This window comes from Erinaceus europaeus, chromosome 13 (assembly GCF_950295315.1).
Source record: "Erinaceus europaeus chromosome 13, mEriEur2.1, whole genome shotgun sequence".
Lineage (NCBI taxonomy): Eukaryota > Metazoa > Chordata > Mammalia > Eulipotyphla > Erinaceidae > Erinaceus > Erinaceus europaeus.
The window spans coordinates 10,046,246-10,118,334 of record NC_080174.1 but is presented as its reverse complement, the minus strand read 5'-3'; the positions used below and the strand labels follow the sequence as shown (position 1 = coordinate 10,118,334).

The window sequence follows — 72,089 nt, the reverse complement described above, 5'->3', positions numbered from 1 at the left end:
CTGAGTTTCAAGCCCCTGGTGCCCACCTGCAAGGGGAAAGCTTCACAAATCATTAAGCAGGTCTGTAAGCATCTCTCTCTCTCTCTCTCTCTCTCTCTCTCTCCCTTCCCCTTTCTCTAAACTGCTGGCTGTCTCTATCCAATAAATAAATAACAATAATAATTTTTTTTTAAAAAAGGAAAAGAGAGACAGAAACAGAGAGAAAAAGTGAAAGAGGGAAAGATGCCACATTGCCGAAGCTTCCTTTCATTGGTGGGCACCTGGATCAAACCTGTGTCGTAGGTATGACAAAGCATGCACACTATTCACGTGCCTTCGAGAATTGATTTTCAAATATTAAATAATACACCTTGAGATACAAACAGAAGATGTTTTTCTACTGATAAAAAGTAATTTGTGTGAAATTTGTGAGATTAAAGACTAAATCATTATAAAATACAAGTAAAGTAGACCAATAATTTATTAACTTATCAAAACTGGCAAATTTTCTCGATATTTAAAGAAAACAACACAGCTAATTCAAACTACTGAATTTGAACTGATCTGGTTTTGAGAGGGTTTCAGCAGAGAAAACTTAACTGATCTCATGAAGAATTTCTACCAATATAGAGAGTTTTTGTACAGATCTTGATTGTTTTATTCTTTTCTATTGACTCTGGTTGAGTTAGAAAATGGATCTCTGTACCCCAGTTCACAAATATTTTCCCATTTCTTTATGTCTTCCAGATAATGCAATAGAACAGTTAATTATAACAGATAAATGCAGCTAAAAACTAAAAGTAGCTAATTAGAAGTGTTGACATATTACCCCCCAATTTTGTCACAACTGAATTATTATAAAAAGACTTTTAAATTGCAAGAGTACAAATTTTAAGACTGCAAAAGAACTGTGAAATGAAGTGTGAATTTTGAAATAAAATCAGTTTCAGAGAAAATCTATGTGCATTATTTTAGTAAATTATCCTGTTCTTGAGAAAGAATTTTCATATGGCTTATTAAGCAGCTGACTCAGGAAAAAGTGATTAGTAAACTGCAATTAACAGTAGTAGGTTATCGAACATGGCCTTAAGCCAATGTTTGATGGAGTGAACAGGCAATCTGAAGAATACTCAGAAGCTGACCCTATCTCAAGAGAAATGCATAACAATTATGTTATCTCTAGCCCAGAAGATCTTACTTAGATTGAAATCTTATTAGCATCTCTGAGTAATACAGCATTTACCAAAATTAGACATATATCTTAAGAAATAGGGCCATACTGGGAGTATGGATCGACCTGTCAGCACCAATGTTCAGTGGAAAAGCAATTACAGAAGCCAGACCTTCCACCTTCTGCATCCCACAATGACCTTGGGTCCATACTCCCAGAGGGTTAAAGAATAGGAAAACTATCAAGGGAGGGAATGGGATACGGAGTTCTGGTGGTGGGAATTTTGTGGAGTTGTCAGTGTTTCCTTTTTATAAATAAAATAAAATAGAAAAAAATAGGGTCTTTCATCAAATTTAGCATTTATTGGATAAAATGTATTTAATGATGTAGCCAGGTTTTAAAATGCTGTACAACCTATAGACTCTACCATATTAACTCTTTCATATAAAAATGGAAAAAAAATTAAGGTATTTTAATGCGAATACAGCTATTGCCTCCTATTCCTACTGACTCTTAAAATCTCATCTGCTGATTTTAAACGATATATGCATGAATTCTCATCCTGTTAAATAGATCTTCAGATTTTGTAACTCTGGGTATAGATATTTTTATGTATTTATTGTATATTGTTGAAGGTCTAGAGATTTTTTTACAGCTTTTGTGACTCAATTTAAAATGTTGAGGGGCTAGGTCATAGCAAACCCATTTTAGCATACATATCATCATGTCAAAAGACCCAGGCTCAAGTCCCCAACACCCACCTGCAGGGGGAAAGCTTCATAAGTGGTAAAGCAAATCTACAGGTGTCTTTCTCCCTCTCTCTCCCCTTCCCCTTTCAATTTCTCTCTGTCCTATCAAATGTAAAAAAATATACAAATAAAAAATGAAGTAACAAATATTTTTTAAAAGTTGAACCAAATACTAATGAAAGAGAATGCTAATTTTATCCCAATTAAATAAGGTACTTTTTTTCTAACTTATTACGTTAACTATGTCACTATTTCCATGATATTTTGACATTTTACCTGCCATTATCAGTGCTCTTAAAAAATGAGCAAAAGCATCTTATGGCAATTAATAATGGTTTACATTTTATTATATCTATTGAGGTAAGACATGAAAGTCAAGCAGAAGGTTCACATAACCACTATGAGGAAAAAAAGAAGGGTATTTACGTAATTACTATACAAACTCCTATATGGGATGCTTAAAAGTAGTATTTAAACTTGAATTAATCTAAATAATATTTCATAAATGTCATCTTCTGTGAGGAAAGGTCCACTGTCTGGGAAATCCAGGCCATTATCTCCATGAGAGTCTGAGAGGGTCGACCCCAAGGCCCCTCCTCACAGGAGGGGCAGCAGACAGGTCCCCGCTCGACCCCATGACCTTAAGATGGATGGAGTTTTCCAGAGCGGGGACCTTCTTGCACATACTTCCTTTTTGGCCATACATTACCATATATGGCCAATTGAAACCCACTGCAAATATCCTGGTCTTGCTTAACTGCCCCCTTTCCCCCTGCCCTGAAGTTCTTGTAATTCACCTTTAGAGAGAAGCCTGCCTATGCGTGGTGAGCTCATGACCAGACCTTGTATGGTAACTTCCCAGTAATGAACAAACACCTGATAGATCAAGACTTAACCCTGTGTTGTGTGTGTGTGGCTTAATGATACCTTAACCTTTTCCTAACCCTTGAGTATATCTACTTGCTTGTACCCCCAAATAAATGAGGTGTCTCTCCGAAGCTTCTCCCAGAGTGGTGGTTTACTCCACGTGCTAGCCCTCGTCAGCAGTGTCCCTAGAACCCCTGGGGTGGCCCGTCTCCCCACTCCTCCATGGTTGCCAGCCAATGTGCAGAGAAGAAACTCCCCCCACAATCTTTTATGTATATATAGAAACTATGCTTCTATATGCTAAATGGACTAAACTCATTAATGGACTTCAGAATCGGTGAAGCAGATCTGCAGGTGTCTATCTTTCTATCTCTCCCACTGGCCCTGGCATCCATTTTTTTTTTCCATTTCATTGGATAGGACAGAAAGATATTGAGAGAGGAGAGGGAGATACAGAAAGAGACACACCTACAGCCCTGCTTCACCACTCATGAAGTGTATCCCCTGCAGGTGGGAAGCCAGAGCCAGAACCCAGATCCTTGTATATAGTTCCTCGTGCTTAGTACCATGTATGCTTAATTGGGTGTGTCACCCTCCACAGACAGACACACACGCACACACACACACACACACACACAAACACACACATTTTTTTCTAAATGATTATTTGTGAGTTTCATGGAATGTGATGGTTTAGAAAATAGTCTGAAATAAATGAACAGTTTCTGAATAATAGAAGAGTAAAAATACCTAGAAACCTAAGATGCTGGCCAGGCAGTCACACACATGGTTAAACGCACAAACTACAGTGCACAAGGACCCAGGTTCACGCCCCTACTTCCCACCTGAGAGGGAAAGATTCATGAGTGGTGAAGCAGGGCTGCAGGTGTCTCTCTGTCTCTTTCCCTCTCTCTATCTCCTCCTCCCTTCTCAATTTATCTCTGTCTCTATCCAATAATAAAAAAAATATGTTTAAAATAAAAAACAAGATGCTGTTCAAACTAGGTGGAAATTGGAGAAACAAATTAGAGACTTCCATGATTTCTCATACAGTGACTTGAGCGTACAGTAAAATACCTGACACTGAATAGTAGTGGTAATGAATGCTTTCCAAAGAAAGTGTAAAATAATGCAAAGTCCCAAATGTGCCTTGAAGGAGCACCATGGCACTGAGGAAGGTTCTGGTGATGTGCTGTACATCCCTTTTGGTTTCTTTCTGTCTATATGAATAGAAATGCTAGTCGCATCTTACCAAGGAGTGGTGCCATCATACATGTGGGAAGATTCTGCTTTCACAACAAAAATCTACAGTTGATCCCTTCTTAGATACATACACACACACACACACACACACACACACACACACACACACACACACACACACACACACACACTTCCACTTCAATACCCAAAAGGGAAAAGATTTTTTATTGACTGTTCAAAAAAAAGTCTAGAAAAATTTGTATTTGTATGTTTTTCAATAAAATGTGGTTGCCATAGTGATAGAAACAAGCAAGGAAGGTCTTTGCCTGTCAGAAAAAAAATCATTGCTGGTAATTCAGGTATATGGACAATTCATATTGTATGTGAGCTTTTTATTCTCTGTTATTTTGTGGGTCACAAAATTCTACAGACAGTACAAATTCAAATACTTTTTAGACAAGAGTGGATTTTCTGTTCATTCTACCCAGCCTAATGGCTCCTGGAGGAGTTCAACTTCATAGAAAAGCAGAAGTTGGGGGCTGGGTGGTGGCGCAGTGGGTTGAGCGCATGTGGCGCAGAGCACAGGGACCGGCATGGGGATCCCGGTTCGAGCCCCAGATCCCCACCTGCAGGGGAGTCGCTTCACAGGTGGTGAAGCAGGTCTGCAGGTGCCTGTCTTTCTCTCCCCCTCTCTGTCTTCCCCTCCTCTCTCCATTTCTGTCTGTCCTAGCCAACAACAAACAGCATCAACAATGGTAATAATAATAACCACAACAAGGCTACAACTACAAGGGCAACAAAAGGAGGAAAAAGTGGCCTCCAGGAGCGGTGGATTCATGGTGCAGGCACCGAGCCCAGCAATAACCCTGGAGAAAAAAAAAAAAAAGAAAGAAAAGCAGAAGTTATCTGCTGAATTTTATCCTGTTGCTCAGAGAATTCATGAGCCTCATTGCAGCAGATTAAATGCTTCCTCAAAGGCATATCTTCTAGAGAATTTTGAACAGTACTTGAAAATGCCATCTAATTACTGACTGCAGCATACCCAAACCTTAGAATATTTTGTTAGCTGAACATGTAACTTGCATGTGTGTTTATAAGAATAAAAACATTTTCAAGTTCTATGACTAGGAATTAAAAAGAATGAAGAAACTACTGACTTCTAATTGCTTTTCTTTAGACACATAATATTTTTATGTTTGTACCAATATATAATATAGTTAAGTTCCTGTTGCTTTTTTATGTTAATGCTAAAGCTTATGTTAAGAATTGGCTTGATAGTGAAGGACTTCTGTTTTGTGCTTCTCATATTTCAATGTACTCCAGGTAGTGTGTGTACAAGAATAGTAAACATTGAAGCTATGATGCTTAGGGATAGACATATCTCATTTTTTTTTGACCAAACGCCAAATGTTTGTTGCTGGCCCTTAGAAAGCCAGTATTCCAGAGACAAGCAATTGTGAGACAATTTCAAGTACTAGCTATCTGGGAAGATGTCAGACTTGTTTTCAGTCTGCTTCTCAGACTGAAGTTTTAAATTTTTCTAAGAACAGAAAGGGAGGGAAATCCTGGAACAGAAAGAAGAGACTAGAGGGAAGCTTAGGAAAACAAGGAAAGTTTAATGTTGTAGTCAGTGGGTCAATCTGAGATTGCTAAAAATGAAACATTAATGTGTGAGACTTGTATTTATAGTTGTGTGCTGAATGTCACAGACTTAGTCCAAAGACACTTTGTCTTCTCTTTGTATCTTCTCCTCCTTCTCCACCTCCTCCTTCTTCTTTTTTCTCTCTCCCCTTTCTATCTCTCCCTGTATTTAACCTTCTTTTTTTTTATTGTTGTAGTTATTATTGTTGTCATTGTTGTTGGATAGGACAGAGAGAAATGGAGAGAGGAGGGGAAGACAGAGAGGGGGAGAGAAAGACAGACACCTGCAGACCTGCTTCACCGCCTGTGAAGCGACTCCCCTGCAGGTGGGGAGCCGGGGGCTCGAACCAGGATCCTCATGTGGGTCCTTGTGCTTAGCGCCACCTGCGCTTACCCGCTGCGCTACGGCCCCACTCCCTGTATTTAACCTTCTAAAAGTTTTTAAATTATAAATCATTTTATTTATTTTTAAAAGTTTAAAAATATCTTTAATTATTTATTGGATAGAGACAGCCAGAAATTGAGAGGGAAGGAGAGGATAGGGAGAGAGAGAGAGAGACAGAGGGACACCTGCAGCACCGCTTCACCACTTGCAAAGCTTTCTCCCTGCACATGGGGAATGGAGGTTCAAACCCAGATCCTTGCACATTATAATGGGGTTTCAACCAGGTGTGCCACCACCTGGCTCCTATATCACCTTTTATCAAAAATAAAGAAAAGATAAGGGGGACAACTTCTGGGAAGAGTGGGGCTGTGCAGACACTGAGCCCCTGTGATAACACTGAAAGAAAGGAAGGTGGGGGGGAAGGAAAGGGGGTGAGGGAAAGGAGGGGGAGAGAAAGGAGGCGAGGAGAGGGAACGGAGAAAGAAACAAAATAATGGATGGTTGAATGAACACATTAGAGTGCACAAGGATATGAGTTCAAACCCCAAGTCCTCACCTGTAGGAAGGGAATCTTTATGAATACTGAAGCAGTGCTGCAGGTATATCTCTTTATTTTCTTCCTATTCCTCCCTCCACTTTCAATTTATGTCTCCATCCAAAATAAATAAATATATAAAATATTGAAAAAAAGGGAGTCGGGCAGTGGTGCAATGGGTTAAGAGCATGTGGCACAAAGCACAGGGACCAGTGTGAGGATCCTGGTTCGAGCCCCCGGCTCCCCACCTGCAGGGGAGTCGCTTCACAGGCAGTGAAGCAGGTCTGCAGATGTCTGTCTTTCTCTCCCCCTCTCTGTCTTCCCCTCCTCTCTCCATTTCTCTCTGTCCTAGCCAACAACGAACAACATCAACAATGGCAATAATAATAACCACAACGAGGCTACAACAACAAGGGCAACAAAAAGGGGGAAAAATGGCCTCCAGGAGCGGTGGATTCATGGTGCAGGCACCGAGCCTAGCAAGTACCCTGGAGGGAAAAAAAAATTGAAAAAAAAAGATAAAGAAAGAATGAAACAGAGAAAGAGGAAGGAAGAAAAAAGAAAACTGAAATGGACTCTCCTACTTGGTTACATTCTCTCAAAGTTTTCAATATGAGCTTTACATAATTTGATTATGTAATTTGGGCATAATGTTTTTGTTGCAATTTCTTGTAGCCCACCACAAATCACACAGCCCCTCAGCAGTGAAATGAGGGAACACGGAAGCTGCACTGTGCTTTCCTGGAGGTCTGCACTAACATTTTTCTCTCAATTTTTTCCTGCTGTAGCTTCTTTCAGGAGCACCTACATCCCTTCCCTACCTGGAAATGTTTCTCCTTTTCCTTAGTTCCCTAATAGAGCAGTGCTGCATGTTACTCAGTTTAAGGACTAAGGTCCTTTCTTCTCCTGGAACCTGGACTAGATTGAGTCAGTGTGCATATAGGCTTCTGCACAACGTTTTTCCCTGCTCTCATTTCTGTCAGTTAAGATAGGAAGCGTGATCTTGAGTAAGAGTAGTGAGAAACTGCTCTGGAACTTTCCCTAGGAGAGCATGACCACTCTCCTCCTCCCTCCCCTCCTCCTCCTCCTCCTCCTCCTCCTTCTCTTCCTGCTCCTTCTCTTCCTTTTCCTTCCCTCCTCCTCTCACCCCCTCCTCTTTCACTGCTTCCTCATTCCTCTCCTCTTTTTTCTTCTCCTTTGCTATTGAAGAAGTTTTCTGATCCCAGACTTTCTGATACGTGTTACTGGAAAATCTAATGATTCTTACCTTTGCATTTATGCTTGCAAAATGTATTATTTGTCTACAGGATGTATTCCTTTGACTAATTTGCCATGTGACCTGTATTTCAGCCTCTGTCCTATTGTCACAAAATCCTACTCAAAGGCAAATTCTGGATTTTTCAGAGGTCTCCGCTCACAAGGAGTAGAGGGTTGAATTGCCACAGTAATCTGAATGTCCAGCTGCTACCATAAGGGTCTGGAGATTGTGCATGAGATAACTGAAATAAAGTCAATGTTTTATTGCATCAAAAGAATGTACATAACATTTGGATAATGACAGTTTAAGCACCCTCGCCCTGATATTTTCTCTCTTAGAAATGTATTCTAATCATTGTCTATATAATGTATCATCACATGTTGTTTTGTCTGAACAGAGTCATGTAATGAATAAGTTTTACAAATAAACACTCCTTGTAGCTTGGAATGAGGGGCACACACTTAACAGTGTCCTAGCTGTATGTGCATGTTCCCGTCTGACCTCTTCTGATCAGCTGCATGGCAACTGGCTATGGTTACTTTTTCTTCACCCAGGGACTTACCTAATCTCAGGGCTCTGGCAACTGACTAAGGTTCTCCCCCTCTGCATTTCTCAATACTAATTTCTTTTCCTTTCTTTTTCATTTTCTTTTCCTTTCATTTTTGTCATTGGGGTCTTACTAGTGTAGGCTTACTTTTTCAGATAGAAGGGGAGTGTCAGAGAGAGAGAAACAGGGAGAAAAAGGTGGGAATTAGGCTTGAACTTGCTTCACATGCATGGCAAAGCAGGCTCAGTATCCAGGTGAGTCTGTTTATAGGTCCTAATACCTCTTCAAGGTTCTGGACTCAAGCATGATTGCTTCTTCTCACCTCTCTACCAAACTAATGGCAAGCAGCTTGTGTTTCACTTCTACCCCAGACCCCCAGAAGTCTAGAAGAATGAATACCAGATGATCTCACTCGTAAATAGAAACTAAGAAGCAAGGACAGTAAGTGAAAGCAGAGGGTGAGACTTAGAACTAAGTATGGTATATTGCATCAAAGCAAAGGACTCTGAGGAAAGAGAGAAAAGGATTGGTGTCCAGGTGCATGATGGTAGAACATGACCTAGGCCACAGTAAAAAGGGAATTTTTAAAATTTTCCCATGATATATTGAATAGGTATTTATAAGATTCTAAGTTAATAGTTGTATAAAAGGTCTGTGTCCTAGTAAAAGTTTCTTGATCTGAAAATCTTTTTATTTCCCTTTGATTCTAATAGAGTACTTTTGTTGACTACAGAATTCAGTCTTTTCTTCTACAGTTTTATAAAAAATGTTACTCTGTTATATTCATTTTTCATAATTTCTGGTAAGACATTCATAATCAATTAAAAATATTCCCTTTTGTAAATTGATTCAACTCCTGTGGAAAGCAGTCTGGAGAACTCTCAGAAGGCTAGAAGTGGACCTAGCCTGTCCCCCTGCAATCCCTCTCCTGGGGCTATAACCTAAGGAATCAAACACTCCCATCCAAAAAGATCTATGTGCATAGCAGTGCAATTTGTAATATCCAAAACCTGGAAGCAACCCCAGGTGTTCAACAACAGAAGAGTGACTGAGAAAGTTGTGGTGTGTATACACAATGGAATATCACTCAACTATTAAAAATGGTGACTCCACCTTCTCCTCAGCTTGGATGGAGCTTGAAGGAATTATGTTAAGTGAGATCAACCAAAAGAGAAGAATGAATATGGGATGATCCCACTCATAAACAGAAGTTGAGAAATAAGAATAGAAAGGGAAACCACAAAGCAAAACTTGGGTTGTGTTTGGAGTACTGCACCAAAAGAAAGGACTGGGGGGGGAGGTTATCAGGTTTACCATAGAGGGTGGGGACAGGGACACGGACCTTTTATACAACTATTAACTTATAATCTTATAAATAACTATTCAATATATCATGGGAACAATTTAAAAATTCCCTTAATGTGATATATCACTTTGTGCATTTATTCACATTATTTTATCTATTTTTTATAAAAAAAATAGATGGTTATATTTGGCCATTAACTACTTAATACAATGGGGGAAATTACATCTAGAATTTATGACTTTTAACAAAATGAGGATAATTTTAGTATCTCTTGAGTGACTTTTTCTGCCCCATTCTCTCTGATCTCTCTCTTGCTCAGAGGCCTTATAATATTATTTTCAAACTTTAGTTTCACTGTGTTGCTTTTCTGTTAATTTTGAACCAATTTCCTCTGTCCTTTATTATTTCAGTTTTTACTTTCAAACAACACTTTTTTAATTCTGAAATTTCCATTTCATTCTTTTATGTATTCTGAATTTTGAAAAAGGTAAGAGACCATAAGTATTGAAAGCTGGGCAGTAGCGCAGCAGGTTAAGCGCACATGGCGCAAAGTGCAAGGGCTGGAGTAAGGATCCCGGTTCAAGCCCCCAGCTCCCCACTTACAGGGGGATCGCTTTGCAAGTGGTGAAGTTGGTCTGCAAGTGTCTATCTTTCTCTCCTCCTCTCTGTCTTCCCCTCCTCTCTTGATTTCTCTCTGTCCTACCCAACAGCAACAACAGCTACGACAATAATAACTACAACAAGCTCAACAACAAGGGCAAAAAAATGGGAAAAATGGCCTCTAGGAGCAGTGGATTCATAGTGCAGGCACAGAGCCCCAGCGATAACCCTGGAAGAAAAAAAAAGAGAGAAAGAAACCATAAGTATTAATGAAAATAATACGTTAAACAAAATCTTGTAATCTTATGGCAAGAGCCTAAATCCACACATTTTAGAGAGCTGTACAAAACTTGTTGGGGAATAGGTCAGGGAAGGTAACTCAAGAGCCAGGCTTGCATTTGCCTTAAGGCTGTGCAACCCATAGTAATTATTCTGCAAAATCAGAACAGATACGCAACCTCTCTTAGACAGGGAGAGGTATCAATGGAGCCAGAGCTCCAGGGCACAGCCATTTGACAGATGAAGTGAATAAGGAGGTACTTGACCTGTTGACATTGTAGCCATTAATCTGCTGAGCATCCCTTAGGCAAGTTAACTAAGAAAGAATTTAAAAGAACAGCTATTAGAAAAGATGGTATGTTGGTGGCTTGTGTAGAGTTCCATATCCTAACTTGTTCCCCTTAAAAAAAAAAAAAATATATATATATATGTATATCTATATATACATATATATATATATATTTTTTTTAAACAGCCCATTGTATTTCCTGCTAATTTAAACTGTTTTAGAGTTCCTTTATTGTACTTTGAAACTAGTAAAAGATAGTAGAACCTTATAGTGGCTAAAATATTTTCTATCTTCTGAAAGGTCACACTGCCAAAATTCCAGGCATGAGTCTCTGGATGATTATTTATTTGAATATGAATTCGATGTGGAGAATGAAGTAGCAGAATAAAACCCACAAGAACTTTCTCAGAAAACTAAAAATAGAATTGTTGAAGGATAGGAGGTACCTGGAGGGAAATGGGAGTGGTGGCAGGTGTGGTTTGGAAAGGTGGAGGTGGGCCTTGGGTGTTAAAAGGAGACCTGCAGACTGTCCAGGTCATCATCATGTGAGTATGAACTCTGCTCTTCTCTGTCTCTCTGTATCTCTGTCTCTTTCTCTCTCTCTGTCTCTCTCTCTCTCTTTCTCTCTCAATATCTCTTGGCATAAGGTGAATGTTTTCAACTTTCTCAAATAATGACTAAAATTCCTGAAAATTATACTCTCTCCTCAATTCCTTGTTGAGATAGTGCATGATGAATTTTTTTTAAATGTTGGGGAAACAGTGCCAGTCCCTCTTCCCTCCAATACAGAATGATCCCACTTCTGGATGTGTATACAAACCATGAAATTACTAACTCAAAGGATGATATACAACATTATGCTTATTGCACCATTGTTTGTGATATCCAAAATATGGGAATATCCCTAGTATACACTGATAAGTGATTGGTGAATGAAAATGTGGCATATAGAAGATGGAATTATAATTATAAAAAGAAAAGATGAAATTTTGTTACCTGCAGCATAATTAGACTTTGACAACAATAGAGTTTGATTGAGGGGAAGTGGGTGAGATGGAATGAGAGGGGGGATCCACTGAATTTTGTTGTCATAAGATGAAATCTCGACCCACTATGCATAGTAACACACACACACACACACACACACACACACACACACACACGCGCGCGCGCGCTGGACACTCATAGTTGAGGGCTCACCAAACCCACTCCAATTCTTTTATGGAAGACCATGCAGTGTAATTTTATATCTTATTTAAAAATTTAGGAGCCAGGTTCTGGTGCACCCAGTTGAGTGAACACAGTACCATGTGCAAGGACTACAGTTCAAACCACAGGTCCCGACAAGCAGAGGATATGCTTCTCTATCAGTAAAGTGGTGTTGTAGATGTCTTTTTCCCTCTTTGTCTCCTGACCCCTCTTAATTTCCTCTATGTCCTATCAGATGAGAGAGAGAGAGAGAGAGAGAGAGAGAGAGAGAGAGAGAGAGAGTGTGTGTGTGTGTGTGTGTGAGAGAGAGAGAGAGAAGTAAAGAAAGAGAAAGGGGTCACACGGTGGCACACTTTATTAAATGCACACAGTATGAAACTCAAGGACCCACACAAGGATCCAGTACTGGCCCCTGGCTCCCCACCTGAAGGGAAGACACTTCACAAGTGGTGAAGCTGGTCTTCAGGTGTCTACATCTTTCTCTCTCCTCTGTCTCTCTGTCCTCTTTCAATTTCTCTCTGCCCAATCCAATAAAATTCTTTTTTTTTTTTAAAGGCCACCAGGAGCAGTGGACTCATAGTGCAGGCTCTGAGCCCCAGTGAGACAGAGAGAGAGGGAGAGAGAGAGAGGGAGAGAGAGAGAGAGAGAGAGAGAGAGAGAAAGAGAGAGGGAAAGAGTGGCACTGGGAGAAGTGGTGGATTCATTCTGAGGGCATGAAGCTTCAGAGATAGTCTTGGTGACAATTAAAAGAAATAAAAGAAGAAGGAGGAGGAAGTGGAGAATCACAAATAAACCTACAGAATTTTCTCCTGTACTCAATGATTGCTAGAATTTAAATTTTATTCCTAAATTATTATTAAGATATTATATACTATTCCCATCACCAGAGTTCTGAATTCCCAGTCAATCCACTGTAAGCTGCACTGTAAGTTCTCCTAAGGTTGCAAATATAGGTTAACCATTATTTCTACAACTATCTGTCTATATTCATACACATATATATCTGCTCCCCCTTTTTAGGGTCCCAACTCCTTTTCCTTTCCAAGTCACATACACACCTATCATACATCCAGATGCCCCTCTCTTTTTCCTCCTCTCTCATGGCCCTGAAGCAGTTGGTAGTTCAGAACCATCTTCCTTCTACCATTTACCCTCCTCTGGGAGTAGGCATCAAAATTCTTTTTGGGGTGCAGAAAGTGGGGGTTCTGGCATCTTTAATTGATTCTCCACTGGACCTGGGCATTGGCAGGTCAATCCACACCCCTAGCCCAAACACCTATTTCTTAGCAAATATTATTTCACTATTAAGGAATTCTATTTCAAGTTCCAGCAGGGACCCATCTATCAAGTATTTAATATTTCAGTCATGAAGGAGGATAACTGATATAACAAATTTGTAATACAATGTGCCTTAAGATCTTTTTTTTCTACTTCCATTTCTTGTCTAAGAGTAGGCTCTTTAGTGTAACAAATGAAACACATGATAATATATGACTTTTCCTTTATATTTGTATTTTTTAAAATTTTACTTATAAAAGAGAAACACTGACAAAACCATAGGATAAGAGGGGTACAACTTCACACAATTCCCACCACCAGAAATCTGCATGCTATCCCCTCCCCTGATAGCTTTCCTATTCTTTAACCCTCTGGGTGTATGGACCCAGGGTCATTGTGGGGTGCAGAAGGTGGAAGGTCTGGCTTCTGCAGTTGCTTCCCTGTTGAACATGGACATTGACAGGTCTATCCATACTCCCAGCCTGCCTCTCTGTTTCCCTAATGGGGCAGGGTTCTGGGGAATTGGATCAGCAGGACACATTGGTGGGGCTGTCTGTCCAGGGAAGTCTGGTTGGCATCATGTTAGCATTTGGAGCCAAGTGGCTGAAAAGAGAGTTAACATATAAAAGCCAAACAAGTTGTTGACTAATCATGAACCTAAAGGCTGGAGTACTGCAGATGAAGAGTTGGGGGGGGTCCTCCATTTTGTAGATAGCTAGTAGAAATATTTTAGTATATTCCAAAGGGCCTGTGGCTATACTAGTTCCCTCCCACACACACCTGAAATCTGATATGCAGGTGGATCCAAGTTATTGTCTGGAGAGATGATGTCATGGCTGGAAAAAGGACCAGAAAGCTGGATCAGGGAAGAGAGTAGCTCCCTAATATGGGAAAGGTGTAAAGATATTGTTGACAGTAAACCCTAACAATTTGATGTGATCTGGGGCCCATATTCAGCCAGGAGCCTATGCGGCCTCTGCATCCCTGTAGATCTGAGCTCACATTCTGTGGTCATCAGTAGGAACATTCCAAGCTGCCCCAATATCAACCCATCTTCTTCAGGCGTAGCACACAGTGTGTTGTCCAGCCTCCCTTCGGAGGATGGAATATTTTCTACCATTGTTGATCCAAGTTGAGGGCAAGGTCCTATGTTGGGGGGCCCACAAAGGGGTCTATTTTGTTGTTCCTGATAGAGATGACTGGTAACTTTTCTGCATGCTTTTCTCAATTGCATCCACTGATCCCAATCTAATCAACGCAACGAGTAGCACCTCAGCGTGCTTCACTTCAGACTGTGTCCAGAGGCGTCAGGCATGGAATGTCACCCCTTCAGCCTCATTACTCGGGTGAAACCTTTCCTGTCATAGTATTCTCTAACTGTACTCCAGGCAGATCACTTCCTAACAAAGTCCCAAAACCTAGATATAGACCAGGTCCCATGAGATAGGGCATATGTTCACATATATCCAGAAATTAGGGCAAAGTATATACCTGAAAGCAAAAGTACACAATAGTCTACAGTGAATCAGTATCAAGTTCATAGTGAAATAGTGTCTGCTTAGACTTAGATACCCTCCTCACCTACTTCCTATTACACTTCCCTCATTCACTCCAAAGCTAATCTTATCAAAGCAAGGACTGCAAAAGCAGAATAGGGGCAAGAGACTGGCATGCTTTGAGGATGACTCTTTGGTAACTGTCAGGTCAACCCATTGGCTGGGGCCCTGTTCTGGGAGTCCTGAGATTCCCAGGCAGACACTAGGGGCCTAGACCTCCAGTGGATCCATCTCTCCGTTGTTACCGGTCATCTCTATTTGTATTTTTATTAGGCATATTTTAGTTTTTGTGTCCATAACTATTAGAAGTTATAGATTACATGAAGATGAATCAAAGACACAAATAACATGAAACTCAGGGCTGTTGTCATTTTCTGCCAACAAAAATATCAGACTCTAGATTTCCTGATTCTCTGTGTGGACATGATTTATGAAGCCATTCATAATGTTTTTTTTGACATCATGAATTCATTTTGCCTTTCATCATTTTTGCCACTCAGTGTGGCTCTGGAACCACTTAGCAATAAGTTGAGGTACCACTGTACTGCAGGAATTTGCAAACAGTCATTACAGTGTCTATTCAAAGCGCTTTTATTCATTCACTTAGCAAGTCTGTCAGAGACATTTATTTATAAACATTAACAAATCTCTCATTGTATGCTAGCACATACACTAGATATTTATTAAAGGGATTAAGACAGGTGAAACAGAACCTTAATCCCATCCCAAGAGAAGAGATTGACAAGCAACAGGTGATTAAAATAATGATTTCAGGAGTTGTTCATGGTGTCATGGGAACATATTTAGGCAAAACTAACCTTAGGGAAACTTTGGTAGCAATATTGGAAGTGAAGGATAATGCTTGAGCAATCTCGATAAACAAGTAAGACACTAGATTGGGAAAATCCACAGAGCTCTCTCCTGGGGAGAAAGCTTGTTTTATAAGACCATGGACTCATGAGATAATAAGGTGCACGTTGGGAATTCAATAACGCGTTTTTTCAGGGGGCAAGGTGAATGACATGACCCAGGGTCGTTTACGAACGTTGCACAAAGAATTCTGACTATATCTTAAGCAATAGATGGTAAAGTCATCTAGATTGCAGTTAGAAATCAAACACTGGTCAAAATTAAAGTAGAAAAAGAACACAAGTTTCTTCTCATGTGAGCAACTGGGATAATTTAGAAGGAAGGTTGTTGGAGTCGAGGTTGTTTATATTGAGGTGAAAAGCATCTTCTGCTTTTGCTGTGATCTGTTTTTTTCTTTTTCTTTTTAGTGAATATATGTGTCATGAAAGTTTAGTCCAGGCTTGATTTATAGAACCTCTGGATGGGAGTTCAATGCTGACGTAACAACAGTAACATTTAATAGTATCTTCAACAAAGGTACACATAAAGACAGGCTGGTCAGGGATCAGGTGATGGCAATAGTGCCACTAGAAGTACCCCTCCCAAGCTAATCTTGTACTTTATGAGGTGAGTAACCCATTAGCCTCTAATCCAACATTCACAACAGCATCATAGACCTCTACATCATAAGGTCAATTCCCCAGCTAGGGAGAATTAACTTTGCATATAAAATTACAGTTAAGCTGAGTGCTATAAAGGAGAGGTAGTTGGCAAAGCAGGTTGCAATAAGATTGAAAGAGAGTGGGCCTGTCATTTCAGACCCATGGAAGTGGTTTGGTGAGAGAGAATGCTGTGTTCTGGAAGCTGAAAGAAATCAGTGTGATTGGAATCTAGCATTGACTTCAATCATCAAGGAAGGTCTATTTTATATACATCCTTATTGATCCTAACTCTAGATTTTGGATGGCCTGAGGGATGGTGATAATGCCAGTTAGTTTGTACTAGTATTTTTAAAAAATTATGCTGTAAAGACTAGCTGGACAACTGACAGATTAAATATTGGTGGTAGTAGAACAGATGGAGAGAGGAAGAGAGATTAACCCTGCATTTAAGGTCAGCAAATGTAATTAATAATTAAAATCATTCCCTGAAATTATCTACAAAGATCTAGGTGGTACATTTTATTTGTCTGAACTTGGAAGGGTGAAGGATAAAAGAAAGTCAGTTGCTAATTGAACGGCTTGAGTAAATAGTGATAAAATGTCAGAGGTTTTCTAGCCACATGAGTGAAAAGGAGAAAATAAACAAAGCTAAATGATTTACCATTCTATTTTAATCCTATTGGATGAAAAATATGCTTTATATTTTAAAAGACACAGTCCATTTTTCTTTTTCCAAAAAGGAAATGAGGGATAATTCCCAAGAGGATAAGCATTCACAGTCTCATGGCATAAAAAAATTGCTTTCTTTTCACAAATAGACTATTATGAAATGTAAGCAGCTTTTTAATTTAAAAATTTATGAAACTTTCATTTTGTTTTGCAAACCTTTGGAGCTCGCAGAAACCGGTTGGTTAATTCTTCTGTTTGAGGATACTGAATCCATATATTGCTTGCCGTTTCATAGCTTTTTCTTTTATTATTATATCAAAAACAGATATCCAATGCTTTCTTTTTCTTTCTGAAAATTCTGGCTATGTGTTACGGCTTTTAAATAAATACCTGCATGACTCAGAATAGATGACTTTTGACTCAGAGATTAATCATCTGTGAATGGAAATTTTAAACCATGGGTTTCTAGTTAGACGTTTCTGCCCAAATCAACCTAGAGCAAATCTGCAATGTTGGAGAGGAGTGACAAGGTGAATCACTAAAAAGATGAGGTGTTTCTGAAGGCAGAAGTTGGTTGAACTCCTGGAAGCAGAATTGTCCTTTTTCAGTGATCTTCTTCATTTCTCTTTGATTAGGTGTGCAACTCCACCTCTCTTGAGGTTGGGTGCTGTCAACGCTACTCCCACCACCAAGGTGTCACACTCCTCACAGTTCACTGAACTCCGCATTCCTTGCCATCTGCTACCCACTCCCTCTGGCAGCTTCACTTCTGCATCTGAGTTTTGGAGCTTGGTTTGTTTGACTTTGTTCCTTCCCTTTGTTTCTTTAAATCCCACATAAGAATGAGATCATCTGCCTTTGGAACATTTCCTATTGGCTTCTTTCCCTTTGTATACCCTCACCCCAACCCCCCCACGGTCCAGCTACATCCATGTTGAAGCAAAAAGCAAGACCTCATCTAGCTAAAGAACGCAAGCACAGCATATATCTGAAAAGATATATGGGCACTTCTGTGCACCCTAGTATTATTTATACAAGTCAAGCTATGGAAACAGACCAGGTGCCTGAAGACTGATGCGCTATTAAATTGAAGTAAAGCAGAAAGACAGGACAAACAGCAGATGATCTCACACATGGATCTGAAGAAACAAGGGAAAATGCAGGGTGAAACAATAAACAGAGATCTACTTGAGCAGTTGTAAGAATTCAAAAGGGGGAGGAGGTGGGTACTAAGAAGGGATTGAGGGCCTAGTGCTCAAAGTGGAGAGAGATGAGACTTCGGTGGTAGATGAAGTAGGTTTTTACCTATTCTGGGGACGTGTGAAATTGTACTATTGTAGAACAACAGTCTTGTTAAACATTCCCTCAATTAAAAAATCAATTAATTAAAGTTATATGGCATCAGGCCATCAAAATAGCCCACTTGGATAGTGTATTGCTTTGCCAAGTGCATAACCTAGGTTCGAACCCTACCCCCATGACACTGAAGGAAGCTTTGGTTCTTTAGTTTCTTCCTTACCCCTCCCCTTCTCTGATCTCTCTGCCTTTCTACCTCCTTGTCTCTATCTTTAAAGCTTTTTTTTTTTTTTTTAATATTTGGCATCAATAGACTGTAGAATATTACTCAGCTGCAAAAAAAAAAGTCAGTGCTTTCTTTAGTATGTCCTCTGAGCTGTTACATAACATAACATAACATAACATAACATAACATAACATAACATAACATAACATAACATAACAGCCCTGACAGAATGCTCATTCCCTGCTTCTGGGACTAATGCTGGTCTATGGCTAACGGTCTGCAGGAGATACTTAATTGAGCTACAAAGCACACGCCTCAGTCACCCTCCTCATGTGAAGTCACTTCTTAGGCACAGGCATACTGATGCTGCTAGGTATATATCCACGAAAGCAGGACTCTCAGACAGCTATGCTATTTGACCCACAGAATGGACAAGCAGGGGTGGCCACTGGTCACCTAATGAACTTTGCAACTTGAAAGTGCATTTCTTTAAAAAAAATATATCATCTTTATTTATTTATTGGATAGAGACAGCCAGAAATTAAGAGAGTTGGGGGAGAGAAAGAGGGAGAGAGACAGAGAGACACTTGCAACACTGCTTCATCACTTGAAAAGCTTTCCTCTTGCAGGTGGGGAACAGGGGCTCGAACCCAGGTCCTTGCACATTATAACATGTACTGAACCGGTAGCGCAGCAGTTAAGTGCACGAGGCATGAAGCACAAGAACTGGCGTAAGGATCCGAGTTCGAACCCCTGACTCCCCAACTGCAGGGAGTTCGCTTCACAGGTGGTGAAGCAGGTCTGCAGGTGTCTATCTTTCTATCCCCCTCTCTGTCTTCCCCTGCTCTCTCCATTTCTCTCTGTCCTAACAATGGCGACATCAACAACAACAACAATAACTACAACAACTATAAGAAACAACAAGGGCAACAAAAGGGAAAATAAATAAATACACATTAAAAAAACAAAACAAAAAGAAATTTCTAAATTTTAAATTTCGTGCTCCAGTCATGCTGGTTATGAGAAATAAAAGAATAAGGCTATGTTATTTGTCATAGTATGATGGACAGAGATTTTCCAGAGTATAGAAATGGATATTTTTCAGAGGTGAGGTAATTATTTGCATAATGTTCTTTGCCCTCCTTTGAGATGAAGAGCATTTCAAATATTGTGCAATTAACTGTTATCAGCCCTTTGCATGACTCATTCCCTCTGAAAGTAGATAAAACAAGGACACTGGAAGAATGTGAGACAACTCCCGGGTTTGAAAATGCAATGGGGAATTCAAACATCAATCACAAAGTGGAAATTGGCATTTAGACCCTGTCAGATACAAAGCCAGTGATTCATAAGGGAAGATGTATTTTGGAATGAAAAGAAAGCAAGATAAAGGAGAGGAGAATATCAATTTTTTTTTTCTTGAAGTTAATAGAGGAAACGCTCAGATTTGACTTAGCAGCTCCAACTTCTCAAAACTTGAATATAGACCCTAAAAAAAAAAGTCTAAAATTTGGTGGTCAGGGGGTACTCTCAAAGGGAAAGTTATATTCAACCTGGGAATTTGGCCAAGTCTAAATATATAAAATTTTGTTGACTTTTTTTGACAGCTATATTTAGAGTCTAAAAGATGTCCCCGCTGATGGAGTGCACACTTCATTAGGCATGAATGTTCAGGTTTGAATTGCTGGCCACCATCTGGAAGCATCTGCATAAAATAAGTTTTACCAGCAACAGACCAGCGCTGTTATACCTCACCTTCTCTGTCTCTCAGTCTCTTTCTCCATCTCCGTCTTCGCATTGTACCGTAATAGTAGTAGAAGTACTAAGAGGAATAATAATAATAACATGAGGAGTAGAGAAACTGGGTACTTCTTGGGAACTCATTCTGTTGGCAAAGAGACAGGCAGACAGAGAAATTATCTAAATTATTCAGAACTGTACTCTCCACATAAACTACCTCTTTGCCTCTAATGTGTTGATTTTGATGATTGTAAGGATACTGTCTTTTCATCTCTGCTTCTCTTGGATTGTAACTGAATATCTTTTAAAATTACTGTATTATCATGCTTTTTATGAGGCTCGTGTTCTAGTGTAGCAAGTAAAAAACTGTAAGAAGTTTCCTTCACAGTTCTTTTTTTTTTTTCTCATCAAAAATAACAAATCTTCTCATTAAAAGAAAGGACAAGTAAGTGGACATAATTTTTCTCTAGATGCTAAAATTGAGCATGCCCTCCCACCAACCTTTTTATCTTATATAAATAATTCAAAATTCATGTAAAGAGTTTTATTTTTTTTTACATTGGATAGAGTCTCTCACATGAGAGAGAAATTATATATATATAAATTATATATATACATATACACACATATATATGTATATATATATATATATATATAGAGAGAGAGAGAGAGAGAGAGAATACCAGAGGACCACTCCATTACATGTAGTACCAAGAATTAAACTTAGAGCCTAAGTCAGGCTGTTTATCAGTTGTGTTGTTCTATCAGCTACCTATTTCCTGACTTCTCTCATTTTTGTTTTATGAATGCTTATTTTATGAGAAAGACAGGGAACATTTGGGACTGTGTGCTACAAGTCCTTCACTCTCCTTGCTGGACACCATTTCCAGCTCTTAGAATGACGAGTCACAATTTTTCTTGGCTCTGTATGCTTTTAAACTTCAACTTTAAACTGCAAAGTTCCCATAGTCAGAATACTCCAGAGTACTAAATGTTTCAGAAAGATTTTTTTTTTTTTGATTTTTCATGAATTGGAAACAGTCAAGCAGTTGCATCAAAAATTTTGAGGTATCACTGAATCCCAGATTTTCTTTCTGATGTTTCATGTTCATTGGGCTGAATTTTGATAAAAATTAATTTTGTCCATAAGTCAAACTCTAAGGAGATTTAGAGTCAGATGTTTCTCCCATGGATTATGCCTTATGAGATTAAAAAAGAAAGAAAGGAAGGAATAAAGAAAGGAAGGAAGGGAAAAAATAATCTCTTGATCTCACAAAGTCAAGGGAATAACACTGAAATACAAGAGGGGTTAGGGAAATGGAGGAAGCCTATTCCCTTTGCCTTCCTCCCTCAAATACTTCCTGAAGGTTAATCCTTGTCTCCCTTTGTAGGACAACATCCATACATTCTCTGTTTCATCAGGAAGTCTTACTGACTTTGTCTTATTCTCAATCAACAAGAATGATCCTTTTAAAACCTATTAGTACCCCTGAGGTATAGTAAGATGGATTTCCTTTATTTATTTTGCCACTTGGGTTATTGTTGAGGCTTGATGCTTGCACAAAGAATCCACTGGTTCTGGCAGCCATTTTGCCCCTTTCCTTTCCTTTCCTTTCCTTTCCTTTCCTTTCCTTTCCTTTCCTTTCCTTTCCTTTCCTTTCCTTTCCTTTCCTTTCCTTTCCTCTCCTCTCCTCTCCTCTCCTCTCCTCTCCTCTCCTCTCCTCTCCTCTCCTCTCCTCTCCTCTCCTCTCTTCTCCTCTTCTCTTCTCTTCTCTTCTCTTCTTTTATCTTCCTTTCTCTCTTTTTTCTATTTAGTTTGATAGGACAGAGAGAATTGAGAGGGGACAGGTAGAGAGGGGAAGAGAAAGACAGATACCTACAGACCTGCCTCATCGCTTATGAAACATTCCACCAGCAGGAAGGGAGCAGGGGTTCAAACCCTGGTCCTTGTGCACGGTGATACCTGTGCTTAAAAAGTGCCCCACTGTCTGGCCCTGAGGCATAGTAAGTTCTAGACTCCTGGCAATACTTTAGCTCATCCAGGTCAAGCCACATTTTATATCTGACCTCAAACCAAATTCTGTCTCTCTGATCCTCTAGTCTCCAGGAACCTTGCTCATTCCCTTAGCCTTGTAACATTTACTGCTACCTCAGGGTCTGGTACTTTTCTCTCTCGAGATAATTGCAAAAATGCCTTCTGTTTTTACCCTTAGGAATCACATAGCATTCTTTGCATTTAAAGCTTTTTGCAATCCAGAGCAAAAGCTAAATTGTCTGAAACGTATGAGTTGTGACATGTTAGTATGGCAGCACCATCACCACCAACGCCTCACTGAAGGAATTCCTAGGATTTGGAGATACTGAGCTTTGTTTCAGGTTCACACACAGAGTTCAAGGGCAGAAACTGAAATTTGTTGCCAAGAACAAAAAGTGTTCTGTACTATGTGTGAATCCCCTATTTCTTCTTTTCCAGATGGGGCTGCATATTAATGTTTTATATTTTTCACTCTGCACTTGAGTATTGTATGTGCTTAGGGACTGTTTAGATTTGTCTTTGAAAGCATACATATCCAAGCTTATCTGCTATGAGTTATAATACCAGGGACTGAATAATACTGGATAAGCAGAAAGATATTTCCTTCCCTAAAACCCCACCCACTTGTGACACTAATCACTCAAATGCAGCGTTGCTCTCAATGAAGGTTCCTTTAGTTGTTTGTGATGGGGCCAAGAGCAGACTTTAGTAGAAGACTTACATGTATTTTATGGTTTCTATAATAGTCTCATTTGGTTTGGTCCAATAGGCATGTATCTTGAGTTTTCACTAATAGCATTGACATCTATTTTTATGTCCATGCTTTAAATTAAAATTTTTTATATTTATTTATTTATTTTCCCTTTTGTTGCCCTTGTTTTTTTTTCATTATTGTTGTGGTTATTATTGTTGCTGTTATTGATGTTGTTCATTGTTAGGACAGAGAGAAATGGAGAGAGGAGGGGAAGACAGAGAGGGGGAGAGAAAGATAGACACCTGCAGACCTGCTTCACCGCCTGTGAAGCAACTCCCCTACAGGTAGGGAGCCTGAGGCTTGAACCGGGACCCTTACACCAGTTCTTGTGCTCTGGGCCACATGCGCTTAACCCGCTGCACTACCGCCCGACTCCCGCTTTAAATTAATTTAATTCATTTACTACTATTATACTTCTGGGAAACTCTTTTTCTACAAATTTTTAACTTGTTATTTGTTTTGGATAGAGACAGACAGAAATTGAAGATGAAGGGGAAGTATAGAAAGGGAGAGAGAGGGGGTTGGGTGGTGTTGTACCTGGTTAAGCACACATAGTACTAAGTACAAGGACCAGCAAAAGGATCCAGGTTCGAGCCCCCACTCTTCACCTGCAAGGAGAAGCTTCAGGAGCTTCAAAGCAGCTTTGTGGGTGTTTTCCTTTCTCTTAGCCTGTCTATCTCTCCTTTCTCTCTATCCACTAAAATAAACAAAATGGCTGCCAAGAACAATGAATTCATAATTCTGGTACCAAGCCCCAAGGATAACCCTAGAGGAGAGAGAGAGATAGAGAGAAAGAGACAGAGAGAGAGAGAGAGAGAAACCTGCAGCTCTGCTTCACTATTTGTGAAGCTTCTCCTTTGTACATGGGGACTGGGAGCTTGAACCCTAGTCCTTGGTAACATGTGGACTCAACCAGATATGCCACTGTTGTGGGGGAGTGAGAGGAAGTAGAGCAAAAGTCCCCCCTCCCCAAGCTCTGCTGCAAGGGTCCTTGCCTTGTCTCTCTACATGGAAGAAATGTAAGAGGGACACGCATGTTTCATATTTATAGAGAGAAAGTGGGGACAGAAAGAGAAGAGAGTATGAGAGAGAGAGAGAGACCTGAGTTTTCCTGGTCTTCCAGGTTTTATAGTCACTACTCACTTCTGAGGATGAGAGGGACCCTGAGGCTATGTTTTTGTCTTCCATCACTTACATCTACCTCCATCTGCATTTTATGGCCATTGCAATTGGAGGGAGTGCTGAGCAGGATGTAGACACTGGCTCTTCCGGCCTCTGCTTCCTTCTACTTGCAGGGTACAGAAGGAGGGGTTGCTTTCCCTAAGCAGAACTCTTAACATAACTGCTCAGTCCTTGGAGAACTGGGCTGTCGGTCTGAGCTCTCAGTCCATGGCCACAGCTGGGAATATTCTAGTCTGCACTCATTTCTGGACCATTCACCTCAAGGGGCAGAGTAGGGTGAGCCAGGGGCTGTCCCTACCATTGCTGTTCTGCAGTGAGGGAAAGGTCCTGGAGTGGTCCACAAAAGGGCTTAAGAAGACTTTCTTGTTACAAGTGACTAGTGACAACAGAGAGGAATCTATTAGAGGTCTAGACCCCATTATATGTATGTGGGATTTCAAGGACTTTCTGACTAGGGCCCCAGATCCAAATAGGTCATCATGGCCCAAGTCTTTCCCGTATTCAGCTTTTGTAGTCCTTTCTTTATCTGATTAGTTTAGAAAAAGAAGCTAATCTTATAAGCTACATACCATTCGCTTTCAACTGGGTGATGCACTTTAAGACAAAGTACTGTACTGTGGTGGTCCGGGAGGTGATGCAGTGGTAAAGCTTTGGACTCTCAGGCATTAGGTCCCGAGTTCGATCCCCTGGAGCTCATGTGCCAGAGTGATGTCTGGTTCTTTCTCTCTCCTCCTATCTTTCTCATAAATAAATAAAATCTTTAAAGAGAGAGAGAAACAGAAGAGAAGAGAAGAGAAGAGAAGAGAAGAGAAGAGAAGAGAAGAGAAGAGAAGAGAAAAGAGCTGTGGAGAAGCTTAGAATCCCAACAGCCACAGTCTCCAGATAGAGTGGGGGAAAAAAGAGAAGTAAATAGAACAGAGAATCTTCTGAGCAGTGAGATGATTTTATACAATAGTAATTATATCTGTGTCAAAACCTATGGAATGAATACACCTGAGAATGAATTAAAGTGAACTCTGGATCTGAGGTGACAATGACATGTCTGTGTATGTTTATGGATTGTAACCAATGTACCACTTGGTGTGTAATGTTAAGGATAGGAATACTATGCCTCGGTATTCAAAAGAATAGGACTTCTGGAGCAGTCTGCTTTCTACTCAAAATCACCATGGATTTGAAACTTCTCTAAAAATTAATTTAAAAAGTAGAATGAGGGAAAGCTATATCATTTGGTACAAAATAACAAAAAAACGTACGGCCTGAACTTGGACTGGAGTTGGTGTATTGCACCAAAGTAAAAGACTCTGGAAGGGGTGGGGGAGGGGTCAGGTCCTGGAACAGGATGGCACAGGAGGACCAAGTGGGGGTTGAATTGTTATATGGAAAACTGGGAAATGTTATGCATGTGCAAACTATTGTATTTTACTGTCAACTGTGAACCACAAATTCCCCAATAAAGAAATTTAAAAAAAAGAAAGAAAATGTACTGCCTGTGACAACTGAGTAAGCTAATCATTTTGTATTGACTTGCTAAAACTGGCATGCCAAAGTAAAAAGTAAAAAAGTGAAAGTTGTGGGAGTCAGGCGGTAGCACAGCAGGTTAAGCACACGTGGTGCAAAGCACAAGGACCGGCTTAAGGACCCCTGTTCAAGCCCCCGGCTCCCCACCTGCAAGGGAGTCGCTTCATAGGCGGTGAAGCAGGTCTGCAGGTATCTGTCTTTCTCTCCCCCTCTGTCTTCCCCTCCTCTCTCCATTTCTCTCTGTCCTATCCAACAATATCGACATCAGTAACAACAACAAAATAACTAAAACAACAATATAAAACAAGGGCAACAAAAGGGGACAAATAAATAAATAAATAAATAAATAAATAAATAAATAAAGTGAAAGTTGGAAGGTGAAGATGAACTCTGTAAGTGTCCACACCTGTGCAAAGAACTAACAGCAGGCTGGCAAGACAGCTTACCTGGGGAGATTGGTGCTTTGCTAGTCCTGCAACCTAGATTTGAGCTCAGTTTGCACCAAGCTAGGGAAAGACTCTCCTCTCCCTCTCCCTCTCCCTCTCCCTCTCCCTCTCCCTCTCCCTCTCCCTCTCCCTCTCCCTCTCCCTCTCCCTCTCCCTCTCCCTCTCCCTCTCTCTCCCTCACTCTCTCCCTTACACTCTCTCCTCTCTGTATCTCTCCTTCTGTGTCAGACAAAAATGTCAGCCCACAAGAATGAACCCTGGCTGTGAGAAACAATCACCACCAACAAAACCTTGATAGAACCTGCACTGAAATCCTTGGGGCAGCAGAACGCTGGAAGAAGAGAAGCATTTGGGATTTCCCAAACACAAACACAGACCAGTGTTTCCCAGATCCTATTTGAAAACAAATGAGTTGTCAGAACCACATCACTGTGGAAATAGTCCAGAAAAAACAAAAAAAAACCTCCAGAAATTCTAAAGACTCCTGCTTCTTCTCACATATTTAATGTATACACTGCCTATAGATGAACATGCCAGACCCCTTCTTTCTTTTTCCTTTTTTTTTCCATACAGAGTGAGAGAAAGAAGTAGGATAGAGACATCATAGCCCCTCTCCAGCATTCATAAAGCTTTCCTTTTTTGTTGTGCATGGTGTTATCATGTGGTACCAGGGGACCCACACTCAGATCCTCGGGCATGGTGAACTATGTGCTCTACGCAGTAAGCTATCTCCAGCCCTCCCCCACACGCCCATACGTGTCCTATTTCTTAGGACTCTCCGAAAGGGTAGAAGAAAAAGAACGAATTGTTTTGTCTGCCTAGCAGAAAATGCTAATTGCTTGCTTTTATAGATCTATAAACTTTGCCTACTCTAATTTTCCTGGGACCTGGTTGTCAATTCTTCTGTGTTGTAATAACACATTTTTTTTCTTTCTTCAGAGTCACTTTATCTGACCTTCTCTCTGCCTCAGTTCTCCAGAAGACTCCACTGGTGACAGCACCACAGATTATGTGGCTTGAGTAGCAGAACTTTAGATCTCATAATTCTGGAGGTTAGAAGTTGAAGCTTAAGAGGTTTTTGTTTTTTTTTTCCTCCACCCCAGAGTTATTGCTGGGACTTGGTGCAACACTATGAAGTCACTGCTCCCCCTGGAGGATTTTTTTCATTTTTTTTTTTTTAATTTGACAGGACAAAGAGAAATTGAGAGAGGAGGGCAAAATGGAGAGGGAGAGAAAAAGATAGACACTTAGAGACATGCTTCAGCATTTTGTGAAGCGACCCCCTGCAGGTGGGAAATTAGAGGCTCACACTGTGCAAGTCTTTGTGCTTCATACTGTGGGCTTCTGTGCCACCACCCGGCCCCCTTTAAGAGGTTTTTAAAAAAAATTTTTTTAAATATTTATTCATTTTCCCTTTTGTTGCCTTTGTTTTTTTATTGTTATTGTAGTTATTGTTGTTGTTACTGATGTCGTTGTTGTTGTACAAGACAGAGAGAAATGGAAAGAGGAGAGGAAGACAGAGAGGGGGAGAGAAAGATAGACACCTGTAGACCTGCTTCATCGATTGTGAAGTAACTCCCCTGCAGGTAGGGAGCCGGGGGCTCGAACTGGGATTCTTACACCGATCCTTGCACTTTGTGCCATGTGCCTTTAATCCGCTGCACTACCGCCCGACTTCCTGAAGAGGTATTTTTATGAAGACTGTGAGAAGGAATCTTTGCCAGATCTCTTCTCTCACTTCCTGTGGTTTGTTGGCAGTCTTTGGCATTTTGTGTCTTGTGGAAGCACCACCCAATGCCTACATTTCTTGGTCAGTGTTCTCCCTGTGTGAATGCTTTATGTCTAAATTTCCTTCCTACATAAGCAGTGATCGAACTGGAGTAGCCCATTCCAGCAAACTCTCCATTTAAGTAATTACATTTACATATTTCCAAATAAGAGCACATTATGAGGTGGTGGAAGTTAAACTTTCAGCAATGAATTTTCTCAGGACAAGATTCAATTCATGATACAAATTAAACCTAGAACTGTAAGCATACATACATGGGCTTAATTGACAACTGAATGGTATAGGGAGAAGAAAGGTGAATCCATACCAGAAATCCTACCTTTCCTTTAAAGAATTAAAAAGGTACAAAACACTAGGAACTACGACTGCAATCATTTTAAATAAGAAAGAGCCTTCCACATGTTTGACATTTTCATGATTGTGGTTATAAAGTTGGAGACAATGGAATAGTACAAAGTGGGAAAACTCATTTGTTCTTGATAATTATTTCTAGGAAAACCAAAACCACCTCTAAGTGTTCTTATTGGCAAATGAAATTGATTTAAATATACAAACAAGACACTTATTAAGAAATTGAAAAGACAAGCTTTATTTTATAAGGCTTTAATCATGCAAGTTCTGAGACAAACTTTAGGCTGTCAGCAGGAAGCAGTATGTGGGAACCATAAAATACAAGAAAGGCAAAATAGCCTAAGTTAAACTCCGGTGTGTCCATGGAAGAAAACAGTATGAATGAATTCACAGAAGGTGATCCTGATCAGAGAGCAATGGAAATGGGGTCACCTTCCTTTTGAATAACAACAATAGAAGTATTTAACAATCTCTATTTCAGTCAAGGTAGGGCAGATTCACAATACTCGCCAGAGCATTTCCAGTCACTATGTCCTGAGACTACTGTGATTTTGTTGCTTGCTTCTCTCTTTGATTGTGAGTTTGTGTTTTGTACTTGCTCTTATCACAAGTCAAACAATATGGGCCCCTGAGGTGGAAAGTAGCAAAGTCATCTTGGTTGATGTAACTTTTAACTCAGGCAAAAGACAATGTCCAGAATCTGACAAACAGAGACAATTCCTTCCAGGTACTGTTGAGGTCAGGAAGTGAATAGGAACAACCTGGGGAACACAAAGACAGCTGCATCAAGCCAGAACACTTATTCTCCAGACACACATGTTAACCATGCTATTGGGGGAACAAAATGTTGCACAAGGAAGTGGGAGTAGTAACAGGTGGGTGTGGCTTAGAGTGGAAGTAAGGCGGGGCTTAGAAGGTTATAAAAGTTGGTATTCTGAGTGCAGAAGGGCTCTCCCTAGAAGTATCAAAATAAGAGTAAATGGCTCACACTCCAACTGTCTCTCTCTCTCACTGGGTGTTCACGATTTTCCTGAATAGAACTTAAAATTCCTGAAAATCACTTTCTCTTCAACTTCTTTGTTGAGTTTATGTGTAACAAATCTTTTTTTTTTCTTTTTCTTTTTTTTATTGATACCAGGATTATCACTGGGGCTCAATGCCAACACTACAAGCACACTGATTCTGGTGGCCATATTTCCTTTTTAAAAAAATATTTATTTATTTATTCCCTTTGGTTGCCCTTGTTGTTTTATTGTTGTACTTATTATTGTTGCCGTCATTGTTGGATAGGACAGAGAGAAATGGAGGGAGGAGGGGAAGACAGAGGGGGAGAGAAAGATAAACATCAGCAGACCTGCTTCATTGCTCCGGAAGCGACTCCCCTGCAGATGGGAAGTCCCGGGCTCAAACCAAGATCCTTACGCCAGTCCTTCCACTTAACCTGCAGCGCTCCTACCAGATTCCCTATACACAGATCTTTTGGGATGGGTATGTTTGAGTCTTCAGAATATATATACTCAAGAAAGGAATGCCAAGTCGAGCGTAGGTCTTCCAGAGACTTCACGTGTGGAATGACAACCCTTCAGCTTCATTACTCGGGTGAGACCTTTCCTTTTATAGTACACTCTAATTTCATCTCAGGTGGTTCACTTTCTAACAAAGTCCCATAACCTAGATATACACCAGTTTCTGTGAGAGAGAGCTTATGTGCACACGTATCCATAAACTACTGAAAAATATATACCTAAAAGCAGAAGTACACTAGAGTTTGCAGTGAGTACCTCCCTAACACTTCCTCTTCACTATTCCAAGCTTTGGGTCCATGATTGCTCAACAAATTGTTTGGCTTCGTATGTTAACTCTCTTTTCAATCACCAGGTTCCAGATGCCACCAGGATGCTAGCCAGGCTTCCCTGGATTGAAGACCCCACCAATATGTCCTGGAGCTCAGCTTCCCCAGAGACACACCCTACTAGGGAAAGAGAGAGGCAGACTGGGAGTATGGACCGACCAGTCAATGCCCATGTTCAGCGGGGAAGCAATTACAGAAGCCAGACCTTCTACCTTCTGCAACCCTCAATGACCCTGGGTCCATGCTCCCAGAGGGCTAGAGAATGGGAAAGCTATCAGGGGAGGGGGTGGGTTATGGGGATTGGGTGGTGGGAATTGTGTGGAGTTGTACCCCTCCTACCTTATGGTTTTGTTAATTAACCCTTTCTTAAATAAAAAAAATGTTTTTAGGGGGGTTGGGGGGTAGCACAGTGGGTTAAGCGCACATGGTGCAAAGGACAAGGACTGGTGCAAGAATCTGGGTTCGAGCCCTGGACTCCCCACCTGCAGGGGAGTCACTTCACAGGCAGTGAAGCAGGTCTGCAGGTGTCTTTCTCTCCCCTTCTCTGTCTTCCCCTCCTCTCTCGATGTCTCTCTGTCCTATCCAACAAGTAATAATTCAAACCTTTTACCCCAACTGAAGAGAAAAGCTTCAGGAGTGTAGCATGCAGGTCTCCTTCTCCCTCTCCCTCTCCCTCTCCCTCTCCCTCTCCCTCTCCCTCTCCCTCTCCCTCTCCCTCTCCCCCTCTTCTCCCTCTCCTTCTCCCTCTCCCCCTCTTCTCCCTCTCCCTCTCCCCCCTCTTCTCCCTCTCCCTCTCCCTCTCCCTCTCCCTCTCCCTCTCCCCCTCTTCTCCCTCTCCCTTTCCCTCTCTCTCTCCTCCCCCGCCCCGTGTGTCTGTGTGTGTGTGTGTGTGTGTGTGTGTGTGTGTGTGTGTCTTTTGTTGCCACCAGGGTTATTGTTGGGGCTCATGTGCCATGGGGCTGGCACAACAGATACACATCTTTCAGTGACCAACTCCCCTCCCCCCTTTGATTTGATAAGATAGAGAGAAATTGAGTGGGGAGGGGTGGAAAAGTGAAAGAGAAGACACCTCAAGTACTTGCTTCCTCATGCAGGTAGGGAGGGAGTGGAGGATTGAACCTGGGACCTTAATCATCATGGTAATGCATGTGTTTAACCACATGCACCACTGCCTAGGCCCCCTATAGGTGTCTCATTTCATCTCCCAGTTTACCCCTCACTCTCATATATATTTATGTTTCTATCATAATGGAAATAAAACTTTAAAAATGAGAAAATTGGGGTCAAAGAGATAGCCATGCATGGGGCTTAGAGCTGATAGTTGATCCCTGACTTCAGGCGGGAGGTGTTATGTGATGGAACATGTGCCAGTGCTGTGGTGTCTGTCCCTCTCTCTGTTATCTTTGAATGAAAAAGTGGTGCCACAAGGTGAAATCACTCTTGCATGAAGCCCTGGTTAAACACACACACACACACACACACACACACACACACACACACACACACACACACACACACACACGCCAAAGCAATCGTGTTAGCGTTTTGTTGTTCCTGTCTCTTCTTGAGAGCTCTACACCTAGCAGCCTGGGTCTTTATTTGTGGCAACAAAATTACAGTTCCTGGGAAGCTGTGCCTTTGAGAATGAGCTCTTGTTCTTGCTGTAGCACACAACCCGTCTACAAGCTCACCATACAAAAGGCAGCATGAGTGATCTTTCTGGCCTTCCTTCCTTCCTTCTCTTTCTCCCTCTCCCTCCCTATCTCTGTCTCTCTCTGTCTCTCTCTCTCTCTCTTTCTTCCTTTCCTTTTTAAAAGTCTTTGCATTATAAATTATTCAGCTATTTCTTTTACATGGGAGAGAGATTGGGGTAGTGTTTGAGTATATATGGCATGCAAAGGATTGGACCAAAGGCCTCAGCTACACTAGCCCTGCATTCCATCAAACGAGTGACTTCTACAACTACACACTATGTTCTTTTTAGTTGTAGATATAAGCTATTGTTGTCTCAATCTATCATTTCAACTTTTTTCTTTTTTTCACTTTTATTTTTTCTTAGCTCACACTGAAAACAGAAGATTTGATTTATTTGTGCAGTTAGCTCTTTTCTGCTCATCAAACTAAATGGCTACTGATGTATTAACTTTAATTCCTACTCTTCAGATCATAGCTTGAGCAAATAGTCTGCTACTGCTAGTCAAAGGTGAGCTTTAATATGTATGATTAACCATGTTTCTATTTCTTCTGTTTCATTAGCCCCCTTTGTGTCTATAAATATAGAGCACACAGGGAAAAACCTACTATATGTACAGCAATTCATAATAATAGCCTACTGATAGAAAGTGTGTGTGTGTGTGTGTGTGTGTGTGTGTGTGTGTGTGTGTGTGTGTGTGTGTGAAAGAGAGGGAGAGGGAGAAAGAAAGAGAGAGAAAGAGAGAGAGAGAGAGAGACTCTTAGACACTTTTAAACTTACATAAAGAACCAATCAGAAAGGAGATGGGGAGACAGCACTACACTGGAACATCTCCCATGTGATATTTGGGTTCAAATCTAGGTCACATGCATGGAGAGGTACAAGGCTTAGCCAGTGAGTTTAGTGGTCTCTGTCTCAGCTAATGAAATATTTACCAAGATTTCCCTGAAATTTGTGCTTATAAGTTAATTACAGATACTCTTTCTGACAATGCACTTAAAATGAATTTTTAATTCAATTTTTTTGTGAGATAAAAGAAACCAGAGGAATACCTTGCTTATGCAGTGCCTGAAGCAAGAAATGTGCTCTACCCACTGCATTGTCTCCCAGAACCAGTCCCCACCCAATTAAATAAACACCATTAATTTTCAAAGCCATGCCATTAAAAAAAAAGTCAGTTTAATTCTTTGAGTTTCTCTAATTCTTTAGCTGTCCTTTGTTCTGGGAAAACTATGAATAGCACTTTTCTTCTACCTACTACTGCCAAGTTCTTTAGCAATAGACTATCAGCCACTGCTTATCTTACTTATTCTATTTATCTGTGGTCCCTGTCAGTTATACGTTGGAAAAAGTATGAGTCTAACAGAATGGAACAGATAATGCAAGGTAAGAGACTCATACTTTTTCCATCTCTGGTATCTCTCTCTTTTTCTCATTATAATAAATAAAAATATTTTTAAAAAGTGAAAGAATAGAAATAACTGAGCTCAAATCATTTCTTTTCTTGATTTTCTAGCAGTCATGTTAGAATGAAAGTGAGTATGCTATGTAAGCTGTCATTTTTAAAGAAAACAATGAATTCCACAAGTACTTATTGTGGGATCTCAAAAGACAAAATAATAATGTAATTATATATCTTGTGTCAAGAATGGTGTGCAGTTATCTTAATGTCCCTATTCAAAACTTACTGTTCTGAACACAGGAGCTTAACTGTTACTATGTTGTTTAGTTCACTAATACTAGAGTTTCATTTCTACTCCCCAGAGTGTTTAATGGTGGGGCATATTTAATCATCTCAAAGCAGTATCATGTAGTTTCCTGGACTGTGCATTACATGAATATGTATAAGATTTATAAATCACATTTCCTTCAAAACCCTCACATTAGCAGCTTAAAATTAAAAACAAGGAGAGAATAAAAAGTAATACATTAAAGAATTAAGTTCTAGGAGGTTTAGAAAGAATCATAGAAGTAACAGTAAAATAAAAAATAAAAATAACTAAACATATGTCCCTCAGAAGCCAGATGGAATGACAACATGGTGAAGGAATTTTTATCACTCTGTTTTCTGTGTGGGTGATTTTTATTCTTTTTTTTTTTTTCCCATTGGGAATATCATTTTTTTGTTTTCTCTCCTGTAGTACCTTATTCATGAAACACTGATTGTCTAAAAATTATCCACTTGGAACTATGCCTTCCTCTCCTCAGTGCATACTGAAAACTTTTAATATGAGGGCAGATGGTAGAACTCACGAAAGAAGTGGATCCTGACAACGAGAAGCCTTTTATCATGAGTGAAATCCAATGGCCCAAATCACTTGATGGAGATTGATATTACCTTAGTTTATCAGTCCCAGACACTGAGCATTCCACCAGGTGATTTGACTGGTTTTCATACCAGGGGATGCTCTTTTTTATTGCTTGTGTGTGTGTATCTGTGAGGGACAGAGACAGAGCAACCAGAATGTTACTTCACCATTTTACCTAGCATTGGGGTATGCACTCAACCTCACTTATGCAAAGCATGCTTCCCTTTAACAGAGACAGAGAGATACCTGCTTCAACTTCTTATGAAGCTTTTCCCCTGCAGCTAGGGCTGGGGACTTGAAGCTGGGTCCTAGTGCATGGTAATGTGTGGACTCTGTGGGGTGTGTTACACCCTCACCACTGCTCAGTATTTCTTAGCTTGCTTTTTAAATGATTTTTTAAAATTTATTGGGTAGAGACAGCCTGAAATAAAGAGGGAAAGGGGTGATAGAAAGGGAGAGAGACAGAGAGACACCTGCAATTTTGCTTCATGCAAAGCTTTCCCCCTGCAGGTGGGGTCCGGAGGCTTGAACCTGGGTCCTTGTGCATTATAACATGTGCACTCTACCAGGTGCACCACCACCCAGCCCCTATTTCTTACCTTTATGTCATACGCAGCTAAAATGAAATCAATGAGTTAAATATAAGGACCAAAATTATTGAAAGTATAAAATCCCGAAAGGATAAAAATATTTTTATTTTAAAATAAAACTTTTCTTTTTTGTTAGCAGATGGAAAGCATGCACACAAAACCGTACACTTGTACTCCATGGAATTTTCTCCTATTTCTCCATGATCTTATTTCGTTTCTCTCTCTCTCTCTCATTCTCTCTCTCTCTCTCTCTCGTCTCCTACACAAGTTCTTAACAAATTATGTCAGTCTGTATGCATCTCAATTTTCCATCTTGTTTTTTTCTGTGTAATCTATTTATTTGTACTTCTGGTTCTTTTATATATTTCTCCAAATATGATTCTGGGAATATTACATATAAATATCTATTTGCTTTAGTATTTTTAGGTAAGACAATCCACGTTAATTGCATTCTTTGGTCTTCTTTTCAATATCTGTTTTTCTACACTTATTCTTTTTTTTTTAACTTTTTTTTTTCCCTCCTCCAGGGTTATTGCTGGGCTCGGTGCCTGCACCATGAATCCACCGCTCCTGGAGGCCATTTTTCCCCCTTTTGTTGCCCTTGTTGTAGCTTCGTTGTGGCTATTATTATTGCCCTTGTTGACGCAATTAGTTGTTGGATAGGACAGAGAGAAACGGAGAGAGGAGGGGAAGACAGAGAAGAGGAGAGAAAGATAGACACCTGCAGACCTGCTTCACTGCCTGTGAAGCGACTCCCCTGCAGGTGGGGAGCCGGGGCTGGAACCGGGATCCTTACGCCGGTCCCTGCGCTTTGCGCCACATGCGCTTAACCCACTGCGCCACCGCCCAACCCCCCTTTTTTTTTAACTTTTTAAAAAAATTTATTTGTTTTGTTTTCGGGAGACATGCAGAGACACACACACACACACACACACAAAGAGAAAAACACTAGAACACTGCTCAGCTCTGGCTTATGGTGGTGCTCGGGATTGAACCTGAGACTTAGAAGCTTCAGTCATGAGAATCTGTTTGCATAGCCATTATGCTATCTCCCCTGCCCTCTTCACTTATTCTTATCTAATGCAGAATTTGCTCTCCAGTGATGTGTAGGACATTATGATAGCAAGTCCGATATAGCAACATCCCTATTGGTCTTCTGTGTTTTCCTTCTATGGGATAAGCAGACTCCTGAGTCAGCCTCAAATTACCATTTGTAAGGCTGAGAGAAAGAATTCAGCTGGGGGGCCAGGTGGTGACTCACTTGGTTGAGTGCACACATTACACTCTGGGGGAGCTGGGTTCGAGTCCCTGGTCCTCACCTGCAGGGGGAAAGCTTCACAAGTGGTGAAACAGATTTGCAGGTGTCTCTGTCTCTTTCCTTCTCTATCTCCCCCTCCCTTCTCAATATTTCTCTTTGTCTTTTTTCTTAAATTGTTATTTATTTATTACTGGATAGAGACAGAGAGAAATTGAGAGGGGAGGTGGAAATAAAGAGGGAGAGAGACAGAGAGACACCTGCAGCCCTGCTTCACCACTTGTGAAGCTTTCCCTCTGCAGATGGGGACCAGGGGCTTGAACCTGGGTCCTTGTGCACTGTAATGTGAGTACTTTACCAGGTGCGCCACTGCCTGCCCCCTCCCCAGTATTTCTCTGTCTCTATCTAATAATAAATAGACACAAAGAAATTTAAAAAGAGGGAAAAAAACTTCAGCTGGGAGATTTGGTAGTAACTGAAAAAAACCTACAAAGGGGAGTCGGGCTGTAGTGCAGCGGGTTAAGCGCAGGTGGCGCAAAGCACAAGGATGGGCATAAGGATCCCGGTTTGAACCCCGGCTCCCCACCTGCAGGGGAGTCGCTTCACAGGCGGTGAAGCAGGTCTGTAGGTGTCTGTCTTTCTCTCCTCCTCTCTGTCTTCCCCTCCTCTCTCCATTTCTCTCTGTCCTATCCAACAACGACGACAACAACAATAATAACTACAACAATAAGACAACAAGGGCAACAAAAGGGAATAAATAAATAAAATAAATATTTTTTAAAAAGCCTACAAAGAACTAAAACTGAAAGAGTTCAAGAACCAACATTGAAAGAGTTCTATTTCTAAGTGTGGTTTCCAAATCACCAGATCATCATCATAATCAATTATTTTAAGAGAGATACAGCACAGGATAAGTGTACCAGGAGGCCGCACCTGGGTACTGTGTCGCAAAACCACCCTCACAGGTGAGTCAACTCCTATTTTAAAAATTTTATTTATTTATTACTGGATAGGGACAGAGAGAAATTGAGAGGGGAGGTGGAAATGAAGAGGAAGAGAGACAGAGAGACACCTGCAGCCCTGCTTCACCACTTGTGAACCTTCCCCTTTGCCAACTCCTCCACGAAATTCTTTTGTTCATCAAGATTTTTTCAGTTTACTCATATTTTTTTTTTACTGGTGATGTGTTTATAAATTTATTTTAGAGACCTTATCATTTTCACCGATATCTTCAGATGAGTATGAATGCATATTTGACCAAGTATGGGGGCTGTTCAGCCTTTTCTTTCTTCTTTCCTCCCTCCTTCCCTTGGTTCCTTTCTTAATTTTTTAAGTTATCTTTATTTGTTTATTAGATAAAGACAGCCAGAAATGGAAAGGAAAGGGGGAGACTGAAAGAGTAAAAGACAGAAAGACACCTTGTAGCACTGTTTCACCACTTGCAAAGCTTTCCCCCTGCAGGTGGGGACTGGGGTCTGCAATCCACGTCTTTTCACTTAACCAGGTGTGTTACTACTTGGCCCCTCCTATTTAATTCTCACTATCGCTATTTATGCAAAATGGAAGGCATGAGGTGATGCCTCTCACTCTACAGTTCAGACACTTAAAATTATCTCTGTTTTTTAAATTTTGATACAGCGTATATTTAATTAAAAATAATAGAAAATATCTTGCAAGGTAAAGTGCTTTCAGAAGTTAAATAAGATTAAGTGCTGATTTATTTGCTTTCTACTTTTAATTTAACAAAGGAGGGTCGGTTACTTACAGTCCTGACTACAGTGTTATTGACTGGGTTTAGCTAAGTCAAAAGACAGTCACTTATTAAATGTTAACCAGTTAAGTTCAATTCATTAAATTGAACATTGATTGAAGCAATACACAATAAAATATTCCTAAACTACGTTCAAACCCCTGGCCCCCAGCGGTAGGGGGAAGCTTCAGCGCTGTAGGTGGTCTTCTATCTTTTTCTCTTTCTATCTCTCCTTCTCAATTTCTCTCTGTCTCCAACCAATGATAAATAAGTAAGTATATTAAAAGGGCTGAACAGCCCCTCATAGTTTATTGTACTCGTGACAACTGCCTTATAAAATATTATTTTCTCCAATGAAATTATTTGAGCAAAAAAGATCACTTTTATTTATAAATAAAAAATAAATTCACTCAGATACTTACCTCTTGTATGTAATTATCACTTATGAAGGAAAATAAATATTTAAATTGAATCAACTGAAGGCTGAGAATGTGTGTGCTTAATCAGGTGCACCACAGCCTGGCCCTATCAGAGCAACTTTTTCTCACAGGAAGGTTGGTGGATTTTATCATGCAGGTTACATGGTTAATGTTAATCAGAAATTCCAGATTTGGAATACCATTTTGAGTGGAGAAGCTGGGATTACAGTGAGGTTAGGTTGGGCTCCAATATGTCTAACTGTTTTGTACTTACCGCTTCTATCTCTCTCTTTCTCTCTCTTTTTCAAATAATGAAAACTATTCTTATCTTTCTTCTTTTTTTATTGCCACCAAGGTTATTGCTAGTGCTCAGTGTCACAGCTCCCTGCATCTATTCTCCCTCTTTTTTTTTTTTTTAAAAAAATTCTAATTGATAGGAAAGAGAAAAATTTATAGGGGGAGGGGCAGATAAAAGGGGCAGATAAAAGGGAGCTGTACTTCTTCACAGCTCATGAAGAGTCCCCCCTTGCAAGTAGGAACCAGGAGCTTGAACCCTAGGACAGTCTTACAGGTATCAAGTGGTATCTCATTATTTGCCTCTCTTTGATGATCAGTGATTTTGAGCACCTTCTTATGTATCTGTTGGCCCTCTGGATCTCTTCCTAGGTGAGATATCTGCCCATGTCCTCACAACATTTTCTAGTGGTGTTGCTTGTTTTTTTTTTATCTTATTTTATCTTATTTATCTATTTATTTATTGGTGTTAAGATTGCTGAGATCATTATGTATTTTGGTCATTAATCCTTTGTCTGAGGTGGTTTATGTAAATATCTCCTCCACTGTTTCCATGGTGATACCGTTTGCTATGCAGATGTTTTTTTATTTTGATGTAGTCCCCTTGGTTTATTTTTGCTTTTGTTTTCTTTGCTTTGGATGGGAATCCTTGAAGGCTTTTTTGAAACACATGTCCTGAAGGGACACACATCTTTTATGTGGAGAAACACAAAATTAATAGCATCATAGTCAAGTTCTGTGCTAATGTTTTATAAGGTTACTAGATACTCAAGGACTAAACAGTAGAAATCCACTATAGATTAGTAAATTGCTTGTGATTCTGTCAAAATAGATAAAATTCAGTAGAATAAAATGGAAGTGAGTGATTGGAAGAGACTTTAAGTAGAAGGACATATCATTGTTTTTCAGTAATGTGCATATGTAATATATTTTCATACCTTTCTTCTCCCTCCCTCAGAGCAGTTAGTGTCACCCATTATTAAATCATGTATCACACCAATTAGCAAAGTTACCACTAAAAAAAGAACCAACAAAAGACAAAACCAAGAAAAATGAGGATGGAATACAGTGTGGAGAAACTGGAATCCTCGAATAATGTTGGTTAGTAAGTAAGATGATATAGTCACCCTAGAAAATATAAGACGTATCATCAAAAAATTAAAAATAGCGGGCCAGGCTGTAAATGAAATCATTGTTATGTTCAAGGACCCGGGTTCAAGCCCCTGGTTCGCACTTGCAAGGGGGAAGGTTTAGGAATGGTGAAGCAGTGGTGTGTCTCTTCTTCTCTCCTTTCTCTCCTCCTTCCCTCTCAATTTATTTCTGTCCCTGTCCAACAAGTAACTATTAAAATAATTCTACAACTTAGACATTCTATTTCTGTTTACATAAACAGTGACTGAAAGTTGAATCTTTAGTGGGGTCTATATGTCCATCTATAAGTTTGTAGTATCATTATTCCTGAAAGGTTGAAGAAGAATGGCCAATGTCTATATAAGTGTTGGTATGCATGAGACCCCTTCTGTTTCATTTGGTTTAAATCCCCCCTGCTTAACACTATTCTATTTACATAACCACTTCATTCTATTTACATAACCACTGTTAACAAGTTCCACCCTCCCTCCAGGGCATTGGTGGTTCAGTGATAGGATTCTCGCCTAATCTGCCCCCTCTTTGTCACACTCTGATTTTCACCAGTCACTTTTCTCTCCACCCTCTCTATGTCACATCCTGTTTCCACCTTACTTGGCAAGTATATATAAAGACAGCATTGTGATTTTTACAGTACTTTACCTTTAGTTTAGCTCAGCTCGGCTTAGATTGTGCTGCATCCTGCATGAATAAAGAGATACTGCCTACAGCTCAACCATGAGTCCCTGGTCATCTGTTACCTGCCCGTGAAGCCAGCCCAGCGAAAACAACATAACCCATCGAAAACAACATATAAGGATGTTTAAACAAACAAAGTATAAAACAAACAAGGTATGACATAAGTCAATTACAAGAAGATAAGCACTATATGTTTCTATTTACTGAATTATCTAGAATAGTCATATTCAAAGAAATAGAAAGTAGAATGATGGCTCACCAGGACAAGGAGGAGAGGTGGAGAGTTATTAATGCATGCTGTTTTAGTTCTGCAAGATAAACAGAAAGATTTGATGATTGGTTGGACTGTAATGTGCCGATGACGATTTTTCATATATGTAATTCAAGAAAATTTAGGAGTAAATTCTACAACAGTCCTCAAAATATAGCTTTATTTCATTTGAAGAACAACTAAGTCAGAAGAATCTACTTTCTGTTCAGAGCCCTCCAGTGGTTTCCATCTCAGCATCTGAATATTTTTAAATGGTCCCAAAGAGCATAGCTGTCAGCGTTCTGACCTTACTTACACTGGGCTGCTCTTTCACAGATCATTCTGTCCCAATTATACTGACATCTGAACCGCTTCCTGACTATTTCAGACATGCTTGCGCTTTATTCTCCTCCATGGTCACACCAAAGACTCTTGGCTTTCTTTCTTTATGGACTGAAAAATCTAGGAGGAGAGAGTCAGCAACAATAATATTAAATTGGAGATCATCAATGACAAATTCCATCAGAAAGGAAATGCAATAATTTTCTGCAAAACAATATATAGATTCATCCTGGTTGGATGTTATCCGGGAAAATGAAGATCTATGATTTTCATTCCAGGAAACTCTGTAGAAAAAAAGTTGAAGGATAAAGGGACTATATTCTATTTTAACACTTTAAAATATAACCTTTCGCTCTTACTTCAAGGGACTGTAGTGCTGTAATAAATTAATTTATCAGTATTTTCTTCTATCAAACCAGAGTCCTCCTTTTCTATGGAGAATGACTTGACTGTTATAAATATGTGTGTATACATGTTTACAGCTGACTATAACCCTTTTGTCCACTCTCATAAAGAAAAACTGTTGTGTGATGGAAAATAGATGCTTCCAATCTCATGGAATAGCTGGGCTTATGGCTGGAAAGTCTACATACGTCTGAGATATCTTCAGGGAAAATTTGAGGAGTCATTGCCTTAGAGTTGAAATTTCTTGATCTCCTGTTGACTACAGTATTATAAGATCTGGATTAAACTATCATTTTCTCATCTAAATGGTATTATCACTAGATCCCTAGTTGCTATGCTCCCTGTAGAGCACTTCTGACTTCACGATGTTATTTGTTTTCAGAGAAACAATATTTTCACAGTTTAATATCATTTCTTAGCATGGAAGAACTTAATGCTTGCTCCATTAAACAGTAAGTGCATCTGGCTCAGAAAACTTAATTTCTCTTAAAAAATTTTTTTTGTCTACAAAATTCTAATTGTAATTAGGAAATCTGATTTTGTCTAACTCCCATCTTTTTGGTTATTGTTTTAGTTTTTAATTATTTCATTTGTGGAGGGTAATAGTTTATAGTATAGTTGTTGACACATGGCTACAGTTTCTCATCTCCTTGTGACCAATGTCTGTAAGACATTCTCACCTCAAATAAGTTTTTTTTTGTGTGTGGCATTAATGATTGATAGTTAATACAGATGTTGATACCTGGATAAAAATCTCTCAGTATTCTACAAAACACTCTCACTTCCAGCTTAAGTCCTCCTCCACCACCATGCACCAGGACCCGAAAGCCTCCCATCTCTCAGAGACCTTTATTTTGGTGTGAAATCTAATTTTCTTTTTCACCATCATGTAGCAAGACTTTAATGGCCTTTCCACTCCCTTTTCCTCACTTTCTCCATAGTCCTTTGCTGTGGAGCAATATACAATACACCAAACACAGTCCAGGTTTCTCTGTGTTTTATCTTAACTGAACCAAAATTAAAAAGAAGTATAAAACAAAACCAATAGCAATGATAGAATCAGAAATTTAAAAGTAAAAGAGATAAGCTGATATATTCCTATCAGAAATTTAAATGCTTTCAGTGTTAAGCAAGTCAAAAAAAAAAAACTAGGAACCCTTCTTTTCCTAGATGTATTTTAACTTAGGGTAACTTTTAAAAAAAAACACCGAGTTACAAAAGTTCAATTTAGTAATTAGTTACATGTCATTCAGGTAGTAGTGAATAAACAACACTTTATTTGTGGAAACAAGCATACTTTAGAACTACCGATGTTTACAATCAAATGATGAAATCAGTTAGTTAAGGGTGGTTTAATTTTATATCATCATTGACTCAGATAATAAAAGCTTTGATTAATTAGACCAAGTGAATATCCCTTCATCTCAGGAAATATTTTTATTGCATACACAGTTTTTATCCTTCTACTGATCATTTATAAAAACTGCACCTTACTATGTTAAGACCTGAAGTATATATGTATTATATAGACATACATTTTAAATGCATACATGTGTACATATACATACAGTCAGTGTATGTAAAAATATATTTCATAATAAGCAAATGTCTGTAGGACCAGAGAAGTAGCTTACCATGTAGGATGCCATTCCTGACGCATGTATCAGGAAAGAATCCCAGTATCACTTGGGAGTGCCACCGCCTTAGGGAAATTTCTCTCATTCTGTTTTTTTCCATCAATCTATTTGAATAAAGCAGTCATTTGAGAGCAATGAAATCATGTTTGTGCAAAGCCCAAGTTATAGATACAAAAGTATGCATAATATAATACACAGAATATGTAGATAGAGTAAACTAACATATAGATGCATAAAAAATTAAACATTGATGTATACACTCATAATAAAGACATTATCTTTACATATGTACATATATATGGAAAAAGAGTGACTTAAAATGTTCTGACGATAAAATTCAGTATTTTATATTTTATTAAAAAAAAAACACTGACAAAACCATAGGATAAGAGGGGTACAACTCCACACAATTCCCACCACCAGAACTCCATATCCCATCCCCTCTCCTGATAGCTTTCCTATTCTTTAACCCTCTGGGAGTATGGGCCCAGGATCATTGTGGGATGCAGAAGGTGGAAGGTCTGTCTTCTGCAGTTGCTTCCCTGTTAAATATGGGCATTGACAGGTCGATCCATACTCCCAGCCTGCCTCTCTCTTTCCCTAGTGGGGCTGGGTTCTGGGGAATCGGAACTCCAGGACACATTGGTGGGGTTGTCTGTCCAGGGAAGTCTGATTGGTATCATGCTGGTATTTTGTTTGTTTCTAATAGAAGGTAATAGAGAGAGTGGAAGAGAGAGATAGAGATAAGGGGAGACAGTCTTAACACTGCTCCACTACTTGTAAAACTTCCCTCCTGCATGTGGAGACCCAGGGTTTGACTGGATTCTCACTCATGGTAATATTTGTTCCCTTGTAGATGCACCACCAGCTAGCCTCAAAAGTTAGAATTTACAAAAGTTCATAGATATTTTTCTGCCCACATACTTGGTTTGATTAGTTCTGTGCACAGAATAAAACTGAGCAACTTATTCATATTTTAGTATTTATCTCAGTTCTTACCCTAGATTGTAGGATTCTGATAAATTGTCTGAAATGTAATTCATTCACTTACAACATAGGGGATTATTTGGCCCTTACCAAAATTTAGTAAGAAAATCAGATTGAGATGGGTGAAAACATTTTTTAGAACACTATTGCCAAATATGTGACCAAAATATGTTTATATCTTAAACTACCTATTCAAATTATGTTCAATCAAGAGAAGAAACAGCAACTAGGCCCTCCTTAGTTTGATTTTTCTTGAAGTGTTTATTCAAACAGGATCACAACTGGTTTATCTTTGTCTTAAATATGTGGAGTAGGCAAACCACATAGGTGATTTCACCTATAGTTACCCCATGGCGCTGGGTCTGTTTGAAAGACATTCAATGTTCAGGTGGGATTAAGGGGGTTACTAACATTAAATTACTACTGGTGTGATGTTCAGTCTCAGATGATCTTTCATGAGTAAGAAGGCATAGCTGTCATTTAAAGTTCTCTCCTGGTTTTAATGGTATACTGGGAAAAACGGATTTTAATATTACAGCTCTAATACTTCTGCTTACAGTTCACTTTGGTGTGTCATGCTGTCGAGAAAAGACGGGAAAAAATATTATATTAACCCCAAGCACAGGGGGATTTTTTTTTTTTTAATAGAAAAGAGATGTAGGGCTCATGTTGGTCATAAGAAAATGCTTCTACAGCTACTTAGAAGGTTCCATCTATATCCCCATGAAACTCTTTGTAATAACAAAGACTAAAAGCTAGGCTGAGGATAACCTAGCAACAGAGCGCCTTTTGGTTAAAAGTCAGCTGACCTAACACCACTTCTGAACAGAGTGCCAGTGATAGATAAAGATGTGAGCCCTGGGAACAGATTGACTTGGGTCTGATTCCCAGACTCTCCACTGTGAAATGTATAATCCTGGACAATAAACTTGGTTCCTTTGGGCTTTGATTTATTCATCTGTAAGTGGGTATGAGAAGTATATGTGTCTCACAAACCTATTCTGATGGCTATGTGAATTGACAGATAAAGTACTTGCGAGATTGCTTGGAACTTAGTGAGTGTAGGCAATCTATATCTATATCTATATCTATATCTATCTATCTATCTATCTATCTATTTATCTATGTTCAGTCATTAGGTAATGAGATATATTAGGATCAAACAGATATAAAAGGTCAGGATCTAATACAGAAAGCAGAAATGCAGGCTATTTTTTTTTTTTAAACCAGAGCACTGCTCAGCTCTGGTTTATAGTGGTGCAGGGGATTGAACCTGGGACTTTGGAGCCACAGGCACCAGAGTGTAGGCTATTTTAATACTGAAATAGACTTGTTACAGAATAAATTCTGAAGGATTACAAAAATACCTACACAGATGTTTTTGCAAGAAATGCTGCATACTAGGATGAAGAACTTAAAGAAGTCAAAGTGTAATAAATTGCAACTAGAAAAAGACAATATTGACCTCAAAACTAGATCATTTGATTACTTGCCATGACATTGATAATACAGCTTTCCATTAAGGAAATACGATAAAACACAGTAGGATGATGATATCTATTCAATATATAATTTGCTTGTTCACATGACCAATTTATTTTATTTACATTATCACCAACTTAATTCTTATGAATATGTCCCCTGTAAGTATATGTTTTAATATTTTCAGATAAAGGATAGTTACAAGTTACAACTTTATAATATTGGCAATAATAACTACTATCGGATAAATTCCAACTTGTGGTCCTCACTTATTTCTGGTGCTATAGGTACACATATGTTTATTTATTATTTTTTAAATTTCTTTATTGGGGGAGTAATGGTTTGCAGTCAACAGTAAAATACAATAGTTTGTACATGCATAACATTTCCCAGTTTTCCACATAACAATACAATTCCCACTAGGTCCTTCTCTGCCATCATGATCCAGGACCTGAACCTTACCCCAACCACCCAGAGTCTTTTACTTCGGTGTACTACACCGTATAGATATACACTTATTCATCATAGAAGTCATTATTTTTACTTCAACAGAAATATTTTAGCATAAATATTTCCTTCTGAGTCTGATAATTTTTTGCACTGAAACGTGTCAAAATGATGATTTTATGATTTGAGTTATTATTATTCATGGCCTTCTTTTAAACCATTATTTCTCATTGTGTTCTGCCCTTCAGCAGAGATAAAATTATCAATCTTTCCTCTGAAAGTGTCTGCATTTTATCTGCATTTATTTTTGCCCTGACTAGTTCATTATCAGACACGAATTAGTTTCCTTTATGTGTTAGAAAAAGCATCAAGGGAAAGGTTATATTATCTTCATCTGGTATTTTGGAAGCTTCCCTTTCTCTTTTTCTCCACTTCCCCTTTTTGAGAAGATAACAAAAATGTAAGAGAAACAGAAATATAAGTCCACTTTCCTTTTGAGATGCAAAACCATAAGTTTTTGAAAAATTTCAAATTAATTCTGGAATGCATTTTCCATTAATTAGCTGTAAAATGGCTTTAGGTTAGTTTTAGAAAGCTTTAGAAACAGGAGAATTTTTTAAAGAAAATCACCAAAAAGGAGATCTTTTGCTATCAATTATCCATAGTTCAAACATCCATCAAAGTGAGCACATTAATTTATTTTCTCAAATAGCTGAAAGGGAATTTTTTTTGGGCAATTTGAAATGTTATTAATGTTGTTTTCTTCTAGAGGCAATTGCCCTTTCATCATGATTACACCTTGAAAATTCTGAGGAAAATAACATTTTTATCTCTTTCACTTTACAAAATCTCTGGGGACATCTTCAATAAAACATCAAGGTCAGTATTTCTCAAAAGGTTAATAGGCAACTGTTCTCGAAACGTAATCATAAATTTCCTTGCAAAATGTTAATTACTAACTTGTTTTTGACGTAGAAAACAAGTTACAGTTGCTGCAGGTTAGTGTCACAGATACTTAGTACTTTGCAAATAATTAATTGCACCATTTATATATTTGTAGTATTTCAAATGTATAATCTCTTTAATTTTGTGTAGTTTTACTATGTAGACATCTTTAAAAGTACCTGTAAATATTGCTATTCTAAGTGTACAATCGTAGTCATTTAAGATTTGAATTAAGCACATTTTTTAAATAATAAACAATATTTTATATGTAATGAAAATGATTTGGAAAATGCTTTAATCCCATTTTTTTTCTTAGTAATGAGACTACTAGGGTGAAAAGGTATATGTGTACAGTATTCTTTAATGTTGGTATGCTTTTAAAAACCCCTTCTGTTTCATTTGGTTTAATGTTGTTAAAATTCGGAGGCTCCAACAGGCCGGGCTAGCTTCACGGGCAGGTAACAGAGACGACCAGAGACATACGGCTGGGCAGGGAAGCTGTATTTCTTTATTCAGGAACAACGATTCATAAACTAACCCAAACTAATCACCAAACAGAACTCTCTTGTCTCTTTCCCTTGCGGTGGCGCCAAGCACTCTCAAACTCTGGAACTCTGGAACTCTCTCGGGGTTCCTTGGGGTGGGGACAAACAGGCCCACGAAACTAGCAGGACTGAACCAATTTTCTTGGCAGGGGGAGAGCTAGAACAACCCAATGTAAAGCATACAACAGTTTAAATCCCCCCTGCTTAACACTATTCTATTTACATAACCACTTCATTCTATTTACATAACCTCTGTTAACAAGCACCACTTTCCCTCCAGGGCATTGGTGGTTTAGTGGTAGAATTCTCACCTGCTCCACCCCCTCTCCTTGTCACACCCTGATCCTCTCCTTGTCACACTCTGATTTTCACCAGTCACTTTTCTCTCCACCCTCTCTATGTCACATCCTGTTTTCACCCTACTTGGCAAGTATATATAAAGACAGCATTGTGAGTTTTAGGGTACTTTAGTTTAGTTTAGCTTAGCTCAGCTTAGATTGTGCTGCGTCCTGCATGAATAAAGAGATACTGCCTACAGCTCAACCATGAGTCCCTGGTCGTCTGTTACCCGCCCGTGAAGCCAGCCCGGCAAAAACAACACTTTACTGTATGTACATATACCTTTTTATTACCGTTACATTTCTAGAATATGATTTTTTTTTTAAAAAAAAGGCTACCACCAGTTGGGAGGCTAAAGTATCCTGGGTGGAATAAATAGATCTTTGTCCAGATGGGTGGTGGGAATGGTATGGAAAACTCCTCCTTTTTATCTTATAATTTTGTAAATCAATATTAAGTGATTAAAAAAATCAGTGTCACTCATGCATGAAATATCATTTTCTTCTAACATATTGCTTAAGATTGACCTGGGAGATCACAGCATCTCCAGGACAACCAGAGAAAAGAAAAGATGTGGATTTAAAGGACTAGCAGTCTTGTGGAACAAGGGTCTTAAAAAACCTTTCAAGAGACAAGTGTGCCTACCTCTAGACATATTCCTGGCAAGTACATGAAGCTTGCAGAGGGTACAGGGTGTTCCCCTGGAGCGTTTAAGTGATGATCCTGAACAGGAAGTTCAATCTCTAGGGATTGTGACGTTTGGAAAATTGGAATATGAATCTTTGGGATTGTGGTATTTGAGACTGTGTTTTTAAGAATTACGATTGGTTCCAAAACGGAGACCCCCCAAATCTTCATCGGCAATATTCTTTCCTTTAGGTTCATGATTAGTCAACAGTTTGTTCAGCTTTATGTCTTAACTCTTTTTCAGCCACCAGGTTCCAGATGCTACCAGGATGCCAACCGGACTTTCCTGGGAAGACGACCCCACCAATGTGTCCCGGAGCCCCTCCTCCCCAGACCCCTCCTCCCCTAGGGGAGTATGGATCAACCTGTCAACACTCATGTTCAGTGGGGAAGTAATTACAGAAGCCAGACCTTTCACCTTCTGTACCCCATCATGATCCTGGGTCCATCCTCCCAGAAGGATATAGAATAGGAAAGTTATCCAGGGAGGGCATGGGACAGGGAGTTCTGGTGGTGGGAATTATATGAAATTGTACCTTTCTTACCTTATGATCTTGTCAATAGTTTCATTTTATAAATATAAATAAATAAGTAAATAAATCATGATTGGTACTATTACCTCGACTGCCAGCAAAGGGAGAAGGTCAAAATAAAGAACACCCTTGGTCACCTCATTCTACTCCACTTCCATAGATCAAAGCTGCCACCCAGTTGAGCAGGAGCTGACTCCTAGATTCATATAGAAAACTCCTCCACTCCTCCAGTGGTCCAGGAGATTTCTCAGTGAATAAAATGCTGGATTCTCAAGCATGATGTCCCAAGTTCGATCCCCAGTAGCACATGTACCAGAGTGATTCCTGGTTCTTTCTCTCTCTCCTCCTATCATTTCTCATGAATAAATAAAATCTTTTTTTAAAAAAGAAAATAGAAAGCTCACTCAATAGTGGTTTGCCTGCTATTCCAGTGACTGAAATTATCCTGCTTTTCATGTAATTATGAGACCATCATTTAAGTGGTTCAATCTCTGTTCCATGGAAACAAATGTCAAACCAATTAGCAGAAGCGATTCACTCCTCAGATTGAAATTTTGGAAGCAGTGATAGCCACAGTTCCCCAAAAAGTGATTTCCATCTGCACACATTCTGGACATCTTTGGTTCCTGTTATTGTCAACTTTGTATGTGTGTAGAGATTTAGAAAGTGCCAAGGGGTGGAAGAGATATTATAGAGGAGAGATACAAAAGATTTTTCATGCCTGAGATTCTGAAGTCCCAGGTTCCATGCTCCACGACACTAAAAACTAGAGCTAAGCAGTGCTCTGCTTAAAAATAAAAATAAAATAAGGCAGAGGAAATAGCATAATGGTTATGCAAAAGACTCTCATGCCTGAGGCTCCAAGGTCCCAGGTTCAGTTCCCTAGCCATCATAAGTCAGAGCTGTTCAGTGCTCTGGTGAAATAAATAAAAAAGTAATACAACAAAACCAAAAAGAAGATGTGAGGACCCAATTCACAAATGTTCCATCTCAAGTGATACTCTAATGTACAGCTTGTGCTAGCTACACAGATGGTACTACGATCTTAACTGATTTTGACACAGCAATGGGAGGTTCTGAATATTTTGAAGAAGAAATTCAAAAATATATTCTTGAGCCACCCAAGGTATAGGCCTGAGGTAATAACTCTCCTTGTATAAATCTAGATGGCATTTCCAACCAGCAGCAGTACCCAGAGAGCAAAAGGAAAGAAGGAAGAAAAAAAGAAAGGAAGAAATCACATATCCCAATTGTATTTGTATTTGGGGGGGAAAGAAACATAAACAGTATTCATTAACCAACTGATGATATTAGAAACCAGGGTGGATGCACCTTCTTAAACCTACGTCTTCTTATTTACATATTTTCTGTGAAATATTAAGTGATAGAACAGTATGACCCCAGTCACTGGTATCACTCAATTCTTTTATTTGTTTAGCAGTGGGAATTTTGTCCATGAGACTGATTTTCTTTTAAGAAATATTTTATGTATTCATTTATTGGATAGTGACAGAAAGAAATTGAAATTGAAGGAGGGGATATAGAGGGGAAGAGAAAGAGAGACCTGCAGCATTGCTTCACCATTTGTGAGGTTTCCCGCCTGCAGGTGGGGAGGCGGGGTTTGAACCACCTCCTTGAGCAAGGGAACATGTGTGCACCACCAAGTGCACCGTCACCCGTCTTCCAATGATAAAATTTCATCGTTCCAGTTTCAATAGTTTCTCAACTGAGAACAAGATTATATGTTCTACCAGTTGTGTCACCATCCAGCCCCTAACAGAAATATTTTTTAATATAAACTGGCCTCCCAGAAGCTGTTGTTTTTTCTTCCTCCCCTCCCTGCCCTTTCTTTATTTTTTATTTGATAGGACAGAGAGAAATTGAGAGGAGAGGGGAATACAGACCCCTGCAGATCTGTTTCACCACTTGTGAAGCTTCCCCCATGCACACTGGGAGCTGGGGCTCCAACCCCATACCCTTGCAGTGCTAATATGTGTTCTCAACCAAGTGTGCCACTGCCCAGTCACTGGTTGACTTTTTAAAAAAGGTATAATGATCTAAAATTAGAAAAGATGGATCCTATACAGATTAAACAACTTTAGTTAATACATCAGTATGAAAACACAATAAAAAATCGAAGGGGTAACCTCAATCTACAAGGCAAAAATGAGAGTTTATCAAAGAAGCCATAGAAATCTTAAAACACAAGGTCAAGTGCCAGATGGACTTGAATGCACAGCACTAAAGATTTTTTATTCAAGCAAGAATGGTACAAATAAAGCTAGTAGATTATGGACAGGGAAAAGAGGATGGCGATGTCTGAAATAACAGAGAATTGGTCTTTCAATGTCTAACGCAGTTTAGCGGATGATGTAGAGAAGTTAGCTATGCTAGGAGAATATTGGGAGATTTAAGGAAGAGAAAATGTTAAGAGGCTATTGACTTGTGTTTTCTTTTCTAATCTTGTTTTTCAACTTCGGCCTGAGAGTGAGATCAAGATTAGAAAAGAAAACACAAGTCGAACCTGAAATGGAATTGGAGTATTACACCAAAGTAAAAGACTCTGGGGTGGGTGGGTGGGTGGGGAGAATACAGGTCCATGAAAAATGATGAATGAAATAGTGGGGGTTGTATTGCTAAATGGGAATCTGGGGAATGTTATGCATGTAAAAAAAAAAAAAAGAAGTAGAAACGCAAAGCAGAAATTGACTGAGTTTGGAGTATGGCACCAAAGTAAGAAAGCAGAAGTATACTAGAGTTTGCAGTGAGTACCTCCCTAATACTTCCTCTCCACTTTTCCAAGCTTTGGGTCCGTGATTGCTCAACAATTTGTTTGGCTTTGTATGTTAACTCTCTTTTCAGTCATCAGGTTCCAGGTGTCATCAGGATGCCGGCCAGACTTCCCTGGATTGAGGACACCACCAATGTGTCCTGGAGCTCAGCTTCCCCGGAGACCCATCCTACTAGGGAAGGAGAGAGGCAGACTGGGAGTATGGACCAACCAGTCAACGCCCATGTTCAGCGGGGAAGCAATTACAGAAGCCAGACCTTCTACCTTCTGCAACCCACAACGACCCTGGGTCCATGCTCCCAGAGGGATAGAGAATGGGAAAGCTATCGGGGGAGGGGGTGGGATATGGAGATTGGGGGGTGGGAATTGTGTGGAGTTGTACCCCTCCTACCCTATGGTTTTGTTAATTAATCCTTTCTTAAATAAAAAATAAATTAAAAAAAAAAAGGCTATTGAGCTCATCAAAGATGCTCAGGCTCATTGAGAATCAGAGATGCCGATTAAAGCAACATAGTGCTATCATATTGATTCATCTGCAGGCGATGAGACTGTAATAGCAAGACTGGCTGTCTTCTTCTTATTTTCTATTGTCACTCATGTGACTTCTTTGCTGTAGGAAGAATAATTACAGCATTGTGAGTTCATACCTAGCCTTTACTCTTCTCTCCCTACCCCCGAGTTAGAATTACATCCTTTTTTCATCAAATTGGTAAAACTAACAGGTAGTCAAATAGGCTATTCATGAGTGTCTCAGCTGATAATGAAGCTGTTTAAGCACTTTGAGTACAGTCCAAATTTGCTCTGCCATACTAATTTTTCTTGTATTTCATTGACATTGGAAATTTGAGGGTTTTTAATTTTTTTTTAATTTTTATTTATTTATTCCCTTTTTGCTGCCCTTGTTTTATTGTTGTAGTTATTAGTGTTGTTGTTGCTGGTGTCGTCATTGTTGGAGAGAACAGAGAGGAGGGGAAGACAGAGAGGAGGATAGAAAGACAGACACCTGCAGACCTGCTTCTCTGCTTGTGAAGCCACTCCCCTGTAGGTGGGGAGCTAGAACCTGGATCCTTAAGCTGGTCCTTGCGCTTTGTGCCACTTGCGCTTAATCCGCTGTGCTACTGCAGGACTCCCCAACTTTACGGGTTTTTTTGTTTTGTTTTTTTTTTGAAGAGATGGTTTGGACTGCCCGAGTTTCTGTAGGAAGATTGCCACTCGAGGAAGAATGGTCCTGGAATGAGTACAGGCTGCGATGTTCCCAGCTGTGACCATGAGCTGTGAGCTCAGACCAATAGGGGCTTAGAGGCTGCACAGGCTCTGGCGCTAAGTATAAAGATACACAATGGGCCCTGGGTCAGGTGAATGGAGGTAAATAGTTAATTTTATTCATAGAATAGGAAGGAAATATCTATTAATGCCAACTCTGGTAGAGATAGATGCTGATGACTTAATTTAACTTGTTTTTTAACAAAGATGGTGAGACACTTTCTTTTCTAAAGCTAAGGAAGTAGTTATCACTGGAGAAGAATAAATTCAAAATAAATTCCCCTGAAGAAAAGAATGAACAGGTAAAGAGCTAAAAATTATGAGGTCCCTTTATTTCCTAGGTGAATCAAAGTAATTAGATAACTCCACACTTCAATGACATATAGCATGTATCAAACTGTCCCAAGTTCTACTTGCCCCTGCCCCCAATAGATTTTAATCCTTTCATATTCTATTTGAGAAATTTGTTTTTTCTTATTCAGGGATAAAATCTTAGGTGACATCCAACAAAAAACATTTCTGTTAGTAGAGAAGACTGGCCAGAGGCATTTAATACATTCAAACACTTTTTTTCCCTAGTGATAGCCTCTTGCTCAGTTGGAAATTATAATGAATGACCCTGGGTACATACTCCCAGAAGGTTAGAGAATAGGAAAGCTATCAGGGGAGTAGATGGGATATGGAGTTCTGTTGGTGGGAATTGTGTGGAATTGTACTCCTCTTATCCTATGGTCGTGTCAGTGATTCCATTTTATAAATAAACATTTTTTAAAAAGAAATTATAATGAAAAGGATAGATGAGATAATAATGAATGGAAAATAATGAAAGAGACTACCATCATAAGTGACAATAGATAGCCCGGATTTTCAGCAGTCAGAAAGAATTTCCTTTATAGTCTAATGGCCAAAATAATCCTTTAAAGTACTAGAATAAATTTATTGGAAAGGGAACTCTTTGTTTCTGCTGCTCTTTTTCCTATGAGAAAAAAGTTTTACATTCCTAAGAGCAGATGAACATGAACTGAGAGATAACTGGTTCCTCCTATTTGTTTGCTTGCTTTCTACTTTTTTAATGCCTCCTACAAAAATTAAAAGATATTGTTTAAATCCTAATAACCCTAGTGACGCCCATCACCATTGAACTAGCCACTTTGAGAAATTTAGTTTCAAGTTTTAATACCCTTCCACTTCCAAAACTTATCAGAACTTTCTATAGCAAACGTTTCCCTAGAAAATTTCTGAAAAGTTCGAGTTTTCTACAGAGTCCAATTGTTCCAAATGTCATGGAAAGTGTGCGCAGTGGTGTGTGGCTTGCATAATCCTCACTTTCCTTCTCCTCCTGTTCCATTCTCTGTTTTTAAATAAGAGCTCTGTCTCTCATGGGACCTGGTCAATCAATCCTGCTGGGGAAAATTTACAAGTATCTGCACAGCAGCTGTCCGCAATATATTTCTATTTTGAATCAGCATTTCCAAACTGAGTTTGTATGGTACAGATTCCAACATTGTCATTGAAACTATTCAACATAGTGGAAGGATGTTTCACTGAATGGGTGTTTTTTTCAGTACTGATTAATTAACATACTAATCTGAAGTATGAAATGGTTTAAACCGAATATACCATTTAAAAGATAACAGGGACAATGAGAACAACTATGACCCCAGTGTATCCCCTCTGCTTGAAATCAAAAAGCATTAGTAAAAATAAAAATGATGAGGGTCGCGTGGTAGCACAGCAGATTAAGCGCACGTGACGCAAAGCACAAAGACCAGCATGGGGATTCCGGTCCGAGACCCCTGCTCCCCACCTTCAGGGGAGTTGCTTCACCGGCAGTGAAGCAGGTCTGAAAGTGTGTGTCTTTCTCTTCCCCTCTCTGTCTTCTCCTCTTCTCTCCATTTCTCTCTGTCCTGTCTAACAATGAACGCTATCAACAACAACAATAATAACCATGACAAGGCTACAACAACAAGGGCAACATAAGGGGGAAAAATGGCCTCCAGGAGCCGTGAATTCATGGTGCAGGCACCAAGCCCAGCAATAACCCTGGAGGCAAAATAAAGTGACATAGATTGATCTCTAATAAGTAAATTGGTTGCAGTAAAGTAGTAATGTACATCAGCTGCATTGATGCCAATGGTAACACTATTCCTTTAGGATATTTATTACACAATCGAAGTAAATTTAGAAAAAACACAGTTGGAGGTAAAACAGTAAGTTTTGGTTTTAAAGTTATCCAAGCACTTTAAATTTATGCTCTATCGGATAATATTATGAAAGTGAGCACTTAAATCACATTCTGATAGTAACTTTTGCTAATCTCAGTAGCCAAGCTAATCCCTTTTCACTGAAATACTTTTTGCTATTCGGGAAATTACTCCAGACAATTTTCCATGAACCTTAGGTACTTTATTCTCTTCTCTATTTGATGAATAGTCTGAAATATCTTCCAACTCAAATGTAAACACTTGAACAGTTACATCCAAACAAAATGTCAAATTTGTGCCCTGCAATCCTAAACTTTCTCAGGAAATTACAGTGTGGAATAGTCTTCAGTAAATCAGATAATGACGGGAGCGTTCAGGGAGAGAGGGCCACATGCTATCTTGCCTGCTGAGGTAGATTGAGGGAAACATCCTTCAATCTACATAAAATTAATACAAATCATATTTCTTTGAAATGGAATGTAAGGAGTCTGCTCCTTTTTCTTATGAGGCTTCTTAACAGGACAAATGAATGCTTCAAATAAGTACAAATCTCTTCTTAGTCTCTGCAATTTATTCCACAATGCTAAGGTGACAGGAGAAACAGGGCGGGGGCGCGGGCGGGGGGGGGGGGGGAGGCGGCCTTGAACTACAAAGAATAAGCTTCCATCAACTGGAAAATACTTAACATCTCATAAAAAGCCATCACTTATTTTCAAACTAGATGAATTTTATTTGCATATATTATTATTACTACAGAAAAAGTGGTGCAGCATTGTAAGGCCTTATATTGAAATTTCAAATTAGATCTTTGTTCCATTAATCACAATGGCTGTTTCCTGCATGGGAAGAAAAACATCATGTATCAAAAGGAATCTGGGGAAAGGAATAGGGAGAGGTGTAGGGGGAGGGAGTGCTTTCAGGTCCCAGTACAAGATGGACCAAAATTGGGAATGTTTTGCAGACACCTGTCATGATGAGTTGAGTAACTGTACCAAGCTACCAACTGTACTGTGAACTATTACCCCCCCGCCCCAATAAAAGAAAAAATGTGGAAATTCCTTCTCCCTACAGGGCAAGATAATCTTCCATCTAAAAGTAAGATGATCAGGGAGGACTTGTCTAATAGAGATCCCTATTAGTCTGTGAGACTCTAGGTTCAATTCCCAGCATTATGCGGGAATATCACGGAGGACACCAAGAATGAATGATGGAACAGTGCCTTAGCATTTCTCATTCCCTCTCTTTTATCTTTCTAACAAAATTACAGAACAGAAAGTAGAACTGGGGAGGCTCCCCAGCAGTCTTATTTATGCTGAAGGCCCTGGAATCATTCTCTTGTGCTATATTAAAACACATGAAAAATGTCTGGAGAAAGATCCTCTTTCATCAAGATGAAAGCCGATGTGCTTATGCTTATTCCTTCCAAGAACATTTGTTAACCTTGGATAGTACAAATGGTACCTAGGTACTTGTGAATTGGTTCCGAACACACAAATATAAAAAAAAAAACAACTGGCTGGAGCAGGCAGAGACTACAGTACTCAAGGAACTGGGCTCCAGCTCCTGTGGGGGTGAAGCTTCATAAAAGGTGAAATAGTGCAGCAGGGCTCTCTCTTACTCTGTCCTCCAATCCCAATTTTTTTTCTGTCTTAATCAAGAAAAAAAAAAAGGTCCCTGGGAGAGGTGAAATTGTTGTGCAGGAATGGAATCCCAGTGACAACTGGGCTGATCAAAAGCTGAATTAATAAAAGTAAATGTAATATTGATGACAAGTAAATAATAAACCATCACTATGAGCAGTGGGACGTATAGCCACTAATTGCCAGTAGTAATAACCTTGGTGACAAAACCAAAGCTGAAATAAAAAAAGCTTTGGCATGATGATTGGCACTGAAGTTGAAGTTGGGAGAACAGCCCTACCCATGGGGGGTTCACTTGCCTGAAGTTTCCTTACATCACTCCCAGTCGAGAGGCTGTGTGAATATTGGATAGCCCCTCCTGATTTCTTGACAGACCCCTGAGTTATAATGCCTGTTATTTCTCTGCTGAAATATTTTTTTTAATTACTAACAGCTATGTATTATACCAGACTTGGCAGAAATTTTTTGTTATCTCTCTGTCTCCAGTCTCTCTGGTGTTTAGCTATTATCAGGGTAAACACAGAAAACAAATCAAAAGTCCTTCAGGCTAACAGTTACTTTAAACTTTATTGAAAAACAAAACATGTTAGGGCATGGAGAGAGAGAGAGAGAGATAATAAAAAGACCGCATTGTGCTCACATGGTAATCCAGAAAAGAGAGCAAGGGGAGACAGATTTACATGTGATTGTGTTCTGGGCAAAAGAGCCTGAACTCTCTCAGACTCTGGGTTATTAACTTATAGAACCCTGCCTATACCTTCTAAGCTGGTAACCACTTCTGTTTCTGGGTTGGTACCTACTCTTTCAACACCATTACTACAAATCCACTGCTCCTGGTGGCCATTTTTTTTTTCCATTTTCTTGGATAGGACAGAGAGAAATTGAAAGAGGAGGGAGGGAGGGAGAGAGAGAGAGAGAGAGAGAGAGAGAGAGAGATCTGTAGACCTTGCTTCACCACTTGTGAAGTGTCTTCTCTGCAGGTGGGAAGCCAGGGTCTCAAACCCAGGTCCTTGCACTTAGTGCTATGTGCCCTTAACACTGCACACCAGCACCACTGCTTGGCCACTAAAACTCATTTTTCTATCACGTGACAGATTTTCCCCCCAGTTTTAAACTGGCCGTAGCAATTTCCTTGAGGTGCTTTTTTTTGTTGTTGTTGTTCCTTCTAATTCCATGCAAAACTTGATTGTTAAAATGAGGATATTAATCTTTAATTTTTACTGATTTTACATTTTAAGCATTAAGTCAACGACCCTGGGTCCATGCTCCCAGAGGGCTAGAGAATGGGAAAGCTATCATGGGAGGGGTTGGGTTATGAAGCCAACATCACCCTGATACCAAAAGCTGATAGGGACAGAACAAAAAAAGGAAAACTTCAGACCAATATCTCTGATGAGCATAGATGCCAAAATATTAAACAAGATCTTGGCCAACCGATTATAGCAACATATCAAAAAGATTGTTCATCACGACCAAGTGGGATTCATCCCAGGAATGCAAGGCTGGTTCAACATCCCTAAGTCAATAAATGTCATTCACCACATCAATAAAAGCAAAGCAAAAAACCACATGATTATCTCAATAGATGCAGAGAAAGCCTTTGACAAAATCCAACACCCATTCATGCTCAAAACTCTACAAAAAATGGGAATAGATAGGAAATTCCTAAAGATAGTGGATCTGTATATAGCAAACCTACAGCCAACATCATACTCAAGGATATCTTTGATGAATCAAACCCAATTGCAAGGAAGACTAAAGCAGAAACAAACCAATGGGACTACATCAAATTGAAAAGCTTCTGCACAGCCAAAGAAACTATTAAACAAACAGAGAGACCCCTCACAGAATGGGAGAAGATCTTCACATGCCATACATCAGACAAGAAACTAATCACCAAAATATATAAAGAGCTCAGCAAACAGCACCAAAAAAGCAAATGACCCCATCCAAAAATGAGCAGAGGATATGAACAAAACATTCTCTACAGAGGAGATCCAAAAGGCTAACAAACATATGAAAAACTGCTCTAGGTCACTGATTGTCAGAGAAATGCAAATTAAGACAACACTAAGATACCACCTCACTCCTGTAAGAATGGCATACATCAAAAAGGACAGCAGCAACAAATGCTGGAGAGGATGTGGGGACAGAGGAATCCTTTTACATTGCTGGTGGGAATGTAAATTGGTACAGCCTCTGTGGAGAGTAGTCTGGAAAACTCTCAGAAGGCTAGACATGGACCTTCCATATGACCCAGTAATTCCTCTCCTGGGGTTATACCCCAAGGACTCCATAACACCCAACCAAAAAGAGGTGTGTACTCCTATGTTCATAGCAGCACAATTCATAATAGTGTTGTCTGTTCTTAAAGCTTGCTGCTTATTTTTTCACATTTTTTTTCTTTTCACTCCTAAAACAGGTGCATAAATCAAATAATAGATAAATCAATAATAAAATTATACTTTTACCCCAATGATTTGTCATATAAGCTTTAACACAGACTTCAGTGTTATGTACTTAATATTTATTTCCATGTTTTCTTTCCTTGTAAGAGCTTTCTTTTCTTTATTTAGCCATCTACAAGAAAAAAAAAAGAATGTGGCAAAATGATGTTTGCCATTATCAATCATATTTTGCACACAAAAGTTAACATGTAAGCAGTTAGTGAGGAGTACAAAAGGCTGTAAAATGAAGTCAGTTGAAGAGGGAAAAAAAACCCAGATTTAAAAAGAGTGACTTGATTAGAAGTTCAATTTACCTTAAAGCTAAACTTATTAAGATGAAAGTTCTCCAGAGCACAGGAAATAGAACTGGTAAATTACAGTGGTGAATTGTGCACTACAGCAAAATGATCTAATAAACTAGCAATTTGCCATATTACTATGAGTTAGAAAAACAATTTAATAAAAACAATTTGGTTTAGATTGCTTCTAACCTAGTTGTGTAGTTTCACAATCATCATATTTTCAGTATTATACTTTTAGTCATATAACTACATGTTTATAAATAATAATTCATACTGCTGAAGTTCTTACTATAACTGTCTTGGTAATGATTGTAGCTATAACCCCTTCCACTCAAATGCCATAGTATATTCAAGCGAGTTATAATCTAGTCATTATTTTATTCAGAGTATCTGCCCTTCTTGTGCTGGAGTGGATATTTTTTCCCTACATAATCAACACAGACACTTCTATTTTCCTCTCACTGGAATTATAGAAATATTCATGGTTATAAGAACACTCTACTACATTTTTCATGGATTTTAAGGGATTAGTTAAAGTAGAGATGATACACATACCCTGAGAATTCAGTAGAGTCAATAATCCACTTTCTGCACCCCATAATGACCCTGGGTCCATGGTCCCAGAGGGTTAAAGAATAGGAAAGCTATGAGGGGAGGGGATAGGATATGGAGTTCTGGTGGTGGGAATTGTGTGGAACTGCACCCCCTCATCTGATGGTCTTGTCAGTGTTTCCATTTTATAAATAAAAACTTTTAAAAAAGAATTATTTTAAAGGAATCTGAGCAGCATTTTGGGGGGAAAATGGGGCAGCAAATTTTCAAAAATCTCCCCAGCTTAATAAAATTGTAGCATAAAGTTCAATCACTCTCTTTTAATTTTGCCGCCAAGGTTATCACTGGGGCTCTTCATGAAGTTTCATCTTTACCAGCTGTTGTTATTATTTTTCTTTTTGATAGATGGTAAGAGACAGGGGTAGAGAGGGAAAGAGAAAAAGACAGAGATAGGGCTGGGTGGTGACATACCTGGTTGAGCATACATATTACAATGTACAAGGACCCAGGTTAAAGCCCCCAGTCCCTATCTGCAGGAGGAAAGCTACATAATTGGGTGAAGCAATAATGTAGATATCCCTCTGTTTCTTTTCCTCTCTCTCTTCCCCTTCTTCTCAATTTCTGGGTGTCTCTATCCAATGAATAAAGACAGTTAATTTTTTTTTTTTTTAAAGAGAAAAAGATAGAGAGGAGGCGGGACATATAGAGACTATGGGCTTGAACCTGACACCTCATGCATGAGTCACCACCTTGTCCCAAGTTCTCATACTTTTAAACTGATATAGAAAGATTAATATTTGTGTCAGTAGTACAGACCCAAATATTAATTATTAATATTTAACTGATCGTTAATATTTAATTAATATTAATTATTAATGTTTGGGTCTGTTAATTAATTTTCATATGATTTATCATTCTAAAGCTAGATATTAAATTTATTCTCTTGGTTCGTCATCCAGTTCAATGGTGATACCAACATTTATAGTTACATAGTAACACAAGACATAGAAACTAGAGTTGATATACATCAATGGTGCAGACACATTTTAGTTCTATCATTTAAGTTACTCACAGGTCGACAGAAAGACTTGTCAAACTGTGTATCTTTCTCTCTCTCTCTCTACCAGAGCACTACTCAGCTTGTTTATAATGATGAGAGGGATTGAAACTGGGACTTCAAAGCCTCAGGGGACTAGGGCCTTAAAGCTGGGTGCCTGTGCATGATAACATGTGCACTATACCAGGTGTGCTCCCACCTGCCCCTGAGTGTAAGGTCTTATCTGCATGTGATAGGTGTATGCTCACCACTTCTGTCACCCACTTAAGTTCTCCCCCACTTCTGTGCACTTGGTCCCCAGTGCCCCTTCAGCTTTGGGATCTCATATTTTATTTTCGTTTTATAAATTGCCACAGTGGTTATGGTTGTCACTATGATGATTCCAATGCCCTTAGGGGGCATATTTTTCTTTTTCACCCTTTTTTATTTAATATGACAGAAAGAAATTGGGGGATGAGGTGTTAGAGAGGCAGCGAGAGAGACACCTGTAGCACTGCTTAGCCACTTGTGAAGTTTCTCCTCGAGGGTGGGGGCTGGGACCTTGAACGGGGGTCCAAGTGCATAGCATCACATGCATTCAACTAAGTGTGCCACTGCCTGGTCCCTTAGCATAGCTTCTCTTACAGCTGAATAGTGGTGCAGACACATCTAGCAGAATCTGGAGTGAATAAAGATTATGAACACACATTTCCGCGTATTTTCTAAAGAGGACACAGAAGAATACACTTTAAGCATTTTGATGTTAGAAAATAAATTTGAAGAATTTATTTTAGAATTAGGTGGAAGTTGTGAGGAGCCTCACAAAGCACCCTGCATTCCTGATACTATGGCTTATCTACATAATCATTATTTTGCCTGAAAGATCCCCACTCATTCCATTCCTTTTATCTATCTTCTTTCTAGCCTCCAGACCCTCCCTGCCTGTAGGGTAATATTAATCCTACCAGTTAAAAACCCTCACAACAGTTGCTAAGGAAGTTTCTACTTTCCCAGACCCTTTAGCCTTTCTCCTTTTAGCCTTTTTAGTGATTTCCCTTTCTGACTTGCCACTTCCAGGTCTGCCCTTTAAAAAGTCTGGGCTCACTGGTCAATATATACATTGCATTGTCTCACCACTAGTCTGTTCCTGAGTCATCCCCCTTGCGTCGCTGAGTGAGTAGCAGCCCAGGATGGCTCCAGCAGCATTCTCTCCAACCTAGAGAGTACCCACCCGGGAAGAGGCACCTCCATGCTAGCCTGGCAGAAATAAGACGTAAATTTTCCCTTGCAAGCAATCTGTGGTGGAATACATACTTTAGCAGTGCCAATGTCCAGCTGTTTCAAACCTCCAGTTGATGGACCAAAATGCTCTCTCTAGGTATGAGCTTGATGGTTCCTGCTTCTTTCACAGAAACCTTGCTCCTTATTTTGCAATGTTTATCGCTTTATTAAAAACATGCAAACATGATAGGGCAATGACTTTGAAGTGATAAATATGTTCAATACTTTGACACTGGAGGCTCTTTTCCAGACACAGAGTAAATGATGCCCAGAGGCCTTTCAATATTTCTAGAGTTTTAATAACAAAGAGTCTGGCAGCCAATAATCTGGGTGTAAGTGTAACACCTGCATCCACTATTTATTGCCTTTTCTCTTTCTGTGGCATGCAGGTCTTCCAATTCTCACATAAAAAGTGCTAGAAAGTGCTCTGCAGGTCACTTTTCTTGTCAACAAGCAGAGGCATTACAAAGTATGGCATTGCTTAATTCTCCTTTCTTCTAGCGTTTGCCACCTTATTAAATCAACTTTTTATGTTAATATTTTTTTTGCCTCCAGGGTTGTTGCTGGGGTTCAGTGCCTGCACTACGAATCCATGCTCCTGGAGACTTTTTTTTTTTATTTTTTGGACAGGATGGAGAGAAATTGAGAGGGGTGGGGCAGATAGAGAGAGAAAGAGAAACACATGCAGACCTGCTTCATTGCTTGTGAAGCACCCCACACACACACAGGTGGGGGTTTTTGGATCCTTGTGCTTCTTACTATACACTTAATCCAGTGCACTACTGCCCAGATGCTGGTAGGTTTTCCAGAAAGGTCTTTTAGTTTATTCCTGTGCTTTATCTGCCAGTGCTGGTTTCTTCTTTGGGCAAGACGTGTGTGTGTGTGTGTGTGTGTGTGTGTGTGTGTGTGTGTGTGTGTGTGTGTGTGTGTCTATGTATGTAGTATTCTAGTGAACTATATTTTTAGGAGACCTCAGCAGAGTCCAGCATAGACCCTTTAAATTTTCAACAATTCTTGATAGTAACCAAAGACTGTCACACTACTCTGTACAATGATTGCTTTTCAAGTTTGAATATGCATGCAGGCCATCTAAGAAGCTTATTTAAAAAACAAATTCTGATTCAGAAGATTTCAGCTAAGACCTGACTTTCTGCACTTGTTTCTGTCAAGCACTTAGGAATGGCACTACTGCTGGTCTAGGCATCACACAGTGAGGAGCAAAGGCAAAATTTTAACACATTGGGGATATGCCAAATGAAGAACTCAGCCTCTGCTCAGCACCTACTCAATAATTTCACACTATTTTCTTGTCTTCTCATTGTCATCTTTAAATTAAACAATGAAAATGCACACCAAGCATTGTTTCTGTGAAACAATGTCATGACAGTGTGTCTGAATAAGCCTAGGTTAAATAATCCATCTAGAATCAGTGCTTTTCAATTTCTCTCAATGTTAGGGACACAGAAAAGTGTTTGATGAATAGGATGATCTTAAATGTCAGAGGAAATATGTTTCAGAATACTATGAAATAGTTTATAAAGAGTTGGCTGAGTACATTCTCCAAGAGTGAGCAAATACAACTCTTGTAATGATTGCTTTATTTCATAGGTCTCAACCCAGGAGAAAAATTTTGACAATAGCACTTGCAGTGAATAGCTTCCCACTGTAGAAATGGCTGACCATGGTGCCACACAGCTGATGTGTGTGTTCATAATACTTAAAAGAAAACAAGTTTATAACACTGAAGCTAGAAGCACATTGCTGTAATCACTGCGAAGGGGTTCATGTGGTTGACTTTGGGCAAAGACACATGTTTTTTATTTAAAAAACATTATCAATGATCAGTTTCTTGCTTTACAGCCTTAAATACATCTTCCATTGTTCTGCTTAAGACTATGGAGCATCTCAGGGCTGGGCGGTGGAGTGCCTGGTTAAATGCACCAAGTGCAAGGACCCATGCCCCCAGCTCCCCACCTGCAGGACTGGGACCTTTCACAAGTAGTGAAGTAGGTCTATAGGTGTCTGTCTTTCTCTCTCCCTCTCTCCCTCCCCTTCTCCTCTCAATTTCTCTCTTTTCTACCCAATAAACTAGGGGGGGGAAAAAGGCTTCCAGGAGTAGTGGATTCATAACAGGGGCATTGAGACCCAGCAATAACCCTGGATGCAAAAAAAAAAAAAAAAAGACTATGAAGCATCTCTGTTGGCAGATGGGCAGGGAGCAAGAAACTGAAAGAGGAAGGAGACTTTCCTTTCTTGTTAGTTTCTTTTTTCTGATTTTGCAAAATGGAGCAGCTTGCCAGATGAACATCTTTCCTGCCACCCTCTATGGTGGTTTTAGAGAGAGTTCTGAGACCGTCTATCTGTAGTCATCTTTCTCCACTGCTTCCCAGAATTCTTTATGACTTCCCAGAATTCTTCTTTTAAGGAAACCCAGAGACCTTTCCAATCATCTGTTGAGCCTGAACCATATTTCTACAACAAAGTATGGATTCTAGTCCTGGGGTGGCAATGTTCTCTTCAGTCCTCTTTCCATGCAGTTAGTAGCTACTTTCACTCTTGGTAACTCATTGCACCCAATACTTCAATCTCCTATAATAATCAATAATTATTATTTTTATTATCTTTATGTATTTATTGGATAGAGACAGCTAGAAATTCAGAAGGGAGGAGTTAGAGAGATAGAGAGACAGAGAGACACTCGCAGTACTGCTTCTCCACTCACAAAGCTTTCCCCTGTAGGTAGTGACCAGGAACTCTAACCCAAGTCCTTGAGCATTGCAACATATGTGCTCTACCAAGTATGACATCACCCAGTCCCATCAATATTTATTTTTATAAGTCTTCACCAATATATTTATTTTTATAAGAGGAAGAAACCAAAGTACTCTAACTCTAGCATATATAGAGAGAGAGCCTAGGGTCAAACTAGGGATCAAAACATTTACTATTCCTGATAAAATGAATGTGTCATCTCTATTGTTTTGTTAAATCAATGACTAGTATATGATTTCATATGTAATATAGATTTTTTTCCCCAGCTTGGATGGAAAGTATTCCACACGATGCAAAGTGCAATCTTTGGCAAAGATAATGAAAACTCAAAAAAGTAAAATGCAAGGTTGAACCACTGAAGGGTGATAATTCAGTCTAGGTGAAAGTCTCACCTAGCAGAATTCTTCAATTATTCATGATCTGTGAAGAGAAGAATATTACCTTTGAAACTTAAATCTGCTAGGTTCTCATCCATCTGTAAGAATCCACTTAAATTCTTTTATGCTTTGTAGAAATAGTCTATATGGTTGCAGCCATTGGAATCAGTGTTTTCTTGGTGTTGAATAGTTGCACAACAATATTTCAAACCACTACTGCTTTTTCCTAGTCTCAGAAGGAAAGCTTTAAGCTTAAGTTTTACCCAAATAGTATTAAACACTATTTCCCTTTATGGTTATATTGAAAGATAATTAATGGGAAATCATAACAATGTCAATATAAGGGAAGTCTAGGCAAGAATTTGAAGTAAGGCATGAAAAGTATCCACAAATATGCAATACCTAAGCATACAAATACCAGCTAATGATGTAATCCATTTCATTCATGTTTTGTTATTTCAAGTTTAGAAAACACTATATTTGCAGGTACTGAGGAAACAAAGAACAAACAAGAATCTCATGAACATCTATTTTTGATTTTTTAGAGGCAGAGAGAGAAGGAAAGACAAGTAAGCACAGGTCTCTTCATTATAGTAAGTTCTAGGTTTGAACCTAGGTTGTGCACATGCTAAAGCAACACACTAACCTAGTGAGTTCTTTGACTTGTCCAATTCTTCTTTTAACCTACTTTAAGGGCTCTGTATCAGGCAACCCAGGCCTCGGTACTTGAATTCTTCCTCTTCTCTCAAGACTTTCATGTGCACAGTCGTTTGATTTGGGAAAATCAAAGCAGAATCTGACTGAGTTTGAAGTATGGCAGCAAAGTAAAAGTCTCTGGGTGGAAGGAGGAAGGTGAGGGTTAGGGTTCAGCTTCACTGGGGGAGGAGGGGACAGAGACCTTTGGTGGTGGGAATAGTGTTAATATACACTCCTATTAACTCATAGTCTCACAAATCTCTACTGAATTAACATGAGAGGGGGGGAAATGGATTGAAGGTCTCAAACCTTTTGTTGCATAGACCATAGCTCTGACCATAGCTCATAGTATCTTCATTCTAAGCACTTAAAACTTCATTGGTAATCAGACTGAATTTTAACAGTGGGCTCAGATTGTTAATATTTCTAATAATTGCTTGTGATTTGAAATATTAAAACACCTATAAGCTTAGACCAGGGAGAACAGAAATAACTGTTGGCACCACTTTATAAGATACAGCTGTATGTAAATAACATTAAAGGACATAAATTATGGTGAGTTTTTGTAGGCTACAGCGAATCCTAACAGTAGAATTTTCAAAGTTAATCCAACTGTCTGGTAATTTTGTTATAGCTGTAACTGTCTATTGCCTTATTAAACTGTAAGACAGCAGGAACCTTCCTCATTCTCTACAAAACCCATATACTCCCAGTCCTGGAACCTCTGGGGATGGGGCATGTTTTCCTGCATACTTCTCTCAATTCATGCCAATTGATCCTGCATCTGCTGATCCCAACCTATTCAATGCAACCAGTACCACCTGGACATGTTTCACTTTGGATTGTGTCCAGAGATGTCAGGCTTAGAATGTCAACCCTTCAGCTTCATTACTCTGGTGAGACCTTTCCTAGTTCAAAGGACTCCTTAATTCCATTTTGGGTGGTGCACTTCCTAAGAAGGCCTCAAAACCTAAATATAGACCAGGGTCCATGAGATAGGGCAGATGTACTCATGTACACTTACGGTAGGGAAGTTATATACATTAAAGGAAAAGTGCACTATAGTTGGCAATGAGTTAATAAATGCAGCAAGCAATAGAAAGACCCAAAAAGACACCATGAAGTACCTGATCAGATAGTTTCTACTTAGACCTAGATATCCTCCTTACCTACTTCCTATTTCACTTCCCTCAGTCACTCCAAAGCTAACCTTGCCAGACAAAGTAAGGACTACAAAAGCTGGATAAGGGCAAGAGACTGGCAGACTTTAATGGCGGCTCTTTGGTCACACTACCAGGTCACCCCATCTTCCAGGGCCCTAGTCAGGGAGTCCTGGGATTCCCACACAGATATGATGGGCCTAGACCTCTAACAGATCCCTCTCTCCATGGTCACTGGTCATCTCTATCAGGAAGAACATAATGAACCCCTTTCTGGGCCCTACAGGACCTTGCCCTCTGTGTATATCAACAATGGTAGGGACTGTTTCATTCTCCAAAGGGAGGGTGGGCAACATACTCTACCACTTGAAGGAGCTGGGTCCTGAAATTAGTACAACCTGGAATATTCCTAGGCATGACCACAGAATGCGAGCTCAGACCTACAGAGATACACAGGTTACATAGGCTCCTGTTTTGAACAGGGTTCCAGTTCAAATTGGTGGGGCTTAAGTTAACAATATTTATACACTTTTCCCATATTTGTGAGCTACTCTCTTCCCTGACTCAGCTTTCTAGTCCTTTCCCCAACTCTGACACCATCTCCCCAGACAGTACCTTGGGTCCACCTGCATGTTAGCTGTCAGTCTCAAGCAAAAACTAGTGAAGCCATAGGCCTCTTGGAATATACTTAAAATAGACCTACTAGCTTTTTCCAAAATGGAGACCCCAAAACTTCTGCAATATTCCAGCCTTTAGGTTCATGATTAGTCAACAATTTGTTCTGCTTTATATATTAACTCTTTCTCAGCCACCAGATTCCAGATGCTATGGTGATGCTAACCTGACTTCCCTGGGCAGAGGACCCCACCAATGTGTCCTGGAGCCCTGCCTCCCCAGAGCCCAGCTCCACTAGGGAAAGAGAGAAAGGCTGGAAATATGGATAGACCTATAAACACCCATGTTCAGCAGGGTACAGAAACCAGACCTCCCACCTTCAGTACCACATAATCATCCTGGGTCCATACTCCCAGAGTGATAAAGAACAGGAAAGCTTTCAGGGGAAGGGATGGGATACGGAGTTCTGGTGGTAGGAACTGTGTGGAACTGTACCCCTCTTATCATATGGTCTTGTCAATATCTCTATTTTAAATAAAAAACAATATAAAAATACCACCTAAATTGTATTATATTTTAAATTTTTGATGCAGTCTTTAATTTGTGTTCTCTTTTATTTTAATTTATTTATTTATTCTCTTTTGTTGCCCTTGTTGTTTTGTTGTTGTAGTTATTGATGTCATCGTTGTTGGATAGGACAGAGAGAAATAGAGAGAGGAGGGGAAGACAGAGAGGGGGAGAGAAAGATAGACACCTGCAGCTCTGCTTCACCGCTTTTGAAGCGACTCCCCTGCAGGTGGGGAGGGGGTGGAAGGGGGACTGGGGGGGGGGGCTGGAGCCCGGATCCTTATGCTGGTCCGTGCGCCTGCGCCTCGTGCGCTTAACCGCTGCGCTACGGTCCGACTCCTCTCAGTTTTTTTTAAGTATTCAGACCCAATGTAAATATTTTATTATAGAGAAGATACCCAGTCTGAGGTGTTACCAGTTTTCTATTGTAACATTATATGCTTTGAAAACTGATGCTTACAAAAGTTTTATAAAGTAAGCAATAAAAACCTCATAATTGTATTATCTTAGATTCCTTAGTAGTTTTTCTCTTAACCTTAATTAAATTTGTGTTTACTCTTTCTCCTTCTCTGACCAAAGAATGGGATGATATCAGATCATCCCTTGGAATCCTCATTATATTATCTTTCAGTTCACTTATGGCTTTGCCTGACTCCCTTTTGAGACAATCTAATGCTTTAAGAAGTAATAACCCTCTGATGGGAACTGTTTTCCTTGTTGCCCTGTAATTCATTTCTAATAAAACAGTCAGTGAGATCCATTTAGATCTTACATTATGTCATTCTTCTACTCAGAACACACTAATGATTTCCAAGTCACTCAAGGAAGGAAGGAAGGAAGGAAGGAAGGAAGGAAGGAAGGAAGGAAGGAAGGAAAGAAGGAAGGAAGGATGAAAAGCAGGAAAGTAAAAAGGAATGTAGGTAGGTATGTAGGTTCTTATTTGCACCTGGATGAGAGCTTTAACGTGATGTAGTGGAAATTCATCCAAGGCCACTCTTGTTCTATTCCCTTCTCCATGATGTCTCTCTAATGGATGATTTAAAAAGTGTCTTATTTATATGAGAAAAATAGCTTCACATGAGGGAGAGGTAAAGAAAGAGATCAGAGCACCATTCTGGGACATGCTGCACCTCACCTGGGATTGAAACAGCAATCTCAAGACATACAAGTCCTGTACTCTACCAGTTAAACTACACCTGACCACAGTATTTCTTTAAATATGCAAGGCCCAGCAGGACGATTGTTTTTGACGTACCTTCTGCTTGGACACTCTTCGCTGGAATCTCTCAGGTTAATGCCTCACTCTCCCAAGTCTCGTGTTTCTTCTTTATGAGCTATTTTTCTGGCTCTCCTCTCTAAAGTTTAGCATCCTTCTTTCCTCAAAAACTTGAGCTGCTCATTCACTGATTAGGGAGGGGGGGCATTTTAAAGTTATCTAACAGATTTTATGCTATGTGTTTTTTAAATGAAAAGCACTAACAAGGGTGTCAGGTGGCAGCGCAGCGGGTTAAACACACGTGGCACAAGCGCAAGGACCGGCTCAACTCCCGGGCTCCCCACCTGCAGGGGAGTCGCTTCACAGACGGTGAAGCAGGTTTGCAGGTATGTGTCTTTCTCCTACCCTCTCTGTCTTCCCCATCTCTCTGCATTTCTCTCTGTCCTCTCCAACAACAATGATAACTACAACAATAAAAAAAATAAAACACCCAAGGACAACAAAAGGGGTGGAAGCACTAATAATAAAATTAATGAGGATAAACGTATTTTATTTACTGTATTTCTTTTTTCACATAGAATATAAGTTCCAGGGTCAGGATGTGGCACAACTGGTAGAACATATATGTCACGGTGCACAGAGACCTGGTTTCAAGCCTGGAGTCACCCACCTACAGGGGGGAAGCTTTATGAGTGGTGAAGTAATTTTACAGGCGTCTCCTCTTTTCTCTCCTTCTCTAGCTCACATTTCCATCTAAGTTTCTCTTTGTCTCTCTCCAATTAATGAACAAACATATTTTCTAGGAATAAGTTCCATAACAAAGTGATGTCTAGTGGTGGGATGGTTCAGTGGATAGAGTACAGAACTTCTGTGTGTGTGTGTGTGTGTGTGTGTGTGTGTGTGTGTGTGTGTGTGTGTGTGTGTGTGTGTGTGTGTGTGTGTGTGAAATCTAGCGTTTTAATCCTGATACAGAAGATGCCAGAGCATTATTCTGATCTATGTCTCTTTGATAAAAACAACTATTTTACAATAGTTATAAGGGCCTGGGACTTAGTATGGCAGTTGTGTACCATCCTTAGCCCCAGAGTTCCCAGGTTCAAACCCCGGCAACACCATACACCAGAGTAGAACGATGCTTTGTTCTCTGTCATGGTTCGTCATGAAAACAGATAAAATAATTTTTAAGTTGCCAGGTGGTGGCATACCTGCTAGAACATACTGTTATTTGAGTTCAAGCCCTTGACCACCCTCCACAAGGAGGGAAGCTTCACAAGCAGTGAAGCAGTAGGTCAGATATCACTCATATATTCTCCCTCTCTATCCCCCCATCTCTCCTGCTTTTTCTGTTTCTGTTATAAACAATAACAACAGAAACAGAAATAACTGGACTTCAGGAACGATGGATTAATCATGCAAGCACCAAACTCCAGTGATCGCCTTGGTGTCAATTAAATAAATAAACAAAAGGACCTTTAGTTAGCAGTGATTTGAAAACAGACTTTTATTTTATCTGATATATTATTTAAGTTTTTAAAACATTAAAAATATTTTTATTTATTATCAGATAGTGACAGGGAAAATTGAGAGGGGGGAGAATGGGAGAGAGACAAAGAGAGACACCTGCAGCCCTGCTTCACCATTAGTGAAGCTTTCTTCCTGCAAGTGGGGATCAAAGGCTTGAACCTGAGTCCTTGGTGCACTGTAATGCGGGCACTTAACCAGGTGAAATACCACCTGGCCCCAAAGCTTTTCTTTTTTTAATCTAGTTCATTCATTGTTCTATCACTAGCACGTTTGCTTGGTATGTTTAGTAAAGATAAAATAAATCAAACAAGAAGTACTCTCCCATGTCTTGAATTACTTTATTTTCTAAGACTCCGTTTACAACCCTCATTTCTCAAGGAGGAAGGACATCTATAAACTGTCATATACTGTTTCTCCAGTTTCTCCTAGCCCTTTATTGAGCCCTATGATGACTGTTTTCCCTGCAAACAAGCACAAGACTCGTATTCATTAAGGATCCACATCTGATTCCCAGTACTTCACGTGCCAGCATGAGCTTCCAGTTCTCTCTCTAACAAATCAATAAATATTTTTTTAAAAGAAAGTATGTTTTCAAAGCCTGGTTTGAAAGTCTAATAATTCAAGTTGAAGAAAGTGAGAAAATTGGGTTTAAAGTGAGAAAATTGGGGTTAAACAGACAGAGAAAA

At 39.5% G+C, this 72,089-nt stretch overlaps 1 long non-coding RNA gene across 1 annotated transcript; it reads left to right on the top strand.

The window, feature by feature from the left end:
- The first annotated feature begins 36,938 nt into the window (after positions 1–36,938).
- LOC132542476 (uncharacterized) lies at positions 36,939–48,809 on the top strand. The gene is made up of 3 exons (XR_009553486.1): positions 36,939–37,036; positions 46,681–46,790; positions 48,672–48,809. It is a non-coding gene; the product is annotated as an uncharacterized LOC132542476 (long non-coding RNA).
- The last annotated feature ends 23,280 nt before the right edge of the window (positions 48,810–72,089 follow it).